This window comes from Bufo bufo, chromosome 3 (genome assembly GCF_905171765.1).
Source record: "Bufo bufo chromosome 3, aBufBuf1.1, whole genome shotgun sequence".
Classification (NCBI taxonomy): domain Eukaryota; kingdom Metazoa; phylum Chordata; class Amphibia; order Anura; family Bufonidae; genus Bufo; species Bufo bufo.
In genome coordinates this window covers 309,954,240-310,026,328 of record NC_053391.1, presented here as the reverse complement: position 1 = coordinate 310,026,328, position 72,089 = coordinate 309,954,240, and the positions used below count along the sequence as shown (strand labels likewise).

Below are 72,089 nucleotides of genomic sequence, written 5' to 3'. Positions count from 1 at the left end.
GATAACTATCTACGGATTGGCTGGCTGTACGGCATTATGGGTGATCTTGCATTCCCGGGCTTCTTACTTTCACTTTGTAACACGTGTAGTTGCCATTTTAGGAAAAATACAATACAACGATTCATTGTAAATCACATTTTTCCTAAACTTCAGATCGAATTCCACTTTGGATGTTTTTATTCGCTCATCATTACTTAAAGCATCTATTCCTGGCTGTTTTACGTCATAACTTACTTTGTCTGTCTTGAGTTATCTCATTATTTTTGTTAGAACTTCACTTTAAGTTATGGAGTGGTCAAGTTACAATCATTCAAACTTACAATGGCCATCCTGGAACCAATTAATATTGTAACATGAGGGACCACTGGTACTCTGTATTTGCAGAGTGCTGTTGCATTTAGTTGGATTTTTTTAAATACTAGTCTCTTACTCACAGACCAGAGATCCCACTATAGCATTATGGTATGTAATCCCCCTTCCCACCCTACCAATTTAAGACTGTCTAGAGAGATATACACTGACGGGCAAAAGGGTAACAATGTTTTGAACTTTTGACTTTCATGCTCCATATCTCACCATCCACTACAGCGTCGAACGTGAAACTACCATCATTTTATAGACAATCATCTTGGCTACCTCATACATAAATTGGAGTTGCAACTATTTAGCATATGATTAGTTATGCATATTCTTGTCATGTAACTGCATTGTTACAGTTTTTCTCCTAAAATTCTAGCTGCAAATTTTTATTATTTTGTTAGTATTTTGTAAATCCGCCTGTGGCCTTCAACACTGCCTGAATCCTTCAGGGCATGCTCTCGATCAGATTCAAGCATGTCTCGACCAAAATCTGTTCCCAGATCTCTTCTACGCGTTCCCAATGTTGGTGCATACTGGCCGACTCACTTTGGGGGCCAATCCAGCACCTTTACTTCATTGTTGTCATTTAACCATTTCTTCGCAAATCTTGATGTTGTCTTGTTGTCCTGCTAGAACACTATGTCGTCTTTTTCATACCCATAGTACTCGAGTGTACGAAGTAACTCATCTTGTAGGATACCCACATATAGTTCAGCATTGAGACCACCATCGTTCCAGGAAAAGTATCCAACGCCTTTGGCTGTGAAACAACCCCATATCATCAGGATTCGTCCACCGAACTTGACAGTTCCTTCAATTTTGCAATCCTTTAGCCCCCTTTCCCTTGTTTCTTCCAGACCCATTTTCACCAATCAGAGCCTAGTCTATTGACTTTCGTCTCATCACTCCAAATCACCCGGTTTCAATCTTCTACTGTCCACTGTTCATACTTTTTTGCAAACTCGAGCCTACGTTTCTTATGATTATTATTATGCAAGCGGGTGTGTACCCACTGTGCCACTGACTGGGTGTACTCTGGAGGGGCATGACTAAGCAAATACCTGGTCTTCACTAGTTGCTAGGTGCCAGTCGAGAGCAGTCCCCAAGTCTGTGGAACCTGACCAGGGGGTCAAAGATACCGGTGCAAGCACCAAGGGGAAGTATGTGGTCAGAAATTCAGTACCCGGCGAGAGGCCGGCAGCTTAAGCTTGTAAGAAACATCATTCATTTTCTCGAGAATCTCAAATGGACTAATGAAGCTTGGATCCAATTTGTAAGAGGGTATTTTGAGCCTGATGTTTTTGGAGGCAAGCCACACTTGGGACGGAACTTCAGCCTCCTTCATGAGCACAGAAGCCTCTTTCAGAGCTCCCCTGGTCTCCTCCCAGATTTTAGAGAACTCTCTTGAAGTTGCATCCGCAGCATGTATACCAGAAGTAAAAGACACCGGGAGTGGGATGTTAGGTTATTGACCATAAACAACAAAAAATTGTGAATTCCTAGAAGACTCGCTGACATGATTGCTGTACGAAAATTCAGCCCAGGGTAATAGTTCAACCCTGTTGTCGTGATGAATATTAGTGAAGTGGCGCAAAAAGTTGGTAAGAATTTGGTTGACACGCTCCACTTGCAGAGAGCTCTCCAGAATTTTGACGTTAACTGTACACCTCTATCAGACACAATATGGAGAGGGAAGTCATGGAGATAGAAAATGTGCTCGATAAATTTCTTGGCCAGTTGGGGAGCAGAAGGGAGACCAGGCAGAGGAACGAAATGCGCCATTTTAGAGAAGCAGTCTACCACTACCCAAATCACAGAACAACCAGAGGAAGTAGGCAGATCAGTAATAAAGTCCATGGCTATTTGCTGCCAGGGAACCTTAAGGAACAGGAAGAGGAAGCAGAAGGCCAACTAGATGTTGTTTGGAAGTCTTATTTTGTGCACAGGATGTACAAGCAGTGACAAATTCTTGCATGTCTTGTCGCATGGACGGCCACCAGTACCGCTGCACGATGAATCTGAAGGTCTTTCGCTGACCGGCATGACCGGACGCTTTAGATGAATAGCCCCATAGTAAGACCTGCTTTCGGAGAGACTCTGCAACAAAAGTCTTTCCAGATGGAATCTCAGATAGCTTGACAGGGCAGGCAGAGATTTAGCGGGATCGATGATATGTTGGGGCTCCTCCTCCTGGTCGGGAGACTCAAAGGCTCTCGAGAGAACATCTACTTTGATGTTCTTGTCTGCAGCACAAAAGTAAAGAACGAAATCAAAACGGGCAAAGAACAGGGACTATCTAGCTTGTCGAGGATTAAGTCTCTGAGCAGACTGCAGATACTGTAGGTGAGGTTCTTGTGGTTAGTATAGATCACCACAGGATGACCGACTCCCTCCAGAAGGTACCCCCATTCCTCCAATGCAATCTTAAACACCAAAAACTCTCTGTCCCAAGTCGAGTAGTTCCGCTCAGGAGCAGAGAAGGCCCTGGAGAAGAGGCCACAGGTTGTCATCTTACCTGAGGAAGACTTTTGTGAAAGCACCACACCAGCTCCAATAGACAAGGCATCCACCTCCAGAAAAAATTGTTTACTGGCATCAGGACGATGGATTACTGGAGCCATAGAGAAGGCCTGCTTCAAGGCGTGAAAGGCTGATTCAGGCTCAGCTGTCCAACTCTTGGGATTCGCCCCTTTGCGGGTCAAGGCTAAGATGGGAGCTGTCAAAGAAGAGAAGTGTGGCACAAAATGGCAGTAGTAGTTGGTGAACCCCAGGAAACGTTAAATTGCCTTTAAACCTTGACGAATTCAGATCAAGTTGTAGGCCCCATGCAGATCTAATTTGGAGAAGATCTTAGCTCCTCTGAGACAGTAAAAACAATACTGGAATAAGGGGAAGACGGTATTTGTTCTTGACTGTGATCTTATTTAGGCCCCTATAATCGATGCATAGCTGGAGAGAACCATCATTTTTCTTCACAAAGAAGAAGCCAGCGCCAACCGGAGAAGATGATTTCTGGATAAATCCTCTATCAAGATTTTCTGTAATACACAAAAAAATAAAGGGAACACTTAAACAACACAATGTAACTCCAAGTCAATCACACTTCTGTGAAATCAAACTGTCCACTTAGGAAGCAACATTGAGTGACAATCAATTTCACATGCTGTTGTGCAAATGGGATAGACAACAGGTGGAAATTATAGGCAATTAGCAAGACACCCCCTATAAAGGAGTGGTTCTGCAGGTGGTGACCACAGACCACTTCTCAGTTCCTATGCTTCCTGGCTGATGTTTTGGTCACTTTTGAATGCTGGCGGTGCTTTCACTCTAGTGGTAGCATGAGACAGAGTCTACAACCCACACAAGTGGCTCAGGTAGTGCAGCTTATCCAGGATGGCACATCATGCGAGCTGTGGCAAGAAGGTTTGCTGTGTCTGTCAGCGTAGTGTCCAGAGCATGGAGGCGCTACCAGGAGACAGGCCAGTACATCAGGAGACGTGGAGGAGGCCGTAGGAGCGCAACAACCCAGCAGCAGGACTGCTACCTCCGCCTTTGTGAAAGGAGGAACAGGAGGAGCACTGCCAGAGCCCTGCAAAATGACCTCCAGCAGGCCACAAATGTGCATGTGTCTGCTCAAACGGTCAGAAACAGACTCCATGAGGGTGATATGAGGGCCCGACGTCCACAGGTGGGGGTTGTGCTTACAGCCCAACACCGTGCAGGACGTTTGGCATTTGCCAGAGAACACCAAGATTGGCAAATTCGCCACTGGTGCCCTGTGCTCTTCACAGATGAAAGCAGGTTCACACTGAGCACATGTGACAGACGTGACAGAGTCTGGAGACGCCGTGGAGAATGTTCTGCTGCCTGCAACATCCTCCAGCATGACCGGTTTGGCATTGGGTCAGTAATGGTGTGGGGTGGCATTTCTTTGGAGGGCCGCACAGCCCTCCATGTGCTCGCCAGAGGTAGCCTGACTGCCATTAGGTACCGAGATGAGATCCCCAGACCCCTTGTGAGACCATATGCTGGTGCGGTTGGCCCTGGGTTCCTCCTAATGCAAGACAATGCTAGACCTCATGTGGCCGGAGTGTGTCAGCAGTTCCTGCAAGACGAAGGCATTGATGCTATGGACTGGCCCGCCCGTTCCCCAGACCTGAATCCAATTGAGCACATCTGGGACATCATGTCTCGCTCTATCCACCAACGTCACGTTGCACCACAGACTGTCCAGGAGTAGGCAGATGCTTTAGTCCAGGTCTGGGAGGAGATCCCTCAGGAGACCGTCCGCCACCTCATCAGGAGCATGCACAGGCGTTGTAGGGAGGTCATACAGGCACGTGGAGGCCACACACACTACTGAGCCTCATTTTGACTTGTTTTAAGGACATTACATCAAAGTTGGATCAGCCTGTAGTGTGTTTTTCCACTTTAATTTTGAGTGTGACTCCAAATCCAGACCTCTATGGGTTGAAAAATTTGATTTCCATATTTTTTTTTTTTTGTGATTTTGTTGTCAGCACATTCAACTATGTAAAGAACAAAGTATTTCAGAAGAATATTTAATTAATTCAGATCTAGGATGTGCTATTTTTATGTTCCCTTTATTTTTTTGAGCAGTGTATATTCGGACATGGCTTGTGTCTCTGTTGGCGACAGGGGATAAATACGACCACGGGGAGGTGAAGAACCAGGAACCAGGTCAATAGGACATTCATAGGGCCTGTGTGGAGGTAACAAAGACGTCGGCATGGGCGTGATATGCTGCAGGCAGATCTTCAAGATTTGGTGGTACCCGGGGTAACCGAGCAGGCTGAACAAGAGAAAAACATTTTGCAAGGCAGGACTGTCCCCAACGAAGCACCTCTCTGGACTTCCAATCAAGAACAGGTTCATGGATATGGAGCCATGGTAGTCCCAAAAGGTAGTCCCAAAAAGCTCCCACCTGTCGTTTCACAGGTTCAGAAGTAAATTGTACAGACTCAGATAGAGTTATTCCATCGACAGATGACACCATCAAAGGTCTCTGCAAGCGTTGAACTGGAATATGATTTCAATCCACTATGGCTTGCTGCAGGAAGTTTCGTGCCGATCCGGAATCCAGAAGAGCCGTCTCCGTGAATCGATTATCTCCAAACGACAAAGTTGCAGAGTCATGGGTAGAAAGGAATTATCTTCTCCTAGGGTCGCCTCTCCAAAAGACCATAGGCTCAGGAGTTTTCTGGCTTCAGGGAACAAGCACAGAGAAAATGATAAGAACGACCACAGTAGAAACAAAGTCCTTTAGCACGGCAGTGATCACGTTCCTGTTCAGTCAGCCTGACTCGGTTGACCTGCATGGGCTCTGGAACTGCAGACAACATGGAAGGCTGAGGGGTAGGAGCTCGCTGAAGGGAAGATGATAGCGAAAAGGTATCCTCTCGCGTGCCACCTCTCTGGCACGTTCCTGGAACCGCAAATCTATTTGAGTAGCCAGGAAGATGAGGTCATCCAAGGTAGAAGGAACATCTCGTCCAGCCAGCTCGTCCTTAATTTTCCCACAGAGAACTTCCCAAAAGGTAGCCACGAGTGCCTCATTATTCCACCCTAGTTCAGAATCCAGCTTACGGAACTGGACTGCATACTGGTGTCACGGTGGGGAGTGGGGAAACCCCCCACCGTACAATGTAAGGTATAATAGGGAAGCAGCTAGGCCAGGATGCCAGGATCAGGGAGCAGGTCGCCTCCTACAGCGTCCCCCTAATCCTCACCCTAACTCCTCACCGTATGAGCGGACCTGGATGGTAGGACGGCTCATACCCAGGATACCTTTGGCCCTGAGTCGCCCTGATAATCCCTCACATAGGAGCAGGGGAGAGACGACCTGTTCTTCCCAGACACGGATGAACAGGAGTCTCAAATGGCCTAGCAGCAGGGAAAGGAAGCCAAGTGGAATGACAGAAAAACACCACACCAAGGTAAACTGGAACACATACAAACGTACTGCAATCCAAACACCAAGCGGATGCAGTACGTACTGACACACAGGAACCAGCATTCTAGCAACAGCACCCAGACTTGGCTTCTTGTTCACCCCTCCGGGAAACCATGGAGCCCCCTTCTGGAGGCACAACTAACAGGGTTCGACTTGCATACATGCTGGACATAAAACGCCAGACATGTAACAACAACAAGACGAGACACCAAACCCTGAACATAAACCCACACCAAACATCCACACAGGTAAGGTAGGGGAACATGGAGGATAGAATGGGAAGACATCGCTGGAGACATCGATGTCCCACTAGGTGGCCCTCACACTGGAAGATGGAACAACCAGACAAGGAGCATAACTCCAGCACACACCAAGGCTGGAGTACAACAGACACCTGGCCAAAGGCCACATGTATAAGAAGCACCTAGTGACTACACCCAATCAGGGGGTTAACCCTTACAGCACCAGACAGGGGAAGGCTACAACTTAAAGGGGAAATGCACACACCAGCCACAACGTTGCCCCAGGCAACAGCATGTGTGGCAACCATGTCACGGCGCACACAGCAAAGCCGACACACTGACACCACATGTCATAACAGAAACACGTTGCCACCGGCAGCAGCAAGCATGGCAACAGTGTCACGGCGCACACAGCAAAGGCCGTGACAACTGGCCCACGGATTGGCTCCCTTGATGCAACCGCAGTATAGAGGATGCGGCTGAGGTGGTGCGTCCTGGCTCATCGAACACCCTGCAGAAGGCTTCTAGAAAGGCCTGTAGATCCATTATGACTGGGTCATTCCTTTCCCATAGAGGGTTTATCCAGACTAGTGCCTCTCCAGTAAGGTGTGACATAAGAAAAGCCACTTTGGTTCGATCCGAGGCAAATTGGTGAGGCAAGAGTTCAAAATAAAGGGTGCATTGATTTATGAACCCCCATCACTTCTTAAGGTTACCATTGAAGCGTGGAAGAGCTGAAAGGTGAGGTCCAGATCCTGTTACGTAGGGAGATGGCGATTAGCAGACATCAGGTCATTTAGACGCATATTTACATTACGTAAATAGGACAGGATTTAATTCTGGCGCTCGTGCTGTTGGGCCAACTCCTGGTGTAACTCGGTGAGACTGGGAGGGTTCAGATCAGCGGGGTCCATTACCTGAGCAAACTGTTATGCAAGTTGCTGTGGACCCACTGTGCCACTAACTGGCTATACTATGGAGGAGCGTGATTAAGCAACTACCCGGTCTTCACTAGAGCCTCTGGTGGTGAGGATAGGCTTGGGCCATTAGGGTAGTTGCCAGGTGCCACTCCAGAGCAGTCCCTGAGTCAGTGGCAGCTGACCAGGGGGTCAAAGATACCTATGCAAGCACCAAGTGGAAGTACGTGGTCAGGAAGTCTGAAGTCAGGACAGGAAGCGATCAAGCAAAGTCCGTAAATGAAGTCCAAGGTCAGAGGCAGGTGGCAAACCAGCAAAATCCAATAAATCCAAAAGCAAAACTCCAAAAACACGTTCACAGTAGGAACTAGACAAGCTAGTGACCATGAGTTGCTCAGGCATCTTCCTGGGGAAGGAAGTGCCTTTAAATACTTCCTACAATCCAGTCATAGGCTGGGGAGACAGAGGGTGTGTATGTGCTGCCACACAAGGCAGGAGAGACACACCCATGTACACCCATCTAACAACCAGTACAAGACTCAAGCCGGAAGTAAGCTTTGTCATGCACAGAGCATGGCAGAAAGAGGGAGCCCGGCGTCCATGCCCGTGGGTAGGGTCAGCAGCGTTGACACAGACCGCTGGGCTAACAACGATATTGAAGTCGAGGCTTTTTAACCTTTTTTTTTGACCACCATTCCAGACTTGTGTAATGCTTGTATTGCAGCGTACTCAAGTTAGGTTTAGAAAGGTTCCTGGGTGTTGTAGTGCAATAGACACTAACCTGAGACGGCTGACTCTCTGCAAGGGCAGGTGATGATGAGAAATGTTCGTGACGCCAGTGCCAATTAAACGGTGGCACGCCGTTTGCTGATAGCAGGAATAACTGAGGAACCACGTGATGTTAAAACAGAATTCAAACTTTATAAAATGGTATACTGGGCACTCACACTATAGGCAGAACCATAAAATAGAAACAATGCTAATGACTGAATTAACAGATTTATTAGTATGGCTGGACGTTAATAATAATTGAGTTAAAATACAATGGACTAAACTATCTAAAAGTCAATAGAATATCATTGGAATAAAATACAATACATTATAAGTACCTAAAATGAATAGAATATTGGTAAATAGACAATAATATGGAATTAATAAGGAATGGTAATATGCGGCTATAATAACATCTAATAGTACAGTTTAAAAGACAGTCGAGTTCCTGGCCAAGGAAATGATAATTATAATGTTTAGGATATTGGGGCAAGGTCTATGAATAATCCAAAATCCAATGGAACAGTGAAAGAGTGAAAGAGCAATGCTTTCGTTGCAGTGAGTGTAATATGCGGCGTCCCGCTTATACTCACTGTTCGGTGATTGTTAGTGTGGATTGCACTGCTGTGGTTCCGGTTCTCTGTGTCACCCAATGGTTGTTCCCAGGTTGTCTCCGCCACCGGTTTATAGGGCTCTGGTCACCGCTCCGTACGATAAAAGAGCCGATGTCCTCCAAGCCTATGTTTGCCTGCTTCCACGCTGGATTGACTTTGCGGTCGCAAAATAAGGATGTGCTTGTTCTCTGGTTTGGAGAGGTTCAAGCTCCTGATGTATCAGCGTCCCAGGTTCTCTTAGAAGATGTTCCGGTTGTATAGCGTCAGCCTAGAGAAAATTCAACACTTGGTGTAACAAAGGTTCAAATGGAGATAAGCTGGGGGTCTTGGATCAAACGCGTTTCGGGGCTTCACGTTGCCCCTTCCTCAGTTGTGACATATAAACCGGTGGCAGAGACAACCTGGGAACAACCATTTGGTGACACAGAGAACCGGAACCACAGCAGTGCAATCCACACTAACAATCACCGAACAGTGAGTATAAGCGGGACGCCGCATATTACACTCACTGCAACGAAAGCATTGCTCTTTCACTCTTTCACTGTTCCATTGGATTTTGGATTATTCATAGACCTTGCCCCAATATCCTAAACATTATAATTATCATTTCCTTGGCCAGGAACTCGACTGTCTTTTAAACTGTACTATTAGATGTTATTATAGCCGCATATTACCATTCCTTATTAATTCCATATTATTGTCTATTTACCAATATTCTATTCATTTTAGGTACTTATAATGTATTGTATTTTATTCCAATGATATTCTATTGACTTTTAGATAGTTTAGTCCATTGTATTTTATCTCAATTATTATTAACGTCCAGCCATACTAATAAATCTGTTAATTCAGTCATTAGCATTGTTTCTATTTTATGGTTCTGCCTATAGTGTGAGTGCCCAGTATACCATTTTATATTGTTTTACTTGTAAAGGAGGGGCGAATCCTTTTTTACTGCGAGCACCTCCATCTGTGGCCTCATTCACTCTTGTGCGTCTCATAACATTTACTCCAGAATTCAAACTTTAGTAGTCATCATTTAGGGACATGAACGGAAGCGCAGTTCCTTTGAAGACAGTTGATTTTCAATACAGTTGATGCAGGCAATATATATATATATAGCAAGGTGACTTTAGAGTGTTAAACACAGGACTTGCAGTACAGGCAGCTTGCACTCTATTCCTGACTGATCCTGGAACATAGAAACTCTTCTCCAAGGTCCAATGCCCTAGCTCTGGCGTATATCCTTGGTTTTATAATTATCAAGTACCTCCTCTGTTGTCTTTAGTACCTCTTGCTTTCCTAGACTTGCCTCTGTCTCTCTCAGTTTCCTCAGGCTGGTTAGCTGTGGTGTTCCTGCTTCTGCATATATGAGCTCAGGAGGGGAACCTTCTCCTTGGATCTGGAACCCGGTTACAGGGGCTACAATACCCTCTCCTGGTCTTCAGGCTTCAGGCCTGGACTTGACTCTGACATAGTCTAATCCCCAGCTTGGTTCTCACTCTGGTTAGACTAGACTACAGACTCCAACTCCCTTTCCTTTCCCTGACTGGGCCTTATATAGACTAGGGCTCCCTAGCTCCCTCTAGTGACTAAGAGCTGGAATGACACCCCTAGCAGGCCTGTACATGCACATTTTACAGCAACAGGGAAATACATAGCATTACATTACATTAACTTATACATTTTATAAATATGACTTATACCAACTTCCCCATAAATAAGGGGGACGACAGCACACAAGTGACCCTTCTGTAGTGACGGGCATTACAGTCCCCGTACACTACAGTATCACAGTACTTGCATGGACATCTGTGATCTCACTATTATGAAGCATACAAGCCACCTCCACCGCCGTGTCGCGCCAGAACTGATAGAACTCTGATATTTTGCCTGGACGTCCACCTCTTGGCTTTGGAATTGATGGACGGACTTCATTTCGTATTCTTTCAACTGTCATGGCACTCACATGAAGCAGTTTGGCAATTTTCCCGGCCGAGATACCACTATCGATGAGCTGGATGATGCTGTTTCTCTTTTCCTGGGAAATCTTCTTCATGGCTGCTCCTTCATTCGAACCAGTGACCTTTCGCTTGAGAATCAAACCTAATAAGGCTACTTTCACACTTGCGTTCGGGGTTCCGCTTGTGAGCTCCGTTTGAAGGCTTTCACAAGCGGCCCCGAACGCATCAGTACGGCCCCAATGCATTCTGAGTGGATGCGGATCCGCTCAGAATGCATCAGTCTGGCAGCGTTCAGCCTCCGCTCAGCAGGCGGACACCCGAACACAGCTTGCAGCGTTTTCGTGTCCGCCTGGCTGTGCGGAGCCAAACGGATCCGTCCAGACTTACAGTGAAAGTCAATGGGGACGGATCCGTTTGTCCTGGCTCCGCTTTGACACGGATCCGTTAGAAACCGTTCACGTCTCTGCGCATGCCCAGTTACTTCCTGTCCCTCCCCCTCATCGTCGGCCATTTTGGTTTATCGACTTGATGAGACTGGTAAGTATATGAAGTTTTGTCTGTTTGTCTATCTTTCTTTTTTATCTATCTATCTATCTATTTCTAGGGGGGGGGGCTGCTGGCACTTGGGAAGGGGTGATGTGTGTCTGGAACAGTGGGGGCTGCTGGCACTGGTGGTGGGGGCTGCCTTTATGGGGGGCTTCTGGCACTGGTGGGGCTGATGGCACTGCGGGGGGAGGGGGTGGCTGGAACTGGGGGGTCTGCTGGCACTGGCGGGGTTTATGTGGCTGGAACTGTGGGTGCTTCTGGCACTGCAGGGGTTTTTGTGGCTGGAACTGTGGTTGCTGCTGGCACTGCGGGGGTGTGTGTGGCTGGAATTGGGGGGTCTGCTGGCACTGCGGGGGTGTTTGTGGCTGAAACTGTGGTTGCTGCTGGCACTGCGGGGGGGGGGGTGTGGCTGGAGTTGGGGGTCTGCTGGCACTGCGGGGGTGTTTGTGTCTGGAACTGTGCATGCAGTGCTTCTGGCACTGCGGCGGTGTTTGTGGCTGGAACAGTGCGGTGCTTCCGGCACCGCGGGGGTACGTGTAGCTGGAACTGTGGGGGCTGCTGGGATTGGGGGGGCTGAGGGCACTGTGGGTAGGTTGTTTGGAACTGGGGGGCTGATGTCACTGTGGGGGGCTGCTGGCACTATGGGGGGCTGCTGGCACTATGCGGGGCTGCTGTCTCTGGGGGTGTTTATGGCACTTTTTTAGTCAGATGGCGCCGGTGTATTGAGTGGCCGGTAAGTATAAAATCATGCTCTTATTATAGATTTCTTCATCATCAGAGGAGGGCTCTCCCTATGTGGGCGGCTCACCTGCCGGGGCTCCAGTGCTGGAATCGCCAGCGTCCAGGGGAGGTGGACCAAGCCCGGACGGGGGCTGTCAAGAAGTAAGTATATATATATATATATATATATATATATATAGAAAGATATCTAAATTTTTTTTTTTTATTTAAATACATTCTTTTAAAAAAAAAAAAAATTTTGTTTCAGCAATCTGCACCTAGAGCCGCCAACGAGCATCCCCCAGTCGCCTCCAGAGTCCGCGGGAATGAGCGTGGCGGTCGTAGACGTGTAAGTCTTGAATTAAGTAGTTTTAATTTGCATTTTGTATTAGGATTTACATTTCATTTTGTATTTCCTTTTTTTCAGGGTTCCGTAGGCTCCACCAGGGAAGATGAGGAGTTCGGGGTTCCTACCATAGAGAACCTGCTCCTCATCCAACTGGTGGAGGCTCGTCCAGCATTATGGGACCACTCCGACCGCCACCACGCTGATCATCATCGTACCCAGAGGCTCTGGAGGGACATCTGTGCTGAAGTTTTTGAGACCTGGGGGGATCTAAATGCGGCGGGTCAGGAAAAATATGGTAAGTAAAACAATATGTATTTTAATACATTAATATTGTTCTTTTCCTTTCATCATGCTGATTTAATTTTTTATGTTTTTTTTCTATAGTCAAACAGGTTACAACGAGTTGGCGATCTATCCGGGACCGCTTCAGGAGGGATTATAACAAGGAGGTTCAGGCCCCGGGTGTCTCCGGAGGAACCTCAGGGACCCCATACATCCATACGGCGGCCCTGGGGTTCCTACGAAAGGCACCAAGAAGGTAAATATTTTTAACAACTGTTAAACTTTTTTTGTAAAGGGGCTGTCTGAGACAGCGGAGCGTTTGGCTCCCCTGTTTTGGCCAGCCCCCTACAGTCCGTCTGAGTGTAAGGGGCTGTCTGAGACAGCGGAGCGTTTGGCTTCCCTGTTTTGGCCAGCCCCCTACAGTCCGTCTGAGTGTAAGGGGCTGTCTGAGACAGTGGAGCGTTTGGCTCCCCTATTTTGGCCAGCCCCCTACAGTCAGAGGGACAACTGTTCTCTCCTTCTGAGTGTAAGGGGCTGTCTGAGACAGCAGAGTGTTTGGCTCCCCTGTTTTGGCCAGCCCCCTACAGTCAGAGGGACAACTGTTCTCTCCTTCTGAGTGTAAGGGGCTGTCTGAGACAGCGGAGTGTATGGCTCCCCTGTTTTGGCCAGTCCCCTTCAGTCAGAGGGGCAACTGTTCTCTCCTTCTGAGTGTAAGGGGCTGTCTGAGACAGCGGAGTGTATGGCTCCCCTGTTTAGGCCAGTCCCCTACAGTCAGAGGGGCAACTGTTCTCTCCGTCTGAGTGTAAGGGGCTGTCTGAGACAGCGGAGCGTTTGGCTCCCCTGTTTTGTCCAGCCTCCTACAGTCAGAGGGACAACTGTTCTCTCCTTCTGAGTGTAAGGGGCTGTCTGAGACAGCGGAATGTATGGCTCCCCTGTTTTGGCCAACCCCCTACAGTCAGAGGGGCAACTGTTCTCTCCGTCTGAGTGTAAGGGGCTGTCTGAGACAGCTGAGTGTTTGGCTCCCCTGTTTTGGCCAGCCCCCTACAGTCAGAGGGACAACTGTTCTCTCCTTCTGAGTGTAAGAGGCTGTCTGAGACAGCGGAGTGTTTGGCTCCCCTGTTTTGGCCAGTCCCCTACAGTCAGAGGGACAACTGTTCTCTCCTTCTGAGTGTAAGGGGCTGTCTGAGACAGCGGAGTGTTTGGCTCCCTTGATTTGGCCAGTCCCCTACAGTCAGAGGGGCAACTGTTCTCTCCGTCTGAGTGTAAGGGGCTGTCTGAGACAGCGGAGTGTTTGGCTCCCCTGTTTTGGCCAGTCCCCTACAGTCAGAGGGGCAACTGTTCTCTCCATCTGAGTGTAAGGGGCTGTCTGAGACAGCGGAGTGTTTGGCTCCCCTGTTTTGGCCAGCCCCCTACAGTCCGTCTGAGTGTAAGGGGCTGTCTGAGACAGCGGAGCGTTTGGCTCCCCTGTTTTGGCCAGCCCCCTACAGTCAGAGGGACAACTGTTCTCTCCTTCTGAGTGTAAGGGGCTGTCTGAGACAGCGGAGTGTTTGGCTCCCCTGTTTTGGCCAGTCCCCTACAGTCAGAGGGGCAACTGTTCTCTCCGTCTGAGTGTAAGGGGCTGTCTGAGACAGCGGAGTGTTTGGCTCCCCTGTTTTGGCCAGTCCCCTACAGTCAGAGGGGCAACTGTTCTCTCCATCTGAGTGTAAGGGGCTGTCTGAGACAGCGGAGTGTTTGGCTCCCCTGTTTTGGCCAGCCCCCTACAGTCCGTCTGAGTGTAAGGGGCTGTCTGAGACAGCGGAGCGTTTGGCTCCCCTGTTTTGGCCAGCGCCCAACAGTCAGAGGGACAACTGTTCTCTCCTTCTGAGTGTAAGGGGCTGTCTGAGACAGCGGAGTGTTTGGCTCCCCTGTTTTGGCCAGCCCCCTACAGTCAGAGGGACAACTGTTCTCTCCTTCTGAGTGTAAGGGGCTGTCTGAGACAGCGGAGTGTATGGCTCCCCTGTTTTGGCCAGTCCCCTACAGTCAGAGGGGCAACTGTTCTCTCCGTCTGAGTGTAAGGGGCTGTCTGAGACAGCGGAGTGTATGGCTCCCCTGTTTTGGCCAGCCCCCTACAGTCAGAGGGGCAACTGTTCTCTCCATCTGAGTGTAAGGGGCTGTCTGAGACAGCGGAGCATTTGGCTCCCCTGTTTTGGCCAGTCCCCTACAGTCAGAGGGACAACTGTTCACTCCTTCTGAGTGTAAGGGGCTGTCTGAGACAGCGGAGTGTATGGCTCCCCTGTTTTGGCCAGTCCCCTACAGTCAGAGGGACAACTGTTCTCTCCTTCTGAGTGTAAAGGGCTGTCTGAGACAGCGGAGTGTTTGGCTCCCCTGTTTTGGCCAGTCCCCTACAGTCAGAGGGGCAACTGTTCTCTCCGTCTGAGTGTAAGGGGCTGTCTGAGACAGCGGAGCGTTTGGCTCCCCTGTTTTGGCCAGCCCCCTACAGTCAGAGGGACAACTGTTCTCTCCGTCTGAGTGTAAGGGGCTGTTTGAGACAGCGGAGGCGGAACCGGAACAGATCGCCAGCGCCAGCCCTCCTGTCCCTCATGTATCGGCTCAGGATAATCCGGGTCCCCTACTGAATCCCTCCGCTCAACAGAGGCTCTTAGGTTTTCGCCAAAATTTGAGAGCCCTGGTGAGCGGGCAGAGATCCGGTAGGCCGAATCGAGCTGATTATGTGAACCTTGTAGAGGTCGTTTCCAACACTCTAGAAGGTTTTGCCCAACATCAGATGGAGTTTGGTGCTGACTTGATTCGCCGCTGGGAGGGGGCGGAGTCGGTGTTTCAACGCAGTCCAAACTACCATTATGGGCTAAGCATGATCAGTTTGATGGACTCAATGACGCCCGAGCAGTTGCATGAGTTCAAGATCATGCTAGAGAACGGGTCATGGGAAATTTAAAGTTAAAAAAATAAAACATTATTTATGGTTTACCAGGGGCGTAACTAGAGTTCTATAGGTCCCAGGGCAAACTTTGAATTGGGGCCCCCCCGCGAGCCTCCGCCACCAGCCCCCCCCTGCCATCCTCTGCCCCTACCCGCCATCCTCTGCCCCTACCCATACCCTCCCCCCCTCTGTATGAAGTCACTAGAGTATTTTTTATTTATTTTTGAATGTATGGCACACACTGGCTTCATATGAGGGATGGGGGGGGGGGGTGAATGATGATCAGTGGTGCCGTGCGGCAGTGTGTCTGAATTCAGAAAGGGGGGGCCCGCACCGGCCATATGAGGGCAGCCAGGGGCAGCAAATAATGAGGGGGCAAAATGAAAATGAAATACTCTGTGGGCAAAAAATTTAAAATATATAGAGGGAATGGGGGCAAAATGAAATATAGTGAGACTATTACTATATTTCATGTTGCCCCCGCCCACTCCCTCTATACATTTCGATTTTTGCCCACAGAGTATTTCATTTTCATTTGCCCCCGGGCTCCTCATTATTTGCTGCCCTATTATGGCCGGTCAGGACCCTTCTGAATTCAGACACACTGCCTCACGACACCACTGATCATCATTCATGTCCCCCCTCCGTATGAAGCCGGACGCAGGTGTGTGCCATTTTTTACATAAAAAAAAAAAAAAGAAGACTTCCTACTCTTGTTTGTTCTGCTCTCTTCTTCACTTGAGGGCTGAGGCGGCCAGCGGGCTCATCATTCCGAATCCTGGCTGCTGTGATCCCGCGAGACCCGCCGCGGAGGTCACGGGTCTCGCGCTGACAAGTAAGCGCAGCGCTGAGCGCAGCCACACAAATTATAGGCGGGCCACCGTACTTAATAAAAAACCACTTGCGGGGCCCGCTTTACTGCATCTCTTCTAGGGGGCTCTATGGGCCCCCCTGACTTAGGGGCCCGGTCGCAATTGCGACCGCTGCGACCCCTATAGCTACGCCACTGTGGTTTACTATACAAACTGTGTCTGTCTTTTTATTGTCCTGTACAGGGTAACCTTGGCACTACAGCTGTGTTGAAATAAAAACTACCCTAGTCTCACTACTGTGCGTTTATTATAACACCCTTGGTAGTTTTTTTAGTGCCAATGTTATAAGAAGCATTAACATGACCATCAATATTGAGCTATCTTTTGGCTCTTTATTGATCGTAGACCCTATGATTGGCACATGAACAAGCAAATGCTTGTTCATTGTTCAATCTTGTGCCCTTTCATATGAGCCCTTGTGGGAGTCACAGTCCATCAGCATCATCAGGAATTCATTAATAAATTGTAATTTTACCGTTTAATGATTTCCCGATGACGCTCTAATATAACTAGTGTGATTACCACAAGGGACACGCAAGGGACATACAGTTTTTAAAGGGGTATTCACATAGACAATGGGGGGATTTCGCTTGAATATCTGATAGGTGTGGGTAACATTGGTAGGACCCGCACCTATATCGAGAACGGAGCGGGGAGCACTGTGGCTGGAGGACAACAAATTTCCCATGGTACGTCCACTACCAAGCGCTAATCCCCGCCTCTCCCATAGAAATGAATGGAGGGCGGCGGCGCAGTGCAACCTCATCCACTTTCTTGGCTCCGTTCTCAATATATGTGAGGGTACCAGCTGTGGGACCCGCACCTATAAGACAATGTGGGCATATCTTAGTGGTATGCCCCCATTGTATGAGATGAGAAAACCCCTTTAGGGGGTCTTGCACACGACTGTATGCCCCATGAGACATACGGTCCCTGAGCGGGCCATATGTCCCGTAGTGGCATTGATCGTGCGCACGAGAGTACACAGCATCATAGTGTACAATGATTCTGTGCAAGTCGAGCTGCCCGCGGGGATATAGTCTTGCACTAATAGATCATATGAGTGCGGGACAATAGCCCAGTTTGCTGCACAACATGGTCAGCATCATGATGCTCTGTACTCCCGTACGCACGATCAAGGACGATCAGGGACATATGGCCCGCTAACGAACACTATACATCTTTAAGGTCATGTAGTCGTGTACAAGAGTCCGAAAGCCGGACCAACTTTGAATTTCAGCAAGATAGCCCTGGAGAAATATAGGAGCATTACAACCCTTGGGATTCTGAATACATGAAGATGGAACCTAGAGATGCTACTCATTCCAAAACGGATCCGCTAAACGGATGGCAAAACGGAAACGAACGTGACAAACGGATCCGCAATACAGACGGATCCGTTTGAACGGATCCGTCTGAATGACTTCCGTTTGTCTCCGTTCAGTCAGTTTATTGACGGATCCGTTTGAAATGCATTTCAAATGGATCCGTGAAACGCAAGTGTGAAAGTAGCCTAACACACTGAGCTATTAGGTAATGTGAGAACAGGTTGTAATTTACAGTATACAAGAAGAAAAAGATTGTTTCACCTCCAGGAGCAAAACAGTAACAATGCAGTTACATGACAAGAATCTGCATAACTAATCATATGCTAAATAGTTTCAAGTCCAATTTTTATATGAGATAGCCAAGATGATTGTCTATAAATTGATGGTAGTCTCATGTTCGAAGCTGTAGTGGATGGTGAGATATGGAGCTTGAAGGTAGTCAAAAGTTCAAAACATTGTTACCCTTTTGCTTGTCAGTGTAGCTATATATTTATATGAATTTATATATATGGGGACAAATGAATGGAACGTGTCTGGCCTGCTTTACATGCTTCACTATGAGATCACTACTCTTTGTTTGCATTGTGTTGATTTTGTATTTTCAACCATGGCGACTCGTACCTGCATATTAGGCTATTAGGACTAACTTTGTTTTTCAGCCTTCCTTCATAGGTATACATCAAAATCAAAAGTTACTGGCTCACCAAAAGTACTAGTGAGCCAGTAACTTTCGATTTTATTTATCGCCTTATTACTGCTGAGTAGGAGTAATCAGCTATCTGCAGGGGCAGATTAGCCATAGACCTTACAGGGAAAGGTTCTGTTGGGGGTGATATAATGTGCCACAATATGGTATTGCTGGTTCTGCCTACTTGTGTTGGCCCCACCTTCCATCAATTTGGACCTGACTACAAAACGGGGCCACTTTTAGTATTTTTTTTCCAGGCCACTTTTTCCCAGTCCACCACTGGCTATCTGTGCACGCATTAACCCATAGGCGACCCTTGCTGTGACCTAAGGACCAGCGCTGTACATGTATGGTGATCTGATCAGGCGGGTGCAGGAGCTGCGCCACCTCGATAAGCAGCAGGGGCGTTACTATAGGGGAAGCGGCTGCTTTGGGGCCCTGACCCAGAAGGGGGCCCATCCAGGAAGAGGAGGACTAAACGATTTTGTCAGGGCCCCCTCAACAGTATTACACAATGAAATTATATACATTGACAGTATAGACAGTGTAGAAAATGGATGGAACAGCTGCTGGGACTGGTCTGAGAGAGCGATCTTTACTAGCCACAGGAATGGGGGCAGCTGAGCAGGGGTCCAGCTGTTCCTGACAGCCAAGCCCCTGCTGTATACGCAAGCATCGGTAAATACATCAGCGTATTAACCCCTTGTATGCCACGGTCAAAGCTGATTATGGCATGCACAGGGTTTGCAGAGGGTACGGGCATCCTCCCGCACCCCATCAGGTCCAATCGGGGACTGCCTCCTACAAAAGCCTATGAGATCCACCCCCCAGGCAACTTTGCTTCCCAAAAAGTGTAATACCAAGTGTTTAAAAAGTTGTATGTACCCTAAAATGTTAAAAATAAAACTGTCACCTCATCCTGCAAAAAATTAGCCCCCAGATAAGACAATCACTAGAAAAATAAAAAAGTATATGGCTTTCAGAAAATGGCAACACAAAAACAAGATTTGTTCTTTTCAAAAATGTGTAAAAATTAACATGAATAAAAAAAATAAATTGCTATTCGGAATTAGTGACTTTTAAAAATACCTTTATTTTGTTATAGTGCGGGTATAGGTATGTTCATACCAAAAAAGGTGTACTACAATTTCAAAAGGATTTATATATAAAATTCTTTTGACAGGGGAGTAGTGACCCCTGGTTAACACATATGCTAGTGACACAAAAAAACTGTCAATCGATTCAGGCGGATCGAGGATTAAATCGAAAAATAGTACACGGTCTGAGGAGGGCAGGGCAGACAGGATGCTTACCCTAAAAGCCCTAAAAACTGCTCAGCCCAGGGTAACCCCCTGATGGTGGAGGTTCCCTGTCCCCGAACCTAGGACTGTCAAATCCCTAGATTAACCCTAACCAGGGAAAGATAATAGAAATACAGTGACAGTATCAAAAAATATAATTATACACCGGAGGGGACTGGTGGTTAAGATGGCCAAGGTCACCAACCCCTGGACTACATTGGCAAAACCAAGAGGGAATTACGGAGAAGAATCTGTGAACATCTGAACGATATTAAAAAATTAAAGGATACCCCGGTGGCTCATCATTTTAATAATTGCCACAAAGGAGATGTGAGCTCTGCTCTTTTCTCGGTGTTGGAGGTGGTCCCCTTTCCTGAGAGGAGGGGCGACTGGGACAGAAGGATTCTTCAAAAGGAGTCCTCCTGGATTTACCGTTTCCAATCCCAGTCCCCCCTCGGTCTCAATGAAAGACTCAATTTCGCTTGCTTTATTTAATATCCTCCTTGTCCTGTGTTTAAATCCATGACGCTCCTCAGTAAGTTTATTTTCTCAGTATCACTGGTATGTGACCCATGGTCTCTGTGCCGATCAGTGCGAAAAGCACCACATTTTATTAAAAAAAAAAAAAAAAAAAAAAAAAGGGGGTACTCAAGACTGATTCCCCCATATCTGTAAATACTACCTGTTACCTCCTAAATTTTATCAATATCAATAAAGAGGCAGGTTGTCACCCATCATGATAGATATCTTATACACCCTGTCTGCTCTGTGATTCTTGTCTGTCCTCTCTGGGGGCTGTTACTATGGGTTTCTTTTAACAACTGTGCCCCCAGGGTATATTTTTGCTGATCCGTCAGCACAGTTTTATTGTGGACATACTTTCTCACAGCCGTCACTCTCAGTGTTAACATGCTGGCCATTCTTTCCATCTAAACCCCCATTATAAATTCTGCATCGTTAGCACGGCCTCTGCTGTCCTCCGGCGCCGGCATCGGGCCCTATGCGGCTCACGATGCGTTCCACGGCACCGGAAGTGACGCGGACCGGAAGTCCTTTGCGTTCCATTATGCGTTCCAGGAGACCGGAAGTGCTTTTTCCGGCGTCCGGACGCATCGACCAGACCCTATAAATGGGTTTTATATTGACTGGCATCCTACCTGGGCCCAAAGCAGGCTACTGGGGGAGTCTTGGCCAGCACCAGCACTATGTAAGTCTTGCTATACTTTTTAAATCTCCTGAGAGTTATCTACTGAGCTGTGATTGATTATTATATCTTATACTGAAGTGTCCCCTTTATACTAATTTTTTTCTAGGTATCACGTGTTGATGTACTGTAGTTATCCTGCCCTTGGTAATACTATATCTACGCTCCCTCCATTTACCATCTATAGCTAAGTATCGGTTTAATTATATTGTCATTTTTTTGTATCATTGGTCACATCTACATCTTTGCTGGACTCTGTCCAAATGTTTACCTACCTCCTGATGAGCCTGTTTCTATACAGGTGAAACGCGTTGAGGTTTGTGTTATAAGATTGGCATATATTTTTTAAAAAACGTGCGTACTGTGTATTGGAGTGGAATGGTGATCCACAGAGCATCTGGACCCCCTGCCACCCACTTGTTTATATTTATTCTTGGATTCCGGAGAGGAGGGTTGGTGACCTTGGCCATCTTAACCACCAGTCCCCTCCGGTGTATAATTATATTTTTTGATACTGTCACTGTATTTCTATTATCTTTCCCTGGTTAGGGTTAATCTAGGGATTTGACAGTCCTAGGTTCGGGGACAGGGAACCTCCACCATCAGGGGGTTACCCTGGGCTGAGCAGTTTTTAGGGCTTTTAGGGTAAGCATCCTGTCTGCCCTGCCCTCCTCAGACCGTGTACTATTTTTCGATTTAATCCTCGATCCGCCTGAATCGATTGACAGTTTTTTTGTGTCACTAGCATATGTGTTAACCAGGGGTCACTACTCCCCTGTCAAAAGAATTTTATATATAAATCCTTTTGAAATTGTAGTACACCTTTTTTGGTATGAACATACCTATACCCGCACTATAACAAAATAAAGGTATTTTTAAAAGTCACTAATTCCGAATAGCAATTTATGTTAAACTTCTGTGATAAATTAATCCAATAAAAATCAAATTATTAGGCAATTATTGAATAAAAAAAATAGACATATTAGGTATTGGCGATCAAAAAGTCGTATGCACCCCAAAATGGTATCAATCACATCGTCACCTCATCCCGCAAGAAAACAAGCCCTCAAACAACACCATTGCCAGAAAAATGAAAAACATATGGCTTTCAGAAAATGGTGATTCAAAAACATGATCTTTCTTTACAAAAATGTATTGTGTAAAACTGGTAAATCGTTAAAAAAATATATAAAATGGGTATCTCTGTAATCATACTGACCAGCAGAATAACGACAATGACAAGACGCAATAGCAGTAAAAAGTGATCAACAGTTGTATGTGCCCCAAAATAGAACCAATGATGATGGCAACTCAATAGCTTCATTCGGAGAAAAATGAATGTATGGTCGTCAGAAAATGTCTGTACTGGTCTCCAGAGGCTGTTCTATAGCAACATGGTGCCCATAATCTAACCCTTCAAAATCTGCTGAGCAGAAGCCAAATTGCCTTTCCTGAACCCTGCAGTGTACTGAAACCGCCGTTTATGTCCTCATTTATGGCATTCTGTATCTAGTAGAACCCACCTAACTATTTAAAGGGCATGGTGTGTCTCAGATGGCACATGGTGGGCATAGAATATTGGGCACTGAAATGCCATATCTGTTGAAAACTTGCAGTTTTCATTTTGTACAAACCCATTCTGATTAATTTTTGCAAGACACCTATGGAGTCAAAATGTTTACTCGACCCCCTAATAAATACCTTGGGGGTGTAGTTTCTGATATAGGGTCACTTCTCGAGGGTTCCATTGATTATCACACAAGATGTGTAAATCACCACATTGGGCCTCAAATTTGCATGGTGCTCTTTTACTCCTGGGCCCTGTTGTATTTCCATGTAAAAGATTAGGGCCACATGTAGGGTGTTTCCAAAACCAGGAAGCAAGGCATAATAATAAGAGTGCTCACTTTTCACACTGGCACACGCTGGGCACAAGTTACTGGACACTGAAATAGCATATCTGTGGAAAAATTAAAAATTTTCACTTTGCACCAACTGCTGTGAATTAGTTTTGCAACAACACCTGTTGGGTCAAAATGCTCACTTACACCCCTTGGTAAAATCTGTGAGGGGTGTGGTTTCTAAAATGGGGTCAGTTTTTGGGGGTTTCTTATTTTTATTTAACCTCAGAGCCTCTGCATTTGTCAATCAATGCTGTATAAATCCCCAAACTAAGACCCAAATGCACATGGCTCTCATTCCCTTCTGAGCCCCGCGGTGCACCCATAAATAACTTTGTGACCACATCTGGGGTGTTGTCGTTTTCAGGAGAAAATGAGTAACAAATTATGGGGTGATTTTCAATTGTAAAAATGAAAAACTTGGGCCTTTCTTGTAAAAAAAATTGTAATTTTCTATTTTCATAGCCAAGATTTTTTAAACCTCAAGGGTTTCTAAATATGAAATGACTGTGGGGTCAGACTGCTTGCTACACCATTTGAAAAAAATCTATGGGGGGTATATTTTCCAAAATGGGGTCACTATAGACCCCCTGAGTCACCCCTATAGTTTCTACCATAGTGGTACATCAGGGGGTCTTCAAATGCGACATGGTGCTTGAAAATTATTCAAGTGAAAGCTGCCCTCCAAAAGCCGTATGGTGCTCTTTCACTTCTGAGCCCTGCCATGTGCCAAAAAAGCAGTTTATTACCACATGTAGGGTGTTGCTTTATTCAGGAGAAAAGGGGTAACAAAATGTGCTTATTCTCCTGTGACCCCTTGTGAAAATGAAAAAATTGGACCCAAAGCGACATTGTTTCTGTTTTTTTTTTTTTTCATGTGTCTGTCAATTCTGTGTCAGGTTGCTAAGGGGCATAACATGACAGTTTGGTGCTTGTATGTCCTGGGTTAAAACTCCACAGAAGAATTTCCTCTCCAAGAGTTAGATTGATGAAGGGGGTGTTCCTATGTTTTTTCAAATTCATGACTTTCACAGACACAGACTGTCTGGCACAAGGAAAGGTATGGAGTGGGCTCGGCATGCATGTTGGTACCTGTATCCCTTGGAAGTAATGGAGGCCATTAAGGCGCCAAAAATGGTAAAAGGCAGAGTGGACCCAGCATGCATGTGGAACCAACACTTCCTGAACTTTATGGCGGCCATTATGGTGCATATTACTATGACTATGGCATTATTGTACTTTATCTGGTTTGCAGAGTGCTGTTGAATTGACTTTTTTTCTCTGTTTTTAGCCATGGCAGCGTGCACCTCCGCATTGGGATGTGCTGACTAACCCCCTTTTCTTTGCAGTTTCACAGACACACTCCACATAAGAATTTCCTCTCCCACACTAGTTGGATGGATGCAAAATGGGTCGTCTTCTAAATATTACAATTCTTATATTTTATTTTTATTTAATTTAATTTTTTTTTTTTTTTGGGGGGGGGGGGGTTGCTAACTGTTGATCACCAAACATTGGGTAATGTGCGTTTTTAATGCGTTTTCTATCATTGAGACTATTTATTTAGTTTAATGGATGGATAAAACCATTCCTATGTATTGTTTCATATATTACGAGGACTTAGTCATCAAAAGACAGATCATGGTCTCTAATTTTAAAGTAATAACAATCAATTCATAATATATAGAGAATGCACAAGTATTTGTTTATATTTTCAAAATATCATGATGTACAGGTATGCAGGAATATTATAACATAAAGATCTTATCATAAGAAAGAGTCTATTCATCAAAAAAGAGTCTAATTATCAAAAAAACGCACCTGCGTTAATGGTGCGTTTCCGATACGTTTTTTGTCATAAGGCTGCTTTTAATGAACTGAATCAATTATAATTGTCCTATGGACTTTTTTATTATTAATATACTCTCAATAAATGTGGGAGGGATCTTGGACTCTCATTACATAGTAATAACCATATTTTCTTAATATGTGCACATGAAATTAAAATATACCTTCAAGTATATCATTGATAGTACCAGAGAATATTTTTCCAAATAGTGTAATTTTATGTTTCAAAAGGTGTTTATTGGATTTTGGCATAGGTAGATATGCATGAACATAAGCAAATAAAAGAATAAAAAAAAACATAAACATTAACAATTCTTGGATGAATGTATATCACATTGTACATTATTTTATCATACTATGAAATACAATAGAATTCTTGACATAAGGAGAGAGTATCAAAATTCAGAGGCATAGCTCTGGCAAGCATGGATAGTAAGATCAAAGAAAATAGTGTAATTTTATTCTGTAATATGACTGTATTTTCCCTCCTTTTCTTTGTGCATATTTATTATTTTTTTCTATTTATCTTTTCTATTTTTCTTTTTCTTTATCTTTTTATTTTTCAGATATTAACCTCGCAGATGAAGGGGTCAAGTATAAATTATGCATTTGATGATTCTATGCAACATCGGATAGCTGTGTGCCCTCCAAACTATCTTCTTTTTGTCTGTGTCCTCTGTGTCCCCAGCCATGCTCCAGTGATGCCTGTGAGCTGATATGGGTGCCACCCTGCTGTGAACGGGGATCCTCCTCTAAAACTGTACCCTGGCTGGACAGTTGGGTGCTTGGCCGCTGTTGGTGCAGGAACCCACCCTCTGAGCCACCTGTGGACAACTGGCCTGATAACCGTGGGAATGATCCCTGTTCCTCCTCCTCTTCCTGTGCCACATCCTCATTAGTGATGATCGAGCACCAAAGTATTAGGGTGTTCGGCCCAAACACATTGCTATATTCGTGTGCTCGGCCGAGCACCCGAGTATAATGGAAGTCAATGGGAGACAACCAGGCACCCCCTTCTCTGAATAGAGGAGGGTGCCTGGTCCATTGGAAAAGGTCATAAAGTGACAGAAACACCACCGAAATGGATCGGGAACACCATGGGGACGATGTCTGGATGCATTAAGGACTCCCAGATCGCTGCTGGGAACCATGTTGTCCGAGTTGTACGCCACTTTTACAGACTGACAAAAATACGCACAAAACCCCCCAAAAAATCTATTTTACAGGAAAAATTGTTAAGAAACATTCTTTCCTGTATGTTCAATTGTATATAAAGTGCAAGTGCTGCAAAAAATTACAAGCAACCGAAACAGCCTGTATATCACATAAAGGAGGGCCTCATTCACACTGTGGTACAATTGTTCAGGTAGAGGGACTCCTACACTCATAAAGCCTATGCATTAAGTGAAAGGGTTGCCAAAAATTACAAGGAATCGGCACTCCAAAACACACTTTGTTACACATAAAGGAGGGCATCATACACACCCTTGAAAAATTATGATTGATGGCCTGCTGGTGACCCTCAAAAACATTTGGAGCAAGGGCCCACTGATCTGTCCATCTAAAACCTTAGGGGCGAGAGCCTGCTGCCGCATTGGTGACTCTAGAAAACCTCTGGGTGATTGCACGTCCCTGTGACGGCGACAATCCATTTGGATATCTGCCCTATGAGCTTTCGATGTTCTTTTCTGAGCCTACCATGATGATCACAGGTAACGGGGAATTAGGGTTCGATGCTGGAGAGGGAGCTTGAGAAAAGGATATCACATCCAAGGGAGGTCAATGGCTGAAATCTGATTGGCTGTTGGTGTGTTGCCACTTTTTTTCATAATTGTGAACCACCCAGAGAGGGTTGGTCAAGTTATTAAAGCAGAAACATCCAAGGAAAGCAGCAGGCGCCCGGCAATTACCCACTCCCGACTCAGGGAGGTAGAGACGATAAATAACAATACAGGACTCTTAAGATGCCCTGTTATTGGAATGAGTAAAAAATTTTTTACAGGGAATGTCACTGCAGTATTTTGGATGAGGAAATGTTTGTTATACAGGAGAGGCCCTGCTGCCGATTTGTTGTCTCTAGATAACATCTGCCTGATCGCACGTCTCCGTGACGTCCACGATCCATTTTGATATCTTCCCTATCAACTTTCGATGTTCTTTTATGCGGCTAACATGGTGACCACCGGTAATGGGGAATCATTGTTCGAGTTCGGAGAGGGAGCCTGATAAAAGGCTACGGCTACTACTTCAAAACAAGGCAGCATGAGTTGCGGGCCTGCAGGTGAGCTGACCCTGTAAAAGATTTGAGTTGCAGGCCTGCAGGTCAGCTGATCCAGTAATAGATTTTAGGTGCGAGCCTGCTGGTGAGCTGACCCTGTAAAACATTATATGCGAGGGCCTGAAGTTGAGCTGGTCCTGTTAAACATTATATGCGAGGGCCTGCAGTTGAGCTGACCCTCTAAAACAGCGGTTCTCAACCTAGGGGTCGCGACCCCTTTGGGGGTCGATCGGCCCTTTCCGTGGGGTCGCCTGAGGCTTCCTATTAGTGCTGCACGATTGTAGCATTACATTACCCTACTTCGTGTGATTTCCCTACCTCCTGACTTCCCGTCGCACTGCTAATGACGTGAGGAGGCGTTCCTGAGTTTTGATGATCTGCGCATGCGCAAACCGACAGTTTATGTAAAATCTCAGCGGAGTTCAGCTTCACACCGGGACACTGCGCATGCGCCGGCCGGAGTTAGCCGCGCTTGCGCACTGGGCCGTAATATTTCCCTACTAAGGCTCTCCTGCGCATGCGCAGTGTCCCAATGTAAAGCTGAACTCCGCTGAGATTTTCCATAAACTGTCGGTTTGGCATGCCATGCCGCAGATCGTCAAAACTCACGTCATTAGCAGTGCGACAGGAAGTCGGGAGGTAGGGAAATCTCACGAGGTAGGGTAGTATAACGCTACAAATAGGAGAGAGATTGTTTCACACAGGAGTAACATACTTTACACGCAAAGCCAGTTATGTGCGCAGTTTAGGACACATGAGGGGACACATAGGGCCATGAGGGGGACCAGCATAAGATGCTATATGTCTTATGCTGGCCCCCCTCATGGCCCTATGTGTCATAGCACACATCCCCTGTAACAGCGTACTCCACAGATCCACCCCATAACAGTGCCATCCACAGGTCCCCATAAGTGTCCTCCACAGATCCCCCATAACACTGTCCTCCACAGATCCCCCATAACAGCGTCCTCCACAGATCCCCCATATAACAGCGTCCTCCACAGATCCCCCACAACACTGCGCCCTCCACAGATCCCCCACAACACAGCGCCCTCCACAGATCCCCCACAACACAGCGCCCTCCACAGATCCCCCACAACACAGCGCCCTCCACAGATCCCCCACAACACAGCGCCATCCACAGATCCCCCACAACACAGCGCCATCCACAGATCCCCCACAACACAGCGCCATCCACAGATCCCCCACAACACAGCGCCATCCACAGATCCCCCACAACACAGCGCCATCCACAGATCCCCCACAACACAGCGCCATCCACAGATCCCCCACAACACAGCGTCATCCACAGATCCCCCATAACTCAGCGTCATCCACAGATCCCCCATAACTATGTCATACCCAGCCGCGTCAGCAGCTCATATGGGAAAATCCAAGCAAAAAGACCTCTAGCACAATTCCCTTAAAATATTGCATCGCATATCGTTATCGCAATTTTTAGGGCCCTAATCGCAATCGCACAAAATTCCCATATCGTGCAGCCCTACTTCCTATTGTGGGTCGCCCGCACAACGGCAGCGGCCCCTTATCCTCGCGCACAGGAAGTGATGTCCTATCACTGCCTGTGCTTGAAGGAGCCTGATGTCTGGACGGGTAAGTCGGGCCGCCTGTCTGCTGAGGTCCGAGTTTTTTCGTTAATGACACCGCCGCTGAGCACCACTGCCACCAATGATTTAATTGAGCCTGGCTAATTTTATTTTAATTATTTGGCTGAGCAAGGCTTAATTTATTTGGGGGGACATGAAGCACCGCTGATTTATTTATTTGGGGGACCCTGAGCACTTCTGATTTATTTATTTAAGCAGACCTGAAGCACCGCTGATTTATTTATTTGGGGGACCCTGAGCACCATTGATTTATTTATTTGGGGGTACCCTGAGCACCGCTGATTTATTTATTTGGGGGAGACCTGAAGCCCTGCTGATTTATTTATTTGGGGGACCCTGAGCACTTCTGATTTATTTATTTGGGGGGGGGACTTGAAGCACCACTGATTTATTTATTTGAGGGGTACCCTGAGCACCACTGATTTTTTTTTTTTGGGGGGGGGGGGTACTGTGAGCACCACTGATTTATTTTTTAGGGAGTATTTGTTGTTTATTATTTATTTTAAAGTTCTTTATTTGGTTTACAAATATTTTGTATTTATGCTAAAGTTCTGTGGTTATGAATGAATACTTGTGTATTTGAATTAACATTTGGTGTATTGGTGTCTGTGCGTGTTTTTGGTGGGTCATCAGACCCAATTCTCCATGTGGGCCACGGGAGTTCTAGTCCGACACTGGGGTTGGCGCCATTGTATTTATGCAGACTGGTCACACATCTGCAGATAGCAGGTATTGTAGAAAGCAGCTGCTGTGTTAAAGGCATTGGAGGTAAGACAGGGCAACACTTGAATTATTGTTCATCAGCTATTGTCATATATTATTTTCATTTAGATAACAAACCATCCCATGACAATGGATCGTGTAGAGAAGAACCCTAAAATAAGAAAATATAGTGAGGATTTTTTACAGTATGGTTTTACCTCAATAATTACAGTAGGGATTGAGAAACCACAATGTGTTATTTGTTGTGAAGTTCTATCAGCTGAATCTATGAAGCCAAACAAACTAAAACGCCATTTTGATAGCAAGCATCCGAGCTTTGCCGGCAGGGATACCAACTATTTTAGAAGCAAAGCTGATGCACTCAAAAAAGCCAGACTTGACACTGGTGGCAGGTATTACAAACAAAACGTAGCAGCCGTTGAAGCTTCATATTTGGTGGCACGTAGAATTGCCAGAGCTATGAAACCTCACACCATTGGTGAGGATTTACTGTTGCCTGCGGCCAAAGACATTGTTCGAGTTATGATCGGAGACGAATATGTTACGAAATTGAATGCAATTTCCTTATCTAGCGATACTGTTCGCAGACGATTAGATGACATGTCGGCTGATATTCTTAGTCAGGTAGTACAGGAAATTAAATCTGCTCCGCTTCCAATATTTAGTATCCAGCTTGATGAATCTACAGACGTGGCAAACTGTTCACAGTTACTGGTTTTTGTGAGGTATATTAATGACGGCGACTTTAAAGATGAGTTTCTTTTTTGCAAACCTCTTGAAACGACAACTACTGCACATGATGTATTTGAGAAAGTTGGATCATTTCTGAAAGAGCATCAGATCTCTTGGGAAAAGGTTTGTGGTGTTTTTACTGATGGTGCTCCAGCTATGCTAGGATGTCGATCCGGATTTCAACGTTTGGTACTGAATGAGTCACCAAAAGTCATTGGAACTCACTGTATGATTCATAGGCAAATATTAGCAACAAAGACGCTGCCACAACATTTACAGGAAGTTATGAAAAGCGTCATAAGTTGTGTCAATTTTGTAAAGGTGAGCAGTTTAAACAGTCGACTGTTTTCGCAACTGTGCAACGAGTTGGATGCGACACACAATGCTTTGTTATTTCATACTGAAGTGAGATGGTTATCAAGAGGAAAAGTTTTAAAACGTGTTTTTGATCTTCGTGATGAACTCAGAATGTTTTTTAATCAGAAGGCAAAACCACAGTTTGAGGCACTTTTCAGCGATAAAAGTGAACTGCAGAAAATAGCTTACTTGGTTGACATCTTTGTCATCTTGAATGAGTTAAATTTATCACTGCAAGGACCAAATGCAACGTGCCTTGATTTGTCTGAAAAGGTTCGATCATTCCAAATGAAACTTCAGCTTTGGCAAAAAAAATTGGATAACAATAATATTTACATGTTGCCTACCTTAGCTGCTTTCTTTGAGGAACATGGCATTGAACCAGACAAAAGAATTACAATGATAATTTCTGTGAAAGAACACTTGCATATGCTTGAAGATGAAATTTCATTGTACTTTCCAAATCTACCGGACACCCCATTTGCTCTGGCCAGAAGCCCATTCACAGTCCTGAGACAGCACAAGACGAGTTCATTGAACTTATTAACAACGATGCAGCGAGAACTGATTTCTCTACAATGCCAGTTACAAAATTCTGGATCAAGCATTTGCAGTCATATCCTGTTCTGTCTGAGACTGTGTTGCGCCTTCTTCTTCCATTTCCAACAACTTATCTATGTGAAACAGGGTTTTCCAGCTTGTTGGTTATCAAGTCTAAATGCAGAAGTAGACTTGTTGTGGAAGATGATCTTCGGTGTGCTCTTGCAAAGACTGCCCCAAGAATTTCTGATCTGGTGAGAAGGAAGCAATCTCAACCTTCACACTAACGTTGGCTGTTTTATGCTTACTGTTGCAAAATGTAGCGATGTTGTTTACTGTTGTTATATTAAGTATGTTACCCATGCTACACCATACTTCAATACAAAATTTCATTTATTTGTAATTAGAAATAAATATTTGACAATATATAACATTTTGTCTTTGTGATTAATTACTCTGCTTTAATTATGTTCAATTTGTAGCAATAAAAATACATCCTGCATATCAGATATTTACATTACAATTCATAACAGTAGCAAAATTAGTTATGACGTAGCAAGGAAAAAAATGTAATGGTTGGGGGTCACCACAACATGAGGAACTGCTTTAGAAAGGTTGAGAACCACTGCTCTAAAACATTAGGGGCGAGGGCCTGCTAGTGAGCTGACCCTCTAAAACATTAGGGACGAGGGCCTGCTAGTGAGCTGACCCTGTAAAACATTAGGGGCGAGGGCCTGCTGGTGAGCTGACGCTCTAAAACATTATATGCGAGTGCCTGCTGGTGAGCTGACGCTCTAAAACATTATATGCGAGGGCCTGCTGGTGAGCTGACGCTCTAATACATTATATGCAAGGGTCTGCTGGTGAGCTGACGCTCTAAAACATTATATGCGAGTGCCTGTTGGTGAGCTGACGCTTTAAACATTATATGCGAGGGCCTGCTGCTGAGCTGACCCTGTAAAACATTAGGGGCGAGGGCCTGCTGGTGAGTTGATGCTCTAAAACATTATATGCGAGGGTCTGCAGGTGAGCTGACGCTCTAAAACATTATATGCGAGTGCCTGTTGGTGAGCTGACGCTTTAAAACATTATATGCGAGGGCCTGCTGCTGAGCTGACCCTGTAAAACATTAGGGGCGAGGGCCTGCTGGTGATCTGACGCTCTAAAACATTATGTGCGAGGGTCTGCTGGTGAGCTGACGCTCTAAAACATTATATGCGAGTGCCTGTTGGTGAGCTGACGCTTTAAAACATTATATGCGAGGGCCTGCTGCTGAGCTGACCCTGTAAAACATTAGGGGCGAGGGCCTGCTGGTGATCTGACGCTCTAAAACATTATGTGCGAGGGTCTGCTGGTGAGCTGACGCTCTAAAACATTATATGCGAGTGCCTGTTGGTGAGCTGACGCTTTAAAACATTATATGCGAGGGCCTGCTGCTGAGCTGACCCTGTAAAACATTAGGGGCAAGGGCCTGCTGGTGAATTGATGCTCTAAAACATTATATGCGAGTGCCTGCTGCAAAGCTGACGCTCTAAAACATTATATGCGAGTGCCTGCTGGTGAGCTGCAGCTCTAAAACATTATTTGTGTTCAGTAAAGCTATCTGAGCGAATACATTTCCTAATTACAGCAGTGAAGGTGTGGCGGGACTGCTATCTGTTAGGGCAGCCTAAAGTGGGCCAACCTAGGAATAAAAGTTTTCAGAAAATGAAAAGGGGTATGGGTGGATGGGTACCACGAATGCCGTAGGGCCGTGCGTATCGCAGCTCTTATATAGCCCGTACGGGCGCCTCCCCTCTCACAAATACAGCAAATTACATTTGCTTCTCACTTGTGTTCAGTACGGCAATACGAGCGAATACATTTCCTAATAACAGCATTGGAGGTGTGGCAGGACTGTTATCTGTTAGGGCAGCCTAAAGTGGGCCAAAAAGACAGACAAATAAGTGCAAAATAGTTGTATGTGGTTTGTGGCGAAACCAACCTCGCCACTGGGTTTTGGAGAGGCCTGTTTATCAGCCTCTTGCCTCAGGATTATGGCCCATACTAACTTTTAAACCCCTGAACCTATTCAAGTGAATTTTGGATAGGTTTGTCCCCAAGTTATACTGTTTAAATTGATGTAAGTTATATTTATGGCCAATGTAAACTCACAAAGTTGTAACAATTTATAATAAGTGTAACTTGTCAGCTTGGGAGGAAAATGCTGGGTGTGTTTCTATTGTGCCATTGTCCCATTGTGTGTTTAAAGGGTGATGTCTGTCCTGTTGTCTGCACATGTGTATTGGTGATTTCTCTTTGTCTTGAGAGATAATTGGATTACGCCTCGGGTGTCTCCAGGGCAGAGAGGAGGAAACCATGATGCATTGTGGGGATGTATTGTCTCTGTGTATCCTGCAGTGCTGCATATCTGTCCTATGTCACAAGTCTTCATTCTGGTCCCCTAGGGGCGTGTACACCAGATGGGCTTGGTTGTTTTATACCTCCCTGTGGGCGGACCTGTAATTGCAACAACTGTAATAAAAAACAGTGGTCTGAGGTGTGCCAGTACCTCAGACTACTGCTTGACCCTCAACACGGAGCCTTGTCTCGTTATTGGGGGGATCCGCTGTATGCTGTTAGAGACTGATTGCCAGGAGTGTAAGCTGATTCCTGTTCATCTGCTAGCAGCTATTCGTGAGGTTCCAGTTTGGAGTGCTATTTTGTATCCAGTTCGGGAGTTGGTGTTCTGCGGTAGCTGTGCCTGTATCTCAGAAAAGGGGCATATCGCCTTAACGGATTTTAACCCCTTGTCTGCTGAAACGGACCGTTACATGTTTAATACGTTATCTTCAATATAACAATTGCTGAAAAGCCTGAGACATTTCTACACAAGGATCGGGAATATATCTGGCATAGCATGAAGATTTCCATCTACCCAATCTCTTGATATTTGTGGCAAGGCTATCTGACCTGTATGAAACCCGGACCTGAAACCTTCTATGATGAACTTAACCCATTCTGGCTCGGGGTGACCTGACAAATAAATGGCGAGCAATTCTCTATTAACCTGGCCTAGTCATGCTGGATTGGATCCTCTCTGTGGGCATGCTGTTCTAGGGTGTACCCTGAAGCAAATAGTGCAAAGATGTAGTAGTCTGCACTGACTATAGAAACAACCTAAAGCATTAACATGATTGCATATTTGGGACTTTCCCAAATATTTGATAGGCCGTCCTAGTTTGTCTAGCCCTGAGGCCATCTTCCCTAGAGGAATGTCGGGCGTGTTTCTAGGTTGTGTACTGGTTGGCTGTAGGCTATTAGCGGCACACCAATCGGCCGTATGGGAATACGAACCGCAATTAATACATGCCGGAGCTTTCAGACTAGCAAAATGCCGACAAAATAATTCAGTATCAATAGTACTTCACCGCAAGCAATAGTTTTATTATCCGGCACTTCATGGGTGGCGATAAGTAAAGAAGCCAGATTAATGTCCTTACCATCTAATATATCTTTCCTTATATTGGCTGGAATAAAGTGCGAAGGAGCTACAGTCAGGTCCATAAATATTGGGACATTGACACAATTCTAACATTTTTGGCTCTATACACCACTACAATGGATTTGAAATGAAACGAACAAGATGTGATTTAACTGCAGACTGTCAGCTTTAATTTGAGGGTATTTACATCCAAATCAGGTGAAGGGTGTAGGAATTACAACAGTTTGCATATGTGCCTCCCACTTGTTAAGGAACCAAAAGTAATGGGACAACTGGCTTCTCAGCTGTTCCATGGCCAGGTGTGTGTTATTCCCTCATTATCCTAATTACAATGAGCAGATAAAAGGTCCAGAGTTCATTTCAAGTGTGCTATTTGGAATCTGTTGCTGTCAACTCTCAAGGTGAGATCCAAAGAGCTGTCACTATCAGTGAAGCAAAAATTCGTAAAATTATGAGACCACTATCCGGCGCTGCAGGCATAGAAATCAGTCCTTGAGATGAATAAGATTCTTTTTATTATAGTCAACGCGTTTCAAGGGCAAAGGGCCCCCTTCGTCAGGACAATATACAGAATGGAGATACACTTGTGATCGGGATATTTAAAACGCTGTTTTGGCGGGTTAAAAAGGGGGAGGTTCAGGGGGTGGGGTGGGCGTGCTTAGTATAATGAGCCTGATCACCAGTATCTTCTAGTGATCTGTGGCAATTACTGTTAAGTGTCTGACCCTTACTGTGGTATACAGACTGGGTGGCGCAGGGTCAAGCGCTTCATAGTCTGATTCCATGCATTGTTACATTGTTGCAACCGTAGATTTCATAGTACACATAATGATACATTTAATGATACATTGTATGGCAGCATGTGGTGATACTTATAGTGGTGCGTTCAGAGTAGCAGCGGTGCTGCTGACCCCGCACTAGGTCAGCACCGCAGTGAACATTATTCTTTCACATAGAGCTGAGGGCATATCTTGCTCCCCGCTTTTACTATGTAGCGGTTCGCCTGTCAGTTATTCAAGTTGTTCAAGCAGGATCTCCCGGCTTCTCCTGCATGCTGTGGCACTCAGCGCTGCCTATCAGTTATTCAAGCAGGCTCTCCCGGCTCCTCCTGAATGCTGTGACACTCAGCGCTGCCTGATCTCTCAGACCCAGATCCTCACGGTCCACAGATTGGTATGATATAGCGCTGATGTTTATATTAGTTTGGTTCTCCATGTTAATTAGTGCGGTCGCTTCTGAGGAGTTCTAAATCCTTATTCCCAAAGATTGGCATGAATTAGATATATGTGGAAAATGGGGTATTTTTAAAAAAACGCCAGGCTATGGGGTGCATTTATCATCATATGCCAGTCATTTATATGCGGTGCAGGGGTATGAATGATATTGTTTAAAACCCTACCAGTTATTTTTAGGGAAGTAGATAAAATCTATTTAAAAGAGTAAAAGAACTCTTATAAAATACAAGATCCGTAATAGGTTATAAAATATGTATAAAACGAAATTATAAGCATCTATTGGTATTACACTCATGACTATCACTGTAGTCTCAAAGGTGTCATTATATACCTGTAATTATAATGAGATGGATCACTAGATCTCTAACTGATCCCTTATTTGTGGACATGATGGGTGTACTCCAATAAGGCAGGGTTGTATGGCGTTCTTTCTGGTACGCATATATTAGGATACGTTAAAATGGAGCTGACATATATCTATATACTGTATATATTATAGTCCAATATATGAGTCAATAGGATAATAACTGGTAGGGGAAAATTAATAATGATGATAATAATAATAATAATAATAATAAATAATAAATACGTATGAATGGTGCATACGTGACTAGGTCTGTATATAGGTATTGTATAGGTGTTGTGGTGTATATTAACCATACTTCAATTGCTATATTATTAACAGTTCTCTGAGATGTTGAACAGATATATATCTCTCTATATAAATACACACACGCACACAGTCGTATGTCGGTGTCTGTCCGGGAGCCTAGGTCGAATTGATGTGTGTTGGCTAGCTCTTGACCTATATATGTATGTTGTTTATCATAGGATGGTCTCATTGATTTCGTTCAGGCCTCGTGGGCTCAATGTGTCTAATTGGTACATCCAATACACTTCCCTTTTTTGTAGTCTTTCAAAGCGGTTAAAAGGGTTCTCCGGTATGAAATCAATAGGGGTAATTTTAATCTCATGTTTTTCTTTTTCCGGTGTGGATGCACAATGTCTGGACACCCCATGTTTCAAATACTGTTTGCGGATATTGTACCTGTGTTGGTTCACCCGACAGTGAAGGGCTTGGGTAGTGCGGCCTACATATTGCAGGCCGCATCCGCATTCAATGAGGTAAATGACGTAGGTGGAATGGCACGTGAGGTGATGTTTTATGGGAAATGATGTGCCATTGCAGTTGGAGGTAAAGGACGTTTGTTTGTGTGTGATAATTTTACAGCACAGACAGTTCTTAGCTCCGCACCTATAGCTCCCTTTTTCTTTATCTTTCCCTTTTCCCCGGCTCGGTTCGCCTACCTCTATTGTTTGGGTATGTTGTTTGGGTTTGCTTGGGGCTAATATATTTTTTATGGTTGGTGCTCGTCTGTAAGTAATTTTCGGTATGATAGGTAGGTATTTTGCTATATACGGATCTTGAAGAAGGATATGCCAGTGATTTTTCAAGATTTTTTGTATCTGTCTATTGGATGTATTGTATTGTGTGATGAACCGGATTATTTCTATAGGATCCTGTTGTTTGGTGGTGATCGATAGGCATTCCTCTTGTGACTGTAGGCTGCTCTTTTTTATGGCGTCTTTAACTAGTTTTTTGGGGTAGCCCTTATCACGGAACCTATTTTCAAGAATTTTGGTCTGGGTTTTGAAATCCTCATTTTTTGTACAGTTACGTCTAATCCTTTTGCATTGACTGTAAGGTATATTCTGAGTGCCACAGCATGCAGGAGAAGCCGGGAGATCCTGCTTGAACAACTTGAATAACTGACAGGCGAACCGCTACATAGTAAAAGCGGGGAGCAAGATATGCCCTCAGCTCTATGTGAAAGAATAATGTTCACTGCGGTGCTGACCTAGTGCGGGGTCAGCAGCGCCGCTGCTACTCTGAACACACCACTATAAGTATCACCACATGCTGCCATACAATGTATCATTAAATGTATCATTATGTGTACTATGAAATCTACGGTTGCAACAATGTAACAATGCATGGAATCAGACTATGAAGCGCTTGACCCTGCGCCACCCAGTCTGTATACCACAGTAAGGGTCAGACACTTAACAATAATTGCCACAGATCACTAGAAGATACTGGTGATCAGGCTCATTATACCAAGCACGCCCACCCCACCCCCTGAACCTCCCCCTTTTTAACCCGCCAAAACAGCGTTTTAAATATCCCGATCACAAGTGTATCTCCATTCTGTATATTGTCCTGACGAAGGGGGCCCTTTGCCCTTGAAACGCGTTGACTATAATAAAAATAATCTTATTCATCTCAAGGACTGATTTCTATGCCTGCAGCGCCGGATAGTGGTCTGATAATTTTAAGAATTTCTGCATATCTATTTCCCTGGAACCATCTGGACAGGAAAAGACCCAGGCAGCAGCACGGCATCCCCTAATGCTGGTGGGGAAATATACCAGCTAAGGCACATCTAGCTGTTGTGACTGTTCACAACAGAATCCGGTAAGCGAATTACGCACCATAATTGTATATTTCTTATAAGGCGGTACCACACATGAGGCGCTGTGTTTTTTTGTCTTTTCTCCTTTCTATGATCAATCCGGATTGAGTGTTTCATACCAAGACCGGAGGATGCACGTCAAAACAGCTGCCCAGAAAGAGGAACGCCTTGACTAACTACTACCAACACACCATGGAATACTTCTCACAGAGAATCCAGCAACGGAAACTCATAATATCGCGGTTCATTGCTCGCAATGAGAAAGGTACTGTTGCACTTGGGGCCACAAGCGAAAATATAACAAACTTTTCAAAAGAAGAATCGGATAAGATGCTGGACTTGTTTAAATCATTAGAAAGTAACTTAAAAAGCGAACTGTTACACTACCTTGATGTAATGTTTTTAGATATGTATTTAAAAGAGAATCTGGCCCCTAGAGGTCTAAGACTGTATATAAAACCAACATTTCCAGATGATCCGGATTTTATATACGAATGGAATAATCATCTTGATCAATGCTCTGCGGGCCTCATTAGAACGGTTCTTAATAAAAGGAAAATATTAACAAATAATAATACACACAAAAGAAATAGAGGCAAATATTAGAGAATTACAACAATTTAGAACACATCCTGACTTCCCTACTATCAATCTGAGTGTAACCAATAGAATATATGAAAATGAGCAGGATATAATAGCAAAAAAATCCCACAAACTAATAAGAGACAGACTAGATAAAGAACAGGACACCTACCGCCACCCTGGTAATAGGAATAAATCCAATATCCAGACACAGGAATCAGTACCTGGGGATCCCTATAAAAACCCGGGAAAAATAAGGGAGCAGACCAATAAAACCAGAAGATATGAAGGGAACCCAAAAACTAGATCCTTTACCAACCAGACATATACGAGGAAAATGAACACGGACATGACACATAGAAGCTACACACACCATAGGATGGCAGAGTCCGATCCACAGTCCAACAAAAACACCCATATCAATAAAACAAAGACGGACGAACCTGCAAACACCTCTAGACCGTGCCAGGAGAATGGTAACAAAATCAAGGATCCCACCCACACCCCAATCGCTACCTCTAGCATTATACCAAATACTAAAACTGTGGAGACAGATGAATTCCTAGAAAGATTTAGAGCCCTAAAATCTAAGTACTTCGAATACAAATCCAAACAGAACTTATCTCACCATGAGACACCACACAGTACCCACAATACCCCACCTACACCCATACACCATTATAGGATCCCCCCTCCTTGGAACCCTTTTAGATTTCAATAATACATCCCACGCAGGGTCCCCCCCACAGGACCCATGCGACACACATAATCTTCTGGACTATACTGTACACCTCTCTCCCACCCCCAGTTCTCACAATTATCCATTGATTGAAATTGAGGAACATATCTCTGTCATAGATAATACAGCACCAGGCTCCAATGCATTTGTACCCTTTCTAAACCACGCCAGACAGTCCAACACACCAAGTGTCTCTTTTTTAGGGGCAAAAACATATCCCCCCCACCCCCCTGTAAAACCAAACGTACAGATCACCCAGTATTTCCCAAAGATAAAAAGAAAATTAGAACACGAGGAAAGAGAGGAGGACAACACCAAAAAAGGAAAAGTTGTATAAAGAAACTTGAGCCCCCCATCCCCGCCAGAGACACACCTACGGTGAAAATATTTAATCTATCTACACATATGCTTACAGCACATGAAAATAACCTTTTACAAAAAGGATTGTCTTTTTGCCCCCAAAATCGGATCGACCCCCTAGGCCTATTCATAGACATCCAGAAATTCAGGCGCAATCTAACGATAAAGAGACATTTTGATATAGAAAAGAATAAACCACCACCCCAAAAAATAAGAGAGAAACCTGTTAGCGACAAGGACAATGAGACCATAGTGTCATGGTCTTACCTGCTTGCTGCTCTCCTTCGTTTGACATGTGCTGGCGGCCATCTTGGGTCCTGGGTTTCTTGTAGCCTTCCACCCTGCGGCTCCTCCTTCCCCTGGGAGGAGCTGGATGCCTAGCTCATATATATAGGAGGTCTGTGGCTTCAGTTCCTTGCTTGGTCCTCTTGTGTTCACATGCTTCTAAGACTGCTGCTGCTTCTGGTTCCTGATCCTGGCTTCGTCTGACTACCCTGCTGGTTCCTGATCCTGGCTTCGTCTGACTACCCTGCTGGTTCCTGATCCTGGCTTCGTCTGACTACCCTGCTGGTTCCTGATCCTGGCTTCGTCTGACTACCCTTCTGGTTCCTGACCTCTGGCTTCGCAAAGACTCTGCTCGGTTTCACCATCCGTTTGGACTTTTGCTTTACAGCTTTATTTTCAATAAAGCCTTCTTATTTTCACTTATCTCTTGTTGTACGTCTGGTTCATGGTTCCGTGACATTAGGACCAAGCCATGAATTCTGACGGTACAGGGCCATCCTCGCTACCCACGCTGGTTGCCAGACTTGATCAGCAGGATCACCTGTTGGGTCGGTTCGCTGTGGCGTTGCAAACCCTGCTTGAACGCACGGCTCATTTCGCTCCCGTTGCCGATGGGTCGGTTGTCGCTCCTGGGCTCGCTCCTACTGCCGCTCCGGTTGTTGCGCCAGAGTCTACCCCGACACCTGTTGTTGCGCCTGCGGTGTTTCGGGGTATGACCGGTTCTGCCCCTCTTCCACAGCGCTTTGGGGGAGAGCCAACTCAGTGCCGAGGTTTCCTTAACCAGGTGGGCATTTATTTCGAGTTGCTGCCACATGCCTTTCCTACTGAGAGATCAAAGGTGGGCTTCTTGATCTCGCTGCTCTCGGACAAGGCCTTGGCCTGGGCCAGCCCTTTATGGGAGAACAACAATCCGGTGGTTGCCGAGTTTTCCGGTTTTGTTGCTTCTCTTCGGAAGGTATTCGATGTGCCGGCTCGTGCTGCCTCTGCTGCGAAGCTCCTTATGTCCATCAGACAGGGTTCACGATCCGTAGCTGAATACGCCATTGAGTTTCGTACCCTGGCAGCAGAGGTGGGCTGGAATAATGAGGCTCTGGTCGCTGCTTTCTCTCATGGTCTCTCGGATGCCTTGAAGGATGAGGTTGCAGCTAAGGACCTACCAGTTGAGCTCGAGTCTCTTATTTCTTTCCTGATTTTGATTGACACCAGACTCAGGGAGAGACCTTCCTTTAAGGAGAACCTGCGGAGGTCTTCTAACAGATTGGTGCCTACGTTTGCTGTCCCACCCGTGCCTCCCTCTCCTCCCACGCCTCCTGGGGATGACTTGTCTGGGGGTGAACCCATGCAGCTGGGGTTTGCTCGCCTGTCCGAGGGGGAGAGGGCACTCCGAAGACGCGAGGGCCGATGCATGTACTGTGGTCTCGGTGGGCATTTTCGGTTGGCATGTCCGAACCGTCCGGGAAACGCTCGTACCCTGAGATCCTGTCGGGGGCAGATCTTGGGTGGAGTCTCCTCGTCCCCGGTTTCCCGTGTTGACAAACCACTGATCACTGTTGTCCTCTCCTGGGTCGGGGGCTCGGTGACGACCCAGGCGTTGGTGGACTCTGGTGCTGGTGGTTTGTTCATTGATAGTGTGTTCGCTGCCGCCAATTCCATTCCTCTGCAGGCTCGAGGTTCCCCACTGGCTCTTGAGGCGATAGACGGCAGACCCCTTCTGCCGCCACACGTGACTCATGAGACCCTTCCAGTGGGGATAGCCATTGGTGCCGTTCACAGAGAGTCGGTCTGCCTCCAGGTTATTTCGTCTCCACACTACTCGGTGGTCTTGGGGTACCCCTGGCTCCAGAAGCATAATCCGACTTTCGATTGGAGATCGGTCGAGATCCTCTCGTGGTCACCGCAGTGTGGGGCTAGTTGCATCCATGGGTCTGTCAAGTTGCTGTGTACTTCCTCGGACTCTCTGTTGCCTCCTGAATACGAGGAGTACCGGGATGTATTCGATAAGGTGCGCGCGGTTGCCCTACCTCCGCACCGCCCAAACGATTGTGCCATAGAGTTACAATCTGGTGCCGTTCCTCCTCGTGGCAAAGTCTATCCACTGTCGGTAGCGGAGAATGAGGCCATGGAGGAGTACGTGAGGGAGGCGCTTTCACGCGGACACATTCGCAAATCTTCGTCCCCGGCAGGGGCTGGATTTTTCTTTGTGAAAAAGAAGGGCGGTGAGTTGAGGCCTTGCATCGATTACAGGGGTCTCAATCGCATCACGATCAAGAACGCTTACCCGATACCCTTGATTTCCGAGCTGTTCGATCGCCTTAAAGGGGCCACGGTCTTTACCAAACTCGACCTGAGGGCGGCATATAACCTGGTAAGGATCAAGGCGGGCGATGAGTGGAAGACCGCGTTTAACACCAGGACCGGTCATTACGAATCCTTGGTTATGCCCTTTGGGTTGTGCAATGCGCCCGCAGTCTTTCAGGAATTCATCAACGATGTTTTCCGTGACCTGTTGCAGCAGTGTGTGGTAGTCTATTTGGATGACATCTTGGTATATTCTGAATCCATGGAGGCCCACATTCTGGATGTCAGACGAGTGTTGCAACGGTTACGAGAGAACAAGCTGTTCGGTAAGCTTGAGAAATGCGAATTTCACCGATCCCAGGTAACCTTCTTAGGTTACATCATTTCCGCTGAGGGGTTCTCCATGGATCCTGAGAAGGTTTCGGCTGTCTTACAGTGGCCCCAGTCCAGTGGTCTTCGTTCCCTGCAGCGCTTTTTGGGCTTCGCCAATTATTATCGGAAGTTCATCAGGGACTTTTCCATGCTGGCCAAGCCTCTCACGGATCTGACCAGGAAGGGCAGTAATTCCCAGGTCTGGCCGCTCGAGGCCATCCGAGCTTTTGAGGCCCTAAAGTCTGCCTTTGTGTCGGCTCCGATTCTGTCGCATCCCAACCCTGGGTTGCCCTTTGTCCTCGAGGTGGACGCGTCTGAGACGGGAGTAGGCGCCCTTCTGTCTCAGCGTAGAACACCAGAGGGTCCTCTGCTTCCTTGTGGGTTTTACTCCCGGAAACTGTCTTCCGCGGAGTGCAACTATCAGATTGGTGACAGGGAGTTATTGGCCATCGTGCAGGCCCTTAAAGAATGGAGGCACTTGCTCGAGGGTTCGGTGGTTCCGGTTCTCATCCTGACGGACCACAAGAATCTGACCTACCTTTCTGAGGCCAAGAGATTGACACCACGTCAGGCCAGATGGGCTCTGTTCTTGTCACGTTTTAATTACGTGGTCTCCTACCTACCCGGTTCCAAGAACATCAGGGCGGATGCCTTATCACGGCAGTACTCCGAGCTGTCCAGGGAGGAGTCGATTCCGACTTCGGTCATACCTCCGAATCAGATCCTGGCCGCCATTCGCACCAGCCTGACCTCTCCCCTGGGTGAGCAGATTTTGGCGGCTCAATCTGGTGCTCCCTCTGGGAGACCCAACGGCAGATGTTTTGTGCCTGAGGAGTTGCGCACTCGGTTGTTGCGAACCTACCATAACTCCAAGACCGCGGGGCATCCTGGAAAGAATCAGCTGTCCTGGGCTGTTTCACGTCTGTTCTGGTGGCCTTCCCTACGTTCCGACATCGCCGCATATGTAGCGGCATGCTCCGTTTGTGCCCAGAGTAAGTCCCCTCGGCACCTTCCGTTGGGCCTTCTGCAACCCATAGCCACCGGGGAGCGCCCATGGTCACACCTGGGGATGGATTTCATTGTGGACCTCCCTGCATCCCGAGGCCATACGGTCATTCTCATGATTGTGGATCGGTTTTCCAAAATGTGCCACTGTGTTCCTCTCAAGAAGTTACCCTCTGCACAAGAGTTGGCCACGATTTTTGCCAGGGAGGTCTTCCGGTTGCACGGTTTGCCTAAGGAGATTGTGTCGGATCGGGGGAGTCAGTTTGTGTCCAGGTTCTGGCGCGCCTTTTGCTCCCAGTTGGGGATTCATCTCTCCTTCTCCTCGGCCTACCACCCTCAGTCCAATGGGGCCGCAGAACGATCCAATCAGGCCTTGGAGCAATTCCTTCGTTGCTATGTCTCCGATCACCAAGACAATTGGGTTGACCTCCTGCCTTGGGCTGAGTTTGCCAGGAACACGGCGGTGAACTCTTCCTCTGGGACGTCTCCCTTCATGGCCAATTATGGGTTCCAACCTGCCGTGTTACCGGAGGTATTCTCTCCCCAGGATATTCCCGCTGTGGAGGATCACCTTTCCGTCCTACGTGCTTCTTGGGTACAGATCCAGAAGTCCCTTGAGGTCTCTGCGCAGCGCCAGAGATTCCAGGCTGATCGCAGACGAGCGCCTGCTCCTTCCTACCAGGTCGGAGACCGTGTATGGTTGTCCACCCGCAACCTCAACCTTCGAGTGCCCACTCCCAAGCTGGCGCCTCGCTTTGTTGGTCCCTTCCGAGTGCTTCGCAGGGTAAACCCGGTAGCCTATGCCCTTGCGCTTCCTCCTGGCATGCGGATCTCCAACGTGTTTCATGTCTCCCTGTTGAAACCACTGGTGTGTAATCGTTTCACTTCCTCGGTTCCTCGGCCTCGTCCGGTCCAAGTGGGCAATCGTGAGGAATATGAGGTGAGCAATATCCTGGACTCACGCCTGGTCCGCGGTCGGTTGCAGTTTTTGGTCCATTGGCGTGGTTATGGTCCAGAGGAGCGTTCCTGGGTTCCCTCCGCAGATGTCCATGCTCCTGCCTTGCTCCGAGCCTTCCACGCACGCTTCCCTCTGAAACCGTTTTGTGCTCCGCGGAGGAGGGGCCCTTGAGGGGGAGGTACTGTCATGGTCTTACCTGCTTGCTGCTCTCCTTCGTTTGACATGTGCTGGCGGCCATCTTGGGTCCTGGGTTTCTTGTAGCCTTCCACCCTGCGGCTCCTCCTTCCCCTGGGAGGAGCTGGATGCCTAGCTCATATATATAGGAGGTCTGTGGCTTCAGTTCCTTGCTTGGTCCTCTTGTGTTCACATGCTTCTAAGACTGCTGCTGCTTCTGGTTCCTGATCCTGGCTTCGTCTGACTACCCTGCTGGTTCCTGATCCTGGCTTCGTCTGACTACCCTGCTGGTTCCTGATCCTGGCTTCGTCTGACTACCCTGCTGGTTCCTGATCCTGGCTTCGTCTGACTACCCTTCTGGTTCCTGACCTCTGGCTTCGCAAAGACTCTGCTCGGTTTCACCATCCGTTTGGACTTTTGCTTTACAGCTTTATTTTCAATAAAGCCTTCTTATTTTCACTTATCTCTTGTTGTACGTCTGGTTCATGGTTCCGTGACACATAGGAGACAATAGAGAAATCAGACAAATGGAAACAGACAACTATAAACATATAGAGGTCAGACCCAAATCCAATTTCTTCCCACTGTATAGTCAGGGACACTGTATCCCGACCTTTTTTGATCTTGTATTCACAGACATAAAAAAACTAGCCAATGGAACAAAAACTGACAAAACCTATACACCCAAGGGAAATCTAACACACTATGAACGCAGAGCATTAGATGCCCTAAAAAAGAATGACGAATTGATCATTCGACCTGTGGATAAGGGAGGGGGACTGGTCATACAGAATTATGATGACTACGAAAAAGAGGCACAAAATATTCTTAGTGATACCATTTATTATGAACCAATTCTATATGATCCATTTCCCGAAATTACAAAGAAACTAAATTCCCTTGTTAAAAATGCATACGAGAAAGGGTACATAAATAAAAAAGAACGTAACTTTCTGTTTCCCAAAACACCATGCACCCCGTATTTTTACCATTTACCCAAAATACACAAAAATATACAAAACCCACCCGGCAGACCCATCGTATCTAATACAAAATGCGCCACCAATAATCTATCACAGTTTATGGATATATATTTACAACCATACGTAAAGAAATTACCAAGCTACCTACATGATTCGAGCCAACTTATCCGAGAACTAAAACAAATAGAGTGGAAAGATACATATGGCCTACTTACTATGGATGTGACAGCCCTCTATTCCAATATCGAACACGACATAGGAATAGAATGTGTTAAAACAACACTACAAAAAGATGACACGCTAACATCGCCCCAAATAGAATTTCTTCTGGATAGCTTACGCTTTATTCTCCAGAATAACTATTTCATATACCACAATACGGTCTACCACCAGCGCAAAGGAACCGCCATGGGGACGCGAGTAGCGCCGGCGTTCGCAAACCTATTTATGGTTGAATTTGAAGAAAAATTTATCACCAACCACCCAGAGTGTCACAAACAGATTGTGTATTACAAAAGATATATCGATGACTTGTTCATTATCTGGGATGGAATGAAGATACGGCGAAAATTTTCTGCAGCTCCCTCAATAACACAGACTGGGGAATCACCTTCACTCCAAATTACAATAAAGTAGAGATAGAATTTTTGGACATCATCATCTCATGCCACAACAACCATCTAAGCACGAAAACATACTTCAAAACAGTGGACACCAATAGCTATATCCACTATTCCAGTTTCCATCACAAAAAGTGGCTTCAGAATATACCTTACAGTCAATACAAAAGGATTAGACGTAACTGTACAAAAAATGAGGATTTCAAAACCCAGACCAAAATTCTTGAAAATAGGTTCCGTGATAAGGGCTACCCCAAAAAACTAGTTAAAGACGCCATAAAAAAGAGCAGCCTACAGTCACAAGAGGAATGCCTATCGATCACCACCAAACAACAGGATCCTATAGAAATAGTCCGGTTCATCACACAATACAATACATCCAATAGACAGATACAAAAAATCTTGAAAAATCACTGGCATATCCTTCTTCAAGATCCGTATATAGCAAAATACCTACCTATCATACCGAAAATTACTTACAGACGAGCACCAACCATAAAAAATATATTAGCCCCAAGCAAACCCAAACAACATACCCAAACAATAGAGGTAGGCGAACCGAGCCGGGGAAAAGGGAAAGATAAAGAAAAAGGGAGCTATAGGTGCGGAGCTAAGAACTGTCTGTGCTGTAAAATTATCACACACAAACAAACGTCCTTTACCTCCAACTGCAATGGCACATCATTTCCCATAAAACATCACCTCACGTGCCATTCCACCTACGTCATTTACCTCATTGAATGCGGATGCGGCCTGCAATATGTAGGCCGCACTACCCAAGCCCTTCACGGTCGGGTGAACCAACACAGATACAATATCCGCAAACAGTATTTGAAACATGGGGTGTCCAGACATTGTGCATCCACACCGGAAAAAGAAAAACATGAGATTAAAATTACCCCTATTGATTTCATACCGGAGAACCCTTTTAACCGCTTTGAAAGACTACAAAAAAGGGAAGTGTATTGGATGTACCAATTAGACACATTGAGCCCACGAGGCCTGAACGAAATCAATGAGACCATCCTATGATAAACAACATACATATATAGGTCAAGAGCTAGTCAACACACATTAATTCGACCTAGGCTCCCGGACAGACACCGACATACGACTGTGTGCGTGTGTGTATTTATATAGAGAGATATATATCTGTTCAACATCTCAGAGAACTGTTAATAATATAGCAATTGAAGTATGGTTAATATACACCACAACACCTATACAATACCTATATACAGACCTAGTCACGTATGCACCATTCATACGTATTTATTAGTATTTATTATTATTCTTATTATTATTATTATCATCATTATTAATTTTCCCCTACCAGTTATTATCCTATTGACTCATATATTGGACTATAATATATATATAGATATATGTCAGCTCCATTTTAACGTATCCTAATATATGCGTACCAGAAAGTACGCCATACAACCCTGCCTTATTGGAGTACACCCATCATGTCCACAAATAAGGGATCAGTTAGAGATCTAGTGATCCATCTCATTATTATTACAGGTATATAATGACACCTTTGAGACTACAGTGATAGTCATGAGTGTAATACCAATAGATGCTTATAATTTCGTTTTATACATATTTTATAACCTATTACGGATCTTGTATTTTATAAGAGTTCTTTTACTCTTTTAAATAGATTTTATCTACTTCCCTAAAAATAACTGGTAGGGTTTTAAACAGTATCATTCATACCCTTGCACCGCATATAAATGACTGGCATATGATGATAAATGCACCCCATAGCCTGGCGTTTTTTTTTAAAATACCCCATTTGCCACATATATCTAATTCATGCCAATCTTTGGGAATAAGGATTTAGAACTCCTCAGAAGCGACCGCACTAATTAACATGCAGAACCAAACTAATATAAACATCAGCGCTATATCATACCGATCTGTGGACCGTGAGGATCTGGGTCTGAGAGATCAGGCAGCGCTGAGTGTCACAGCATTCAGGAGGAGCCGGGAGAGCCTGCTTGAATAACTGATAGGCAGCGCTGAGTGCCACAGCATGCAGGAGAAGCCGGGAGATCCTGCTTGAACAACTTGAATAACTGACAGGCGAACCGCTACATAGTAAAAGCGGGGAGCAAGATATGCCCTCAGCTCTATGTGAAAGAATAATGTTCACTGCGGTGCTGAAAAAATGCACCAAACGGATATGCCACTGACTATACTGGCTAGTCATAAATGCAGATATTAAAAGCTGAGACTTTCGCCAATATATTCCTGTCAGGAAAATATCGGAGCCCATCATTGCACCACGTCACGGTCACTCAGCATGGCAAAGGGTCCTACCACTACGCTACCTATGGTGTGAACACGGTCTGAAGGCGATGTAATCCAGCTCGCAGCCAGGCTTCCACACAAACGCCTAGCAGGACAACTAGTGCAATGTGAACAAAGCCAAGACTGCAAGCCACACCCATATCACACCCTGTGATGGAGGTCACCAGGTGCAAAAGAGTGTTTAAATGCCAGGTAACGGCACATACACTACATATAAAACAAGACAAAAACACAGAAATATAGTGGCAATACTGGAGGAGCGGCTCAACCCCTAACACTGTAGCGTGTTTTACATTGGGGGAGCAGCCCCACCGCATGTGGACCGCACAGACCGTGACGTGGTGCAATGATGGGCTCTGATATTTTCCTGACAGGAATATATTGGCGAAAGTCTCAGCTTTTAATATCTGCATTTATGACTAGCCAGTATAGTCAGTGGCATATCCGTTTGGTGCGTTTTTTCTGTGATTTATATGATTGTATTTACATCCGCACAATGCTCCGTTTTGTGTAGGATGCCCTTGTGGTGCATGTGGACCGCGCCGACATCCTCCACCGTATGCATTTTTTGCTGGGGATAGTCGTTTGCTGCGGTCCACATGCGGTGGGGCTGCTCCCCCAATGTAAAACACGCTACAGTGTTAGGGGTTGAGCCGCTCCTCCAGTATTGCCACTATATTTCTGTGTTTTTGTCAAGCCATCATTAAGCTGAAAAAACAAAACAAACCCATCAGAGAGATAGCAAAAATATTAGGCGTGGCCAAAACAACTGTCTGGGGGTAAAGAACAGAACTGGATCGCACAACCACAATGCTATGCTTTGATCTAACTCGCTACTCAGCGCTATATTAAAGTGTACAGCCCCCCATACTGTGGCCAAAACAACTGTTTGGAACATTCTTTAAAAGAAGGAACGCACCGGTGAGCTCAGCAACACCAAAAGACCCGGAAGACCACGAAAAACAACTGTGGTGGATGACCGAAGAATTCTTTTCCTGGTGAAGAAAACACCCTTCACAACAGTTGGCCAGATCAAGAACACTCTCTAGGAGGTAGGTGTATGTGTGTCAAAGTCAACAATCAAGAGAAGACTTCACCAGAGTGAATACAGAGGGTTCACCACAAGATGTAAACCATTGGTAAGCCTCAAAAACAGGAAGGCCAGATTAGAGTTTGCCAAACAACATCTAGAAAAGCCTTCACAGTTCTGGAACAACATCCTATGGACAGATGAGACCAATATCAACTTGTACCAGAGTAATGGGAAGAGAAGATTATGGAGAAGGAAAGGAACTTCTCATGATCCTAAGCATACCACCTCATCAGTGAAGCATGGTGGTGGTAGTGTCATGGCGTGGGCATGTATGGCTGCCAATGGAACTGGTTCTCTTATATTTATTGAGGATGTGACTGCTGACAAAAGCAGCAGGATGAGGTCTGAAGTGTTTCGGCAATATTATCTGCTCATATTCAGCCAAATGCTTCAGAACTCATTGGACGGCACTTCACAGTGCAGATGGACAATGACCCAAAGCATACTGCAAAAGCAACCAAAAAGTTTTTTAAGGGAAAGAAGTGGAATGTTATGCAATTGCCAAGTCGATCACCTGACCTGAATCCGATTGAGCATGCATTTCAATTGCTGAAGACAAAACGGAGGGGAAAATGCCCCAAGAACAAGCAGGAACTGAAAACAGTTACAGTAGAGGCCTGGCAGAGCATCACCAGGGATGAAACCCAGCGTCTGGTGATGTCTATGCGTTCTAGACTTCAGGCTGTAATTGACTGCAAAGGATTTGCAACCAAGTATTAAAAAGTGAAAGTTTGAATTATGATTATTATTTTGTCCCATTACTTTTGGTTCCTTAACAAGTGGGAGGCACATATGCAAACTGTTGTAATTCCTGCACCGTTCACCTGATTTGGATGTAAATACCCTCAAATTAAAGCTGACATTCTGCAGTTAAAGCACATCTTCTACGTTTCATTTCAAATCCATTGTGGTGGTGTATAGAGCCCAAATTTTTAGAATTGTGTCGATGTCCCAATATTTATGGACCTCACTGTATATTCGGATAGCTAATTGAAGAACTTGTACTGTTGGATACAGGGGTTACTGGGACAGTCGGTTGTTGAGTACCTGCACTGGAAGTAGAGGCCCTACTCTCAACTGCCTCCAGTCTAGTCTGGAAACTAGACATGGAAGACGCCATGCTGTTAATTGCAGCATGGAGTTGGGTTAAAGAGGTCTGAATAGTGCACATTGAGACTGATTCTGAGTTAGGGCCTGCAGTCTCTGAGTTAAGGAGACGGAATAGTTCAGCCTTCCGGGCAGATGCTGGTTACGGTATCCGCCTCTTCGACAACTCTGCTGTGAGTCTTGGCACCGTCCATGATCTCAGGGAAGGGGCAGTCTCTCTTTCAGATTGCAGGTCCACACTTCCCTGTGATGATGCTGAACCTTGAGGATTGCCATCCTGAGAGGTTTCCATCTAAAAGTGACAAGTGGTTTGTCAACTGACCCCGGGAAAATAACATGGTGAACCACTAACCCAATGTAAATGTGAATGCTATATCTTGGGGAATTTTAATTAGTGTTCCGACCTGAAACTCACCCAACCACCATGACCACCACCGTTATGATTACAACTGCGTTAAGAATGGGAACTAAAATTGAGCTGATGATAGGTCATGCGTCCTGAAACGCGTGTGTGTTGCTGAGATGGAATCTATGTATGTACTAGATTATTATTATTTTTTTAATACAGACGTACTTGCATGCCCGAAGTTGTGACAAGACTTACATTGAGTCTGTAGACGTGACAGACGATCGTGCATGCCTGAAGTCGTGACAGGACTTACATCAAGTCTGTAGACGTGACAGACGATCGTGCATGCCTGAAGTCGTGACAGGACTTACATCGAGTCTGTAGATGTGGTAACCCAGGTATAATCGTGATACTTCACGCCAAGTGCTGTAAATACGTACCTACAACACCGTCTATGTACCTGTATATATGCTGTCGAATCACACTTTAATGAATCGTCCGAATCGAATAAATTCTGAGATTCGTTGAAAACCTGTTGCGATGATTATTAAAACTTAAATGACCTTTTATATCCACATATAAATCCTTTAATAATAAGCCATGCAGGCCCCAACATGACCACTGGGTGTCGCTGTGGTACAGGAATTGTCCTACTCACAATGCCTATGAAACAGTGAGCCTGCCAATGCGCTGAATCACCAATGGGTGTCGCTGCTTAAGTAGAAAGGACGTTTGTGCTGGCCTAACGAGATGAGCTGTGACTTTCGGTTCACGAGCTGCCTAAACGGAATGAAAATAGATGCTTTGTGAATGGAAAGTGAAGAGAGTTCTCTTACCTGAGGTGCGTACCCTACCCCCCGATCGCCACCGCGCCGATCCAAACACAATACCTCCGAAATTACCCCGCTGGTATTTTTGAAAATGCCGCGCTGGGAACTACTTGTAACGTCACTTCCACCGCAGCTCTGGATACCACGAATGCCGTAGGGCCGTGCGTATCGGGAGAGGAGGTGACCCGCAGCTCTTATATAGCCCGTACGGGCGCCTCCCCTCTCACAAATACCGCAAATTATATTTGCTTCTCACATGTGAGGGCATGCTGTTAAGCTGATGCTCTAAAACATTATATGCGAGCGCCTGCTGGTGAGCTGACGCTCTAAAACATTATATGTGAGGGCCTGCTGGTGAGCTTACGCTCTAAAACATTATATGCCAGGGCCTGCTGTTGAGCTGACGCTCTAAAACATTATATGCGAGGGCCTGCTGGTGAGCTAACGCTCTAAAACATTATATGCGAGTGCCTACTGGGGAGCTGATGCTTTAAAACATTATATGCGAGGGCCTGCTGCTGAGCTGACCCTCTAAAACATTAGGGGCGAGGGCCTGCTAGTGATCGGACGCTCTAAAACATTATATGCAAAGGCCTGCTGGTGATCTGACGCTCTAAAACATTATATGCGAGTGCCTGCTGGTGAGCTGACACTAGGGTGACCACATTTCCAAACTGCCATTCAGGGACACCCGCCCCGGCCCCCCCGCACCCATGTCCACTCCCCAAAAAATATGATTTTTGATACTTTTTTAAAAAAATTAAGTCACTTAGTGATCAGTTGATGCTACTGTGCCCCATCAGATGCTGCCAGTGTGCCGATCAATTGATGCTACTGTGCCCCATCAGATGCTGCCAGTGTGCCGATCAATTGATGCTACTGTGCCCCATCAGATGCTGCCAGTGTGCCGATCAATTGATGCTACTGTGCCCCATCAGATGCTGCCAGTGTGCCCATGAATTGTCGCAAACTGTGCCTCATCAGATGCTGCCAGTGTGCCTATCAATTGCCGCTACTGTGCCCATCAGATCAGATGCTGCTAGTGTGTCAATTAATTGTCACTACTGTGCCCCATCAAATGCTGCCAGTGTGCTAATGAATTGTCGCTACTGTGCCCCCATCAGATGCTGCCAGTGTGCCCATGAATTGTCGCTACTGTGCCCCATCAAATGCCAGTGTGCCCATAAATTGTTGCTAGGCACAGTAGCAACAATTCATGGGCACACTGGCATTTGATGGGGCACAGTAGTGACAATTTACGTGCACACTGGCATTTGATGGGGCACAGTAGCGACAATTCATGGGAACACTGGCAGCATCTGATGGGGGCACAGTAGCGACAATTCATTAGCACACTGGCAGCATCTGATGGGGGGCACAGTAGCGACAATTCATGGGCACACTGGCATTTGATGGGGCACAGTAGTGACAATTTACGTGCACACTGGCATTTGATGGGGCACAGTAGCGACAATTCATGGGAACACTGGCAGCATCTGATGGGGGCACAGTAGCGACAATTCATTAGCACACTGGCAGCATTTGATGGGGCACAGTAGTGACAATTAATTGACACACTGGCAGCATCTGATCTGATGGGCACAGTAGCGGCAATTGATAGGCACACTGGCAGCATCTGATGAGGCACAGTTTGCGACAATTCATGGGCACACTGGCAGCATCTGATGGGGGCACAGTAGCGACAATTCATGGGCACACTGGCATTTGATGGGGCACAGTCCATCAAATGCCAGTGTGCCCATGAATTGTCGCTACTGTGCCCCCATCAGATGCTGCCAGTGTGCCCATGAATTGTCGCTATTGTGCCCCATCAAATGCCAGTGTGCCCATAAATTGTCGCTACTGTGCGCCATCAAATGCCAGTGTGCCCAATACAGCCCGCATCCTGCTGGGGGTTGTAGTTCCACAACAGCTGGAGTCCATGTATCATTGCTGGCACTGCACATGGAGTCTATAGATAGAAGTTTCTCTCCGGTAGTATTAGGACACTGGAGCAGCACTGTCTTCTCGGTGGGCTCAGTATCAGAACACAAGGTCCTTACCTCGGGGCCGCAGCGTCTTTCTGCCGTGCAGTGTGGATGACAGAGTCGGGTGACAGAACCGGGCTGCTTGTAACGTCAGTGTGGAGAGTGGCGGCACTGCGCATGCGCATTCCATTCAAACTCCAGAGGCGGCGAATAGTAAAAGTTCTTTTCGAAAGTAATCACCCGGGGCCGCCAGTGAGAGCAGCCCGGCCTGGTAACCGCTGCCTGACGCTGGGCCGGGAGCAGACAGCCTGTAAACGCCTCATGTAGTCTGTGGACTGCTGAAATACCTCTCCGGCCTGGGTGAGGAGGGAACGGCTCACATGGCAATTCCCCCGTTATACTGCAACTCCCTATCTGCACAGCTACCTGCATCTGTAGGGGCTGCACTGGGAGGTGGGGGTGGAGTCGGAGCCGCAGAGAGAGCGGGACATGGTGACGTCACTGGTTGCTACACGCCAAGCGGGGCAGCCGTAGCAACCAGTGATTTAGGATGAATTAATTACAACAGCACTGCGGCAGCAGCGGCAGTGAATGTTGCAGACTGGCAGGCAGTTGATTCCGGGACTCTCTATTGTCCCGGTTTGAAGGCTCCCGGGACACGGGACAAAAACGTAAATTACGGGACGATCCCGGGCAAACCGGGACACGTGGTCACCCTAGCTGACACTCTAAAACATTATATGTGAGTGCCTGCTGCTAAGCTGACCCTCTAAAACATTATATGCGAGGGCCTGCTGGGGAGCTGACGCTTTAAAACATTATATGCGAGTGCCTGCTGGTGAGCTGACGCTCTAAAACATTAGGGGCGAGGGCCTGCTGCTGAGCTGACCCTCTAAAACATTATATGCAAGGGCATGCTGGTGAGCTGACGCTCTAAAACATTATATGCGAAGGCCTGCTGAAAAGCTGAGGCTCTAAAACATTATATGCGAGGGCCTGCTGCTGAGCTGACCCTCTAAAACATTAGGGGTGAGGGCCTGCTGGTAAGCCGACGCTCTAAAACATTATATCCGAAGGCCTGCCGGTGAGCTGACGCTCTAAAACATTATATGCGAGTGCCTACTGGTGAGCTGATGCTTTAAAACATTATATGCGAGGGCCTGCTGCAGAGCTGACTCTCTAAAACATTATATGCGAGTGCCTGCTGCTGAGCTGATGCTCTAAAACATTATATGCGAGGGCCCGCTGGTGAGATGACGCTCTAAAACATTATATGCGAGGGCCTGCTGCTGAGCTGACCCTCTAAAACATTATTGGCGAGGGCCTGCTGGTGAGCTGACGCTCTAAAACATTATATGCGAGTGCCTGCTACTGAGCTGACGCTCTAAAACATTATATGCGAGGGCCTGCTGCTGAGCTGACCCTCTAAAACATTAGGGACGAGGGCCTGCTAGTGATCGGACGCTCTAAAACATTATATGCAAAGGCCTGCTGGTGATCTGACGCTCTAAAACATTATATGCGAGTGCCTGCTGGTGAGCTGACACTCTAAAACATTATATGTGAGTGCCTGCTGCTAAGCTGACCCTCTAAAACATTATATGTGAGTGCCTGCTGGTGAGCTGACGCTTTAAAACATTATATGCGAGTGCCTGCTGGTGAGCTGACGCTCTAAAACATTAGGGGCGAGGGCCTGCTGCTGAGCTGACCCTCTAAAACATTATATGCAAGGGCATGCTGGTGAGCTGACGCTTTAAAATATTATATGCGAGTGCCTGTTGGTGAGCTGACGCTCTAAAACATTATATGCGAAGGCCTGCTGAAAAGCTGAGGCTCTAAAACATTATATGCGAGGGCCTGCTGCTGAGCTGACCCTCTAAAACATTATATGCGAGGGCCTGCTGGTGAGCTGACGCTTTAAAACATTATATGCGGGGGCCTGCTGCTGAGCTGACCCTCTAAAACATTAGGGGTGAGGGCCTGCTGGTAAGCTGACGCTCTAAAACATTATATGCGAAGGCCTGCCGGTGGGGTGACGCTCTAAAACATTATATGCGAGTGCCTACTGGTGAGCTGATGCTTTAAAACATTATATGCGAGGGCCTGCTGCAGAGCTGACTCTCTAAAACATTATATGCGAGTGCCTGCTGCTGAGCTGATGCTCTAAAACATTATATGCGAGGGCCCGCTGGTGAGATGACGCTCTAAAACATTATATGCGAGGGCCTGCTGCTGAGCTGACCCTCTAAAACATTATTGGCGAGGGCCTGCTGGTGAGCTGACGCTCTAAAACATTATATGCGAGTGCCTGCTACTGAGCTGACGCTCTAAAACATTATATGCGAGGGCCTGCTGCTGAGCTGACCCTCTAAAACATTAGGGACGAGGGCCTGCTAGTGATCGGACGCTCTAAAACATTATATGCAAAGGCCTGCTGGTGATCTGACGCTCTAAAACATTATATGCGAGTGCCTGCTGGTGAGCTGACACTCTAAAACATTATATGTGAGTGCCTGCTGCTAAGCTGACCCTCTAAAACATTATATGTGAGTGCCTGCTGGTGAGCTGACGCTTTAAAACATTATATGCGAGTGCCTGCTGGTGAGCTGACGCTCTAAAACATTAGGGGCGAGGGCCTGCTGCTGAGCTGACCCTCTAAAACATTATATGCAAGGGCATGCTGGTGAGCTGACGCTTTAAAATATTATATGCGAGTGCCTGTTGGTGAGCTGACGCTCTAAAACATTATATGCGAAGGCCTGCTGAAAAGCTGAGGCTCTAAAACATTATATGCGAGGGCCTGCTGCTGAGCTGACCCTCTAAAACATTATATGCGAGGGCCTGCTGGTGAGCTGACGCTTTAAAACATTATATGCGGGGGCCTGCTGCTGAGCTGACCCTCTAAAACATTAGGGGTGAGGGCCTGCTGGTAAGCTGACGCTCTAAAACATTATATGCGAAGGCCTGCCGGTGGGGTGACGCTCTAAAACATTATATGCGAGTGCCTACTGGTGAGCTGATGCTTTAAAACATCATATGCGAGGGCCTGCTGCAGAGCTGACGCTCTAAAACATTATATGCGAGTGCCTGCTGCTGAGCTGATGCTCTAAAACATTATATGCGAGTGCCTGCTGGTGAGCTGACGCTCTAAAACATTATATGCGAGGGCCTGCTGCTGAGCTGACCCTCTAAAACATTAGGGGCGAGGGTCTGCTGCTGGGCTGATGCTCTAAAACATTATATGCGAGTGCCTGCTGGTGAGCTGACGCTCTAAAACATTATATGCGAGGGCCTGCTGGTGAGCTGACCCTCTAAAACATTAGGGGCGAGGGCCTGCTGGTGAGCTGACACTCTAAAACATTATATGTGAGTGCCTGCAGGTGAGCTGACGCTCTAAAACATTATATGAGAGGGCCTGCTGGTGAGCTGACGCTCTAAAACATTATATGCGAGGGCCTGCTGGTGAGCTGACGCTCTAAAATATTATATGCGAGTGCCTGCTGGTGAGCTGACGCTCTAAAATATTATATGCGAGTGCCTGCTGGTGAGCTGACGCTCTAAAACATTATATGCGAGGGCCTGCTGGTGAGCTGACGCTCTAAAACATTATATGCGAGGGCCTGCTGGTGAGCTGACGCTCTGAAATATTATATGCGAGTGCCTGCTGGTGAGCTGACGCTCTAAAACATTATATGTGAGTGCCTGCTTGTGAGCTGAAGCTCCAAAACATTATATGCGAGGGCCTGCTGGTGAGCTGACGCTCTAAAACATTATATGCGAGAGCCTGCTGGTGAGCTGACGCTCTAAAACATTAGGGGCGAGGGCCTGCTGGTGAGCTGACGCTCTAAAACATTATATGCGAGTGCCTGCTACTGAGCTGACGCTCTAAAACATTATATGCGAGGGCCTGCTGCTGAGCTGACCCTCTAAAACATTAGGGGCGAGGGCCTGCTAGTGATCGGACGCTCTAAAACATTATATGCAAAGGCCTGCTGGTGATCTGACGCTCTAAAACATTATATGCGAGTGCCTGCTGGGGAGCTGACACTCTAAAACATTATATGTGAGTGCCTGCTGCTAAGCTGACCCTCTAAAACATTATATGCGAGGGCCTGCTGGTGAGCTGACGCTTTAAAACATTATATGCGAGTGCCTGCTGGTGAGCTGACGCTTTAAAACATTATATGCGGGGGCCTGCTGCTGAGCTGACCCTCTAAAACATTAGGGGTGAGGGCCTGCTGGTAAGCTGACGCTCTAAAACATTATATGCGAAGGCCTGCCGGTGGGGTGACGCTCTAAAACATTATATGCGAGTGCCTACTGGTGAGCTGATGCTTTAAAACATCATATGCGAGGGCCTGCTGCAGAGCTGACGCTCTAAAACATTATATGCGAGTGCCTGCTGCTGAGCTGATGCTCTAAAACATTATATGCGAGTGCCTGCTGGTGAGCTGACGCTCTAAAACATTATATGCGAGGGCCTGCTGCTGAGCTGACCCTCTAAAACATTAGGGGCGAGGGTCTGCTGCTGGGCTGATGCTCTAAAACATTATATGCGAGGGCCTGCTGGTGAGTTGATGCTCTAAAACATTATTTGTGAGGGCCTGCTGCTAAGCTGACGCTCTAAAACATTATTTGCGAGGGCCTGCTGGTGTGCTGACGCTCTAAAACATTATATGCGAGTGCCTGCTGGTGAGCTGACGCTCTAAAACATTATATGCGAGGGCCTGCTGGTGAGCTGACCCTCTAAAACATTAGGGGCGAGGGCCTGCTGGTGAGCTGACACTCTAAAACATTATATGTGAGTGCCTGCAGGTGAGCTGACGCTCTAAAACATTATATGCGAGGGCCTGCTGGTGAGCTGACGCTCTAAAACATTATATGCGAGGGCCTGCTGGTGAGCTGACGCTCTGAAATATTATATGCGAGTGCCTGCTGGTGAGCTGATGCTTAAAGGGATTCTGTCACCAGGTTTCACCCCTGTCAGCTAAACATATGCTGATGTTCAGGGCCTCATCAGGATTCCTAATGTGGGCTTCTAAATGTGATCCGTAGCCTTATTTTGCTAAAAAAAACAGGTTTTACTAACCTGTCACTCAAAGAAATAAGGTGCCCAAGGGGATGTCAAGGGATGCAAGGTGCCCGCTGCACCCACCGCCGTTCGTGCCCAGCGCCGCCTTTCCAGACTTCTGCACCGCCTCCTAATCCTCTGTGTCGCCTCTCGCTCTCCCTCCATCCCCCCTCCTCCCTCCTCCTGCTGTAAGATCTCGCGAGTGCGCACAGGGCTCTGCCTGATGCACCCATGCGGACTTCTCGAAGCGAAGTGCGCATGCACCGGCACTTCGCTCAACCTAGGTATGACCTGCACTCTGGCGTCAGCCTCTCAGAGCCCTGTGCGCACGCGCGATATCTTACAGCAGGAGGAGGAGGGAGGGAGAGCGAGAGGCGGCACAGAGGATTAGGAGGCGGTGCAGAAGTCTGGAAAGGCGGCGCTGGGCACGAACGGCGGTGGGTGCGGAGGGCACCTTGCAACCCTTGACATCCCCTGACATCCCCTTGGGCACCTTATTTCTTTGAGTGACAGGTTAGTAAAACCTGTTTTTTAGCAAAATAAGGCTACGGATCACATTTAGAAGCCCACATTAGGAATCCTGATGAAGCCCTGAACATCAGCATATGTTTAGCTGACAGAGGTGAAACCTGGTGACAGAATCCCTTTAAAAACATTATATGCGAGAGTCTGCTGCTGAGCTGACGCTCTAAAACATTATATGCGAGGGCCTGCTGCTGAGCTGACCCTCTAAAACATTAGGGGCGAGGGTCTGTTGCTGGGCTGACGCTCTAAAACATTATATGCGAGAGCCTGCTGGTGAGCTGACGCTCTAAAACATTATATGCGAGGGCCTGCTGCTGAGCTGACCATCTAAAACATTAGGGGTAAGGGCCTGCTGGTGAGCTGACCCTGTAAAACATTATATGCGAGTGCAGGCTGTTTAGCTGACCCTATAAAAAATTTTTTAGTTGAGAGCCTGCAGTTGAGCTAACCCTATTAAAGAGTGGAGTGATGCTCTAAAATATTATATGTGAGGGCCTGCTGCTGAGCTGACCCTCTAAAACATTAGGGGCGAGGGTCTGTTGCTGGGCTGAAGCTCTAAAACATTATATGCGAGGGCCTGCTGGTGAGCTGATACTCTAAAACATTATATGCGAGGTCCTGCTGGTGAGCTGACCCTCTAAAACATTATATGCGAGTGCCTGTTGGTGAGCTGATGCTCTAAAACATTATATGCGAGGGCCTGCTGCTGAGCTGACCCTCTAAAACATTAGGGGCGAGGGCCTGCTGGTGAGCTGATGCTCTAAAACATTATATGCGAGGGCCTGCTGGTGAGCTGACGCTCTAAAACATTATATGCGAGGGCCTGCTGGTGAGCTGACGCTCTAAAACATTATATGCGAGGGGCTGCTGGTGAGCTGATGCTCTAAAACATTATATGCGAGGTCCTGCTGGTGAGCTGACGCTCTAAAACATTATATGCGAGTGCCTGCTGCTGAGCTGACCCTCTAAAACATTAGGGGCGAGGGTCTGTTGCTGGGCTGACGCTCTAAAACATTATATGCGAGAGCCTGCTGGTGAGCTGACGCTCTAAAACATTATATGCGAGGGCCTGCTGCTGAGCTGACCATCTAAAACATTAGGGGTAAGGGCCTGCTGGTGAGCTGACCCTGTAAAACATTATATGCGAGTGCAGGCTCTTTAGCTGACCCTATAAAAAATTTTTTAGTTGAGAGCCTGCAGTTGAGCTAACCCTATTAAAGAGTGGAGTGATGCTCTAAAATATTATATGTGAGGGCCTGCTGCTGAGCTGACCCTCTAAAACATTAGGGGCGAGGGTCTGTTGCTGGGCTGACGCTCTAAAACATTATATGCGAGGGCCTGCTGGTGAGCTGATACTCTAAAACATTATATGCGAGGTCCTGCTGGTGAGCTGACCCTCTAAAACATTATATGCGAGTGCCTGTTGGTGAGCTGATGCTCTAAAACATTATATGCGAGGGCCTGCTGCTGAGCTGACCCTCTAAAACATTAGGGGCGAGGACCTGCTGGTGAGCTGATGCTCTAAAACATTATATGCGAGGGCCTGCTGGTGAGCTGACGCTCTAAAACATTATATGCGAGGGCCTGCTGGTGAGCTGACGCTCTAAAACATTATATGCGAGGGCCTGCTGGTGAGCTGACGCTCTAAAACATTATATGCGAGGGCCTGCTGCTGAGCTGACCTTCTAAACTTTAGGGGCGAGGGCCTGCTGCTGAGCTGACCCTCTAAACTTTAGGGGCGAGGGCCTGCTGCTGAGCTGACACTCTAAAACATTAGGCGCGAGGGCCTGCTGGTGAGCTGATGCTCTAAAACATTATATTGCAGTGCCTGCTGGTGAGCTGACGCTCTAAAACATTATATGTGAGTGCCTGCTTGTGAGCTGAAGCTCCAAAACATTATATGCGAGGGCCTGCTGGTGAGCTGACGCTCTAAAACATTATATGCGAGAGCCTGCTGGTGAGCTGACGCTCTAAAACATTAGGGGCGAGGGCCTGCTGGTGAGCTGACGCTCTAAAACATTATATGCGAGTGCCTGCTACTGAGCTGACGCTCTAAAACATTATATGCGAGGGCCTGCTGCTGAGCTGACCCTCTAAAACATTAGGGGCGAGGGCCTGCTAGTGATCGGACGCTCTAAAACATTATATGCAAAGGCCTGCTGGTGATCTGACGCTCTAAAACATTATATGCGAGTGCCTGCTGGGGAGCTGACACTCTAAAACATTATATGTGAGTGCCTGCTGCTAAGCTGACCCTCTAAAACATTATATGCGAGGGCCTGCTGGTGAGCTGACGCTTTAAAACATTATATGCGAGTGCCTGCTGGTGAGCTGACGCTTTAAAACATTATATGCGGGGGCCTGCTGCTGAGCTGACCCTCTAAAACATTAGGGGTGAGGGCCTGCTGGTAAGCTGACGCTCTAAAACATTATATGCGAAGGCCTGCCGGTGGGGTGACGCTCTAAAACATTATATGCGAGTGCCTACTGGTGAGCTGATGCTTTAAAACATCATATGCGAGGGCCTGCTGCAGAGCTGACGCTCTAAAACATTATATGCGAGTGCCTGCTGCTGAGCTGATGCTCTAAAACATTATATGCGAGTGCCTGCTGGTGAGCTGACGCTCTAAAACATTATATGCGAGGGCCTGCTGCTGAGCTGACCCTCTAAAACATTAGGGGCGAGGGTCTGCTGCTGGGCTGATGCTCTAAAACATTATATGCGAGGGCCTGCTGGTGAGTTGATGCTCTAAAACATTATTTGTGAGGGCCTGCTGCTAAGCTGACGCTCTAAAACATTATTTGCGAGGGCCTGCTGGTGTGCTGACGCTCTAAAACATTATATGCGAGTGCCTGCTGGTGAGCTGACGCTCTAAAACATTATATGCGAGGGCCTGCTGGTGAGCTGACCCTCTAAAACATTAGGGGCGAGGGCCTGCTGGTGAGCTGACACTCTAAAACATTATATGTGAGTGCCTGCAGGTGAGCTGACGCTCTAAAACATTATATGCGAGGGCCTGCTGGTGAGCTGACGCTCTAAAACATTATATGCGAGGGCCTGCTGGTGAGCTGACGCTCTGAAATATTATATGCGAGTGCCTGCTGGTGAGCTGATGCTTAAAGGGATTCTGTCACCAGGTTTCACCCCTGTCAGCTAAACATATGCTGATGTTCAGGGCCTCATCAGGATTCCTAATGTGGGCTTCTAAATGTGATCCGTAGCCTTATTTTGCTAAAAAAAACAGGTTTTACTAACCTGTCACTCAAAGAAATAAGGTGCCCAAGGGGATGTCAAGGGATGCAAGGTGCCCGCTGCACCCACCGCCGTTCGTGCCCAGCGCCGCCTTTCCAGACTTCTGCACCGCCTCCTAATCCTCTGTGTCGCCTCTCGCTCTCCCTCCATCCCCCCTCCTCCCTCCTCCTGCTGTAAGATCTCGCGAGTGCGCACAGGGCTCTGCCTGATGCACCCATGCGGACTTCTCGAAGCGAAGTGCGCATGCACCGGCACTTCGCTCAACCTAGGTATGACCTGCACTCTGGCGCCAGCCTCTCAGAGCCCTGTGCGCACGCGCGATATCTTACAGCAGGAGGAGGGGGGAGGGAGGGAGAGCGAGAGGCGGCACAGAGGATTAGGAGGCGGTGCAGAAGTCTGGAAAGGCAGCGCTGGGCACGAACGGCGGTGGGTGCGGAGGGCACCTTGCATCCCTTGACATCCCCTGACATCCCCTTGGGCACCTTATTTCTTTGAGTGACAGGTTAGTAAAACCTGTTTTTTAGCAAAATAAGGCTACGGATCACATTTAGAAGCCCACATTAGGAACCCTGATGAAGCCCTGAACATCAGCATATGTTTAGCTGACAGAGGTGAAACCTGGTGACAGAATCCCTTTAAAAACATTATATGCGAGAGTCTGCTGCTGAGCTGACGCTCTAAAACATTATATGCAAGGGCCTGCTGCTGAGCTGACCCTCTAAAACATTAGGGGCGAGGGTCTGCTGCTGGGCTGACGCTCTAAAACATTATATGCGAGGGGCTGCTGGTGAGCTGATGCTCTAAAACATTATATGCGAGGTCCTGCTGGTGAGCTGACGCTCTAAAACATTATATGCGAGTGCCTGCTGGTGAGCTGATGCTCTAAAATATTATATGTGAGGGCCTGCTGCTGAGCTGACCCTCTAAAACATTAGGGGCGAGGGTCTGTTGCTGGGCTGACGCTCTAAAACATTATATGCGAGGGCCTGCTGGTGAGCTGATACTCTAAAACATTATATGCGAGGTCCTGCTGGTGAGCTGACCCTCTAAAACATTATATGCGAGTGCCTGTTGGTAAGCTGATGCTCTAAAACATTATATGCGAGGGCCTGCTGCTGAGCTGACCCTCTAAAACATTAGGGGCGAGGACCTGCTGGTGAGCTGAGGCTCTAAAACATTATATGCGAGGGCCTGCTGGTGAGCTGACGCTCTAAAACATTATATGCGAGGGCCTGCTGGTGAGCTGACGCTCTAAAACATTATATGCGAGGGCCTGCTGGTGAGCTGATGCTCTAAAACATTATATGCGAGGGCCTGCTGCTGAGCTGACCCTCTAAACTTTAGGGGCGAGGGCCTGCTGCTGAGCTGACCCTCTAAACTTTAGGGGCGAGGGCCTGCTGCTGAGCTGACCCTCTAAAACATTAGGCGCGAGGGCCTGCTGGTGAGCTGATGCTCTAAAACATTATATTGCAGTGCCTGCTGGTGAGCTGACGCTCTAAAACATTATATGTGAGTGCCTGCTTGTGAGCTGAAGCTCCAAAACATTATATGCGAGGGCCTGCTGGTGAGCTGACGCTCTAAAACATTATATGCGAGAGCCTGCTGGTGAGCTGACGCTCTAAAACATTATATGCGAGGGCCTGCTGCTGAGCTGACCATCTAAAACATTAGGGGTAAGGGCCTGCTGGTGAGCTGACCCTGTAAAACATTATATGCGAGTGCAGGCTGTTTAGCTGACCCTATAAAAAAAATTTTAGTTGAGAGCCTGCAGTTGAGCTAACCCTATTAAAGAGTGGAGTGAATATATACAATCTGGATGAGGAGGAGGAGAAAACAAGATTCAACCATATACTTTTTTTTTTGTGGTGGAAAAGGTACATGGGAAAACACTACAGTAGATTGAGTACATTATAAATGATAGAGTAAAATTGCCTTTTTGTTCATCATCAGCTCAGCTCAGCTCTCCTCTGGTGGAGTTGAGAAGTCAGGGGCAATCCAGGCCTTGTTCATTTTTATCTGAGTCGACCTGCCAGCATTGCCAGTGGACAAGCGGATACGCTTATCTGTTATAATGCCAGCAGCAGCACAAAATACACGCTCAGACAAAACGCTGGCGGCAGGGCAGGCCAGCACCTCCAAGGCGTAGAGCGCAGGTTCGTGCCACGTGTCCAGCTTTGACACCCAGTAGTTGTAAGGCACTTAGGGATAATTTAGGATGCTGACACTGTCTGCTTTGTATTCCTTCACCATCTTCCAAAACTTTTCCCTCCTTGTACCACTAGGTCGCGCTTCAGGGTGAGGTTGATGGCGGGGTGTCATGAAAGTGTCCCATGCCTTGGAGAGTGTTGCCCTGCCTTTGTTGGAACTGCTGTGTGTTTCCCTTATCGCCCTTCCTCGGTTGCCTAAGGAAGTACGGACTAAAGTTCTATGGGTACTACCCTCTGTAGCAGACGCAACGGTCTCTAGCTCCTCCTCCTCTTCATGGTCCAATTCGCACTGAGAAGACGAACTGAGGGTGGGCTGGCTATCACCCTGTGTAATGTCCTCACCCATTTTCTCATCTGCCACATTCAGAGCGTCGTCCTTAATTGTGATCGTTTGAGTAGACACAGCACTGGGATGGTTACGCTGATAATAACGTTATCGCCAGTATCCATCTGTGTGGATTCATCAAAGTTTTTTAAAACCTCACAGAGGTCTGACATCAATGCCCACTCCTCGCTTGTGAATAGTGGCAGTTGACTCGAAAGGCGACGACCATGTTGCAGCTAGTATTCCACAACTGCCCTCTGCTGCTCACAAAGCCTGGCGAACATGTGGAACGTAGAGTTCCAGCGCGTACTCACGTCGCACAACAGTCGGTGAGCTGGAAGCCACGCTTCTGCAGCGTTGACAGACCGGCTGAAGCTATGGACGACTTGCGAAAATGGGCACACACGCGGCACGCTTTCACTAGTAGCTTTGGCAAATTGGGGTAGATTTTGATAAACCGCTGAACTGCTAACTTTAAGGCGTGGGCTAGGCATGGGATGTGTGTCAGGTTGCCGAGCTCCAAAGCCGCCACCAAGTTACAGCCATTGTCAGACACAACCATGCCTGGTTTTAGGTTGACTGGCTAGAGCCACAACTCAGTCTGGTCCCTAATACCCTGCCACAGCTCTGCGGTGGTGTGCTGTTTGTCCCCTAATCAGATCAACTTTAGCACGGCCTGTTGACGCTTACCCACAGCAGTGCTACACTGCTTCCAGCTAGCGACTGATGGCTGACTGCTGCTGGAGGTAGAAGTGGAGGAGGAGGCGGCGGAGGAAGAGAAGTGGGGGTTGGAGCCAGTAACATAGCTGCTGGTGGAGACCCTGATGAACGTAGGGCCCGCAATCCTGGGCATGGGTAGCACCTGTGCCATCCCAGGGTACGACTCACTTCTGGCCTCCACAACATTCACCCAGTGTGCCGTCAGGGAAATGTAGTGTCCCTGGCCACAAGCACTTGTCCATGTGCCCATGGTTAAGTGGACCTTCCCAGTAACTGCATTGGTCAGGACACGGGTGATGTTCTGGGACACATGCTGGTGTAAGGCGGGCACGGCACACCGTGAAAAAAAGTGGCGGCTGGGGACTGCGTACCGAGGGACGGCCGCCAACATCAGCTGTGGAAGGCCTCAGTGTCCACAAGCCTAAATGGCAACATTTCAAGGGCCATTAATTTAGAAAGTTGCGCATTTAGTGCTATGGCCTGTGGGTGGGTGGGTATTTGCGCTTCCGTTCAAATGACTGTGTTATGGACATTTGGACGCTGTGCTGGGACAGGGAAGTGGATGTTGTTGCTAATGGTTCATGCGAAGGTCCAGGTGCAGGACGAGGGGCAACCGGGCCTGCGCCTTTGACAGGGGATTGGCCAGCAGTGCGTAACACAGGGGAAGAGGAGGCAGTGGTGTTACCCGCAGACCCAGATTGTGGACCCAGGCGTTCGTCCCACTTATTAGGGTGCTTGGATGCCATGTGGCGGATCATGCTGGTGGTGGTGAGGTTTCTAGTGTTCACGCCCCGGCTCATTTTGGTACGGCACAGGTTGCAAACTACCACTCTTTTGTCGTCTGCACTTTTCTCAAAAAAGCGCAATACTGCGAAAAAAAAACTACCTCTTGGCAAGGTAGATTTACACTTAGGGGTGCTCAGTGTAACGGTTGCTGGCCTGTTTGGTGTGGGCCGACTTCTCCTTTTTGCAACCCCACTGCCTCTTCCAGCCTGTTGCAGTGCTGCTGTCCTCGATCAGCTTTCCACCTTCCCATGTTGGGTCAGTGACCTCATCGTCAACCACCTACTTTTCCACTTCCTTACTCGGCTCATCCTCCAGACTTGACCTAACCACAACCTCAGTGATTGGTAACTGTGTCTCATCATCATCCACCTCGTGAACAAATGATTGCCGTTCACCACCGTCATCTTCTTGAGACTGTGAAGGCTCAAGAGGTTGGGAATCAGGGCATAATATCTTAGGTCCCTCTTCAAGCGTGCTGGGAAAGAGGGCCAAATGTAATAGCGGCGCTCGGAATATCCGAGTGTGGGTTCACTCGTTTGGCAAGCCTCTCCATGGTGGGAGGAAGGGTGATCAGAGAGAGGATTCAGTTGACCAGACTCTTGGCTACAGAGACTGGACTTGGATGGAATAGAGGGTGGTGCTTAACCGACAGGAAGCATTACCTTCAGCAATCCAACTGTCCAACTGTTCGCAATGGTCCGACTTGGACAGTGTTGTCCTGCGCCGCCCAGCTAAGTTGAACATGAAGCTGGGTACGGCGGATGTTTTTTTTTCTTCAGGTGCACTGGCAGCAGTCACAGTTTCATTGTGACCAGGGCCACGGCCTCTGCATGCACCATCAGCATCACGCCAATTCCCCGTCCATCAGTGCTCGCCTTCTTCATATTAATAATTATGTCACTAGATGTGGCGCAGATTTTTTTGAAGTCTGCTAAAGACACTGTTTTCGGATGCAGGACAGTATATGTCAAAGAAACACACAGAAGATGGACACTATATTAGGCACAGATTATTAGAATTTGCCCTAAAGAAACTGTTTTTGGATGCAGGACAGTATATGTCACAGAAACACAAAAAATATAGACACTATAGACACTATATTAGTCACAGATTAATGGAATTTGCACTAAAGAATGAGTTTTCGTATGCAGGACAGTATATGTCACAGAAACACACAGAATATGTACACTATATTAGGCCCAGATAATAAAAATTTGCCCTAAAGAAACAGTTTTCGGATGCAGAACAGTATATGTCACAGAAAGCCAGAGAATATGGACACTATATTAGTCCCAGATTAATAGAATTTGCCCTAAAAAAAACTGTTTTCCGATGCAGTACAGTATATGTCACAGAAACACACAGAATATAAACAATATATTAGGTCCAGATTATTGGAATTTGCCCTAAAGAAAGAGTTTTCGGATGTAGGACAGTATATGTCACAGAAACACACAGAATATGGACACTATATTAGGCCCAGATTAATGGAATTTGCCCTAAAGAAACAGTTTTCGGATGCAGAACAGTATATGTCACAGAAACACACAGAATATAGACAATATATTAGGCCCAGATTATTGGAATTTGCCCTAAAGAAAGGGTTTTTTGATGCAGGACAGTATATGTCATAGAAACACACAGAATATGGACATTATGTTATGCCCAGATTAATGGAATTTGCCCTAAAGAAAGAGTTTTCGGATGTAGGACAGTATATGTCACAGAAAGCCACATAATATGGACACTATATTAGGCCCAGATTAATTAAATTTGCCATAAGAAAAGAGTTTTCCGATGCAGGACAGTATATGTCACAGAAAGCCAGAGAATATGGACAATATATTAGTCCCAGATTAATAGAATTTGCCCTAAAAAAAACTGTTTTCCGATGCAGTACAGTATATGTCACAGAAACACACAGAATATGGACACTATATTAGGGCCAGATTATTGGAATTTGCCCTAAAGAAACAGCTTTCGAATGCAGGACAGTATATGTCACAGGAAGCCACAGAACATGGACACTATATTAGGCCCAGACTAATGGAATCTGCACAAAAGAAACAGTTTTCAGATGCAGGACAGTATATGTCACAGAAACACAAAGAATATGGTCACTATATTAGGCCCAGATTAATGGAATTTGCCCTAAAGAAAGAGTTTTCGGATGCAGGACGGTATATGTCACAGAAACACACTGAATATGGACACTATATTAGGGCCAGATTATTGGAATTTGCCCTAAAGAAACAGATTTCGGATGCAGGACAGTATATGTCACAGATACACACAGAATATTTATACTATATTAGGGCCAGATAATTCGAATTTGCCCTAAGGAAAGGGTTTTTTGATGCAGGACAGTATATTTCACAGAAACACACAGAATATGGACATTATGTAGGGTTCAGATTAATGGAATTTGCCTTAAAGAAAGAGTTTTCTGATGCAGGACAGTAGATGTCACAGAAAGCCACATAATATAGACACTATATTAGGCCCAGATTAATGGAATTTGCCCTAAAGAAAGAGTTTTCTGATGCAGGACAGTATATGTCACAGAAAGCCACAGAATATGGACACTATATTAGGCCCAGAATAATTGAATTTTCCCTAAAGAAACAGTTTTCGGATGCAGGACAGTATATGTCACAGAAACACACAGAATATAGACAATATATTAGGCTCAGATTATTGGAATTTGACCTAAATAAACAGTTTTCAGATGCAAGACAGTATATGTCACAGAAACACACAAAATATGGATACTATATTAGGCCCAGATTATTGGAATTTGCCCTAAAGAAAGGGTTTTTTGATGCAGGACAGTATATGTCAAAGAAACACACAGAATATGGACATTATGTTATGCCCAGATGAATGGAATTTGCCCTAAAGAAAGAGTTTTGGGAGGTAGAACAGTATATGTCACAAAAAGCCACATAATATGGACACTATATTAGGCCCAGATTAATAAAATTTGCCATAAGCAGTGGCGTACCGCCCATAGAGGCAGACCACGCCATTGCTATGGGGCCCGCGGCACTGGGGGGCCCGGAGCGCAGAGAAGGCCCCGCCCACACTATTTGGCCCCGCCCACTCATGGCAGCCTATAGCGCTATGCGGCTGCTCTGCTTTTATGACGAGCCAACTATTCTTCCGCAATCGGCCCTGGAGCGCATGAAAGGCCCCGCCCCCTACTATTTTTATGTACGCCCCTGCCCCGGGCCACTTCCCTGCTCCCTCCAGTATCTGACCTGACCGCTGTCTATTTCCGGCCTGAGCGCGGTGAGTCGCTGTCACGATGAGCCGCATCTATCATGAGGGTGTCGGGAGACTGACAGCTGGGCTGTTCTAGAGGTATGGCTGTGTGCTGGGGCAGCTGGGCTTATAGGAGGAAGTGTTGTCTGGGCGAGGGGGCTGTACACAGGGGAGAACTGGCCCTGCCCTGTTGACTGGGCACATATAGCTATGAAAGCCTTTGGGCACATCTCTGGGATATTGCATGCCGTATTTGAACAGAAACTAGTATATCTGGCCATTCCTTGTTCACAGGCATTGTCACTACCTCAGGGATGTCGCTGCGTACAGAAGAAAGCATCCAGCCATACACTGTAGTGTAACCATAGTCTTCTGTAGTGCAGACCTGTGCCAAAGATGTGTGTTTGCCCACTGGCATTGTGTTACATGGACACCTGCAGCCCACCACCCTCCAGTCTGTATGCTTATGCTTCAGATGCATGGCCCAGAGGTTTGCTGAACTTAAAGGGGTATTCCAGTAATAAATTGTCCCGGATGTGGGTCCTGGTGACTTTGAATTTAGCTGCAGGGTACATGCTAATCCCCCACCCTATTCTGGTGATTAGTGACCACACCATTCCCAGCAGTTATCGCCTGTCCAATGAATAGGTTATAATTTATCACTGGAATACCCCTTTAAGCCCCTTACACGCCATGTTTTATGATGTGTGTGAGTATAGGAAAGTGGTTTTTTTGTACATTTTTCAGAAAAAAATTGTTGTTAAGTCCAGCTTCCCATAAAAGAAGTTCTTTATTGATACGGAATAAAATCCAGACATCAATTACATGTACAGTGCGTCTCTGACTCCAAACATTTGGATCCTTCTTCATGTCATGAGGAAGGATCCAAATGTTTGGGGTCCGAAACGCGTAGACTGTACACACTGTACATGTAATTGATGTCTGCACTAGCAGCAAGGCGTTTAAGGTGGTTATCCAACACCTATAATGCCCCCCAAAATGCCCGGGCACCTTACATACCCGCATCGCTTCTGTTGCCCGCCTAGCTGCCACTGCATCCAAACTGTCGCATGGATGAAAACATCCAGCGACGTGGGGGGCAGTTAATAGCAGGCCACGATGGGAACGAGCCTCCCATAGCGGGTGACGCTAGGGATGCTAATTTCCGACACTACCTACTATTGGCTGCACCCCCCCACTAGGCATAAGTATTATCTGTATGCGGTGCCCGGGCATTTTGGGAGGCATAATAGGGGTTAGATAACCCCTTTAACCCTTAGGATACCCGAGGTTTTTTCCTTTTTTTAATTTTCCTTTTTCTTCCCTATCTTCCTTGAGCCATAACTTTTTTATTTTTCCATTCACATAGCTGCATGAGGGCGTATTTTTTGCAGAACAAGTTGTACTTTAATATGGCATACAATGTAGTGGTAAGCGGGCAAACAATTCCAAATGGGGTGGAATTGGCAAATGGGGATGTGGTGGGGGAGTGGCCAGGGCAGGAGGTGGGAGGGACCAGGTGTGGGTAGTGGGTGGAGTTAGGGGGCCCAATTCAGATTTTTGCTATGGGGCCCAATGATTTCTATGTACACCCCTGGCCATAAGGAAAGAGTTTTCGGATGCA

The 72,089-nt window shown here is 46.7% G+C and overlaps 1 pseudogene; it reads left to right on the top strand.

The window, feature by feature from the left end:
- The first annotated feature begins 25,226 nt into the window (after positions 1–25,226).
- On the top strand, positions 25,227–31,346 carry LOC120993769 (annotated as a pseudogene).
- Positions 31,347–72,089: the final 40,743 nt, after the last annotated feature.